The 72,089-nt window shown below is 34.9% G+C and overlaps 2 protein-coding genes and 3 long non-coding RNA genes across 11 annotated transcripts in view; 4 read left to right on the forward strand and 1 right to left on the reverse strand.

The window, feature by feature from the left end:
- Nucleotides 1–7,008: 7,008 nt before the first annotated feature.
- On the reverse strand, nucleotides 7,009–16,761 carry LOC143246762 (uncharacterized). 5 transcript variants are annotated; one of them, XR_013026142.1, is made up of 7 exons: nucleotides 16,595–16,609; nucleotides 16,215–16,333; nucleotides 13,806–15,293; nucleotides 13,184–13,769; nucleotides 11,797–12,787; nucleotides 11,136–11,366; nucleotides 7,009–7,086 (listed from the first exon to the last, which is right to left on the reverse strand). It is a non-coding gene; the product is annotated as an uncharacterized LOC143246762 (long non-coding RNA). The 5 variants fall into 5 exon arrangements; XR_013026144.1 differs by lacking the exons at nucleotides 16,215–16,333; nucleotides 16,595–16,609 and adding an exon at nucleotides 16,747–16,761; XR_013026143.1 differs by lacking the exon at nucleotides 16,215–16,333.
- Nucleotides 16,762–44,829: 28,068 nt separating this feature from the next.
- On the forward strand, nucleotides 44,830–47,640 carry LOC143246763 (uncharacterized). Its single transcript, XR_013026147.1, has 2 exons — nucleotides 44,830–45,156; nucleotides 46,511–47,640. It is a non-coding gene; the product is annotated as an uncharacterized LOC143246763 (long non-coding RNA).
- Nucleotides 47,641–56,962: 9,322 nt separating this feature from the next.
- Nucleotides 56,963–63,486, forward strand: LOC143246764 (uncharacterized). Of its 3 annotated transcripts, none has more exons than XR_013026149.1 (2): nucleotides 56,963–59,234; nucleotides 62,914–63,486. It is a non-coding gene; the product is annotated as an uncharacterized LOC143246764 (long non-coding RNA). The 3 variants fall into 3 exon arrangements; XR_013026150.1 differs by lacking the exon at nucleotides 56,963–59,234 and adding an exon at nucleotides 60,014–60,695; XR_013026148.1 differs by lacking the exon at nucleotides 56,963–59,234 and adding an exon at nucleotides 61,476–61,559.
- Nucleotides 63,487–63,762: 276 nt separating this feature from the next.
- LOC143246765 (uncharacterized) lies at nucleotides 63,763–68,123 on the forward strand. The gene is made up of 3 exons (XM_076493894.1): nucleotides 63,763–63,915; nucleotides 65,271–65,375; nucleotides 67,591–68,123. Exons 1-3 carry the CDS (start codon nucleotides 63,843–63,845, stop codon nucleotides 67,758–67,760), a joined length of 348 nt encoding a protein of 115 aa, XP_076350009.1. The 5' UTR covers nucleotides 63,763–63,842; the 3' UTR covers nucleotides 67,761–68,123.
- Nucleotides 68,124–70,786: 2,663 nt separating this feature from the next.
- Nucleotides 70,787–72,089, forward strand: part of LOC143246766 (uncharacterized) — a 45,616-nt gene continuing 44,313 nt past the window's right edge. Inside the window, exon 1 of the mRNA XM_076493895.1 lies at nucleotides 70,787–70,874. Within this exon, the coding sequence (XP_076350010.1) occupies nucleotides 70,802–70,874 (73 nt within the window). The 5' untranslated portion in view covers nucleotides 70,787–70,801. The remainder of the gene's footprint in view (nucleotides 70,875–72,089) is intronic.

Raw genomic sequence — 72,089 nt, forward strand, 5'->3', positions numbered from 1 at the left:
AACGCAGTGTGATGTGGGAATATAACCGGCTATAGAATATTGAAAGAAACAAATCCCTTACTAACGCAGTGTGATGTGGGAATATAACCGGCTATAGAATATTGAAAGAAACAAATCCCTTACTAACGCAGTGTGATGTGGGAATATAACCGGCTATAGAATATTGAAAGAAACAAATCCCTTACTAACGCAGTGTGATGTGGGAATATAACCGGCTATAGAATATTGAAAGAAACAAATCCCTTACTAACGCAGTGTGATGTGGGAATATAACCGGCTATAGAATATTGAAAGAAACAAATCCCTTACTAACGCAGTGTGATGTGGGAATATAACCGGCTATAGAATATTGAAAGAAACAAATCCCTTACTAACGCAGTGTGATGTGGGAATATAACCGGCTATAGAATATTGAAAGAAACAAATCCCTTACTAACGCAGTGTGATGTGGGAATATAACCGGCTATAGAATATTGAAAGAAACAAATCCCTTACTAACGCAGTGTGATGTGGGAATATAACCGGCTATAGAATATTGAAAGAAACAAATCCTTACTAACGCAGTGTGATGTGGGAATATAACCGGCTATAGAATATTGAAAGAAACAAATCCCTTACTAACGCAGTGTGATGTGGGAATATAACCGGCTATAGAATATTGAAAGAAACAAATCCCTTACTAACGCAGTGTGATGTGGGAATATAACCGGCTATAGAATATTGAAAGAAACAAATCCCTTACTAACGCAGTGTGATGTGGGAATATAACCGGCTATAGAATATTGAAAGAAACAAATCCCTTACTAACGCAGTGTGATGTGGGAATATAACCGGCTATAGAATATTGAAAGAAACAAATCCCTTACTAACGCAGTGTGATGTGGGAATATAACCGGCTATAGAATATTGAAAGAAACAAATCCCTTACTAACGCAGTGTGATGTGGGAATATAACCGGCTATAGAATATTGAAAGAAACAAATCCCTTACTAACGCAGTGTGATGTGGGAATATAACCGGCTATAGAATATTGAAAGAAACAAATCCCTTACTAACGCAGTGTGATGTGGGAATATAACCGGCTATAGAATATTGAAAGAAACAAATCCCTTACTAACGCAGTGTGATGTGGGAATATAACCGGCTATAGAATATTGAAAGAAACAAATCCCTTACTAACGCAGTGTGATGTGGGAATATAACCGGCTATAGAATATTGAAAGAAACAAATCCCTTACTAACGCAGTGTGATGTGGGAATATAACCGGCTATAGAATATTGAAAGAAACAAATCCCTTACTAACGCAGTGTGATGTGGGAATATAACCGGCTATAGAATATTGAAAGAAACAAATCCCTTACTAACGCAGTGTGATGTGGGAATATAACCGGCTATAGAATATTGAAAGAAACAAATCCCTTACTAACGCAGTGTGATGTGGGAATATAACCGGCTATAGAATATTGAAAGAAACAAATCCCTTACTAACGCAGTGTGATGTGGGAATATAACCGGCTATAGAATATTGAAAGAAACAAATCCCTTACTAACGCAGTGTGATGTGGGAATATAACCGGCTATAGAATATTGAAAGAAACAAATCCCTTACTAACGTAGTGTGATGTGGGAATATAACCGGCTATAGAATATTGAAAGAAACAAATCCCTTACTAACGCAGTGTGATGTGGGAATATAACCGGCTATAGAATATTGAAAGAAACAAATCCCTTACTAACGCAGTGTGATGTGGGAATATAACCAGCTATAGAATATTGAAAGAAACAAATCCCTTACTAACGCAGTGTGATGTGGGAATATAACCGGCTATAGAATATTGAAAGAAACAAATCCCTTACTAACGCAGTGTGATGTGGGAATATAACCGGCTATAGAATATTGAAAGAAACAAATCCCTTACTAACGCAGTGTGATGTGGGAATATAACCGGCTATAGAATATTGAAAGAAACAAATCCCTTACTAACGCAGTGTGATGTGAGAATATAACCGGCTATAGAATATTGAAAGAAACAAATCCCTTACTAACGCAGTGTGATGTGGAAATATAACCGGTTATAGAATATTGAAAGAAACAAATCCCTTACTAACGCAGTGTGATGTGAGAATATAACCGGCTATAGAATATTGAAAGAAACAAATCCCTGACTAACGTAGTGTGATGTGGAATATCTATCCGGCTACAGAATATTGAAAGAAACAAATCTATTACTAACGCAGTGTGATGTGGGAATATAACCGGTTATAGAATATTGAAAGAAACAAATCCCTTACTAACGCAGTGTGATGTGGGAATATAACCGGCTATAGAATATTGAAAGAAACAAATCCCTTACTAACGCAGTGTGATGTGGGAATATAACCGGCTATAGAATATTGAAAGAAACAAATCCCTTACTAACGCAGTGTGATGTGGGAATATAACCGGCTATAGAATATTGAAAGAAACAAATCCCTTACTAACGCAGTGTGATGTGGAAATATAACCGGCTATAGAATATTGAAAGAAACAAATCCCTTACTAACGTAGTGTGATGTGGGAATATAACCGGCTATAGAATATTGAAAGAAACAAATCCCTTACCAACGCAGTTTGATGTGGGAATATAATCAGCTATAGAATATTGAAAGAAACAAATCCCTTACTAACGTAGTGTGATGTGGAAATATAACCGGTTATAGAATATTGAAAGAAACAAATCCCTTACTAACGCAGTGTGATGTGGGAATATAACCGGCTATAGAATATTGAAAGAAACAAATCCTTTACTAACGCAGTGTGATGTGGGAATATAACCGGCTATAGAATATTGAAAGAAACAAATCCCTTACTAACGCAGTGTGATGTGGGAATATAACCGGTTATAGAATATTGAAAGAAACAAATCCGTTACTAACGCAGTGTGATGTGGGAATATAACCGGCTATAGAATATTGAAAGAAACAAATCCCTTACTAACGCAGTGTGATGTGGGAATATAACCGGCTATAGAATATTGAAAGAAACAAATCCCTTACTAACGCAGTGTGATGTGGGAATATAACCGGCTATAGAATATTGAAAGAAACAAATCCCTTACTAACGCAGTGTGATGTGGGAATATAACCGGCTATAGAATATTGAAAGAAACAAATCCCTTACTAACGCAGTGTGATGTGGGAATATAACCGGCTATAGAATATTGAAAGAAACAAATCCCTTACTAACGCAGTGTGATGTGGGAATATAACCGGCTATAGAATATTGAAAGAAACAAATCCCTTACTAACGCAGTGTGATGTGGGAATATAACCGGCTATAGAATATTGAAAGAAACAAATTCCTTACTAACGCAGTGTGATGTGGGAATATAACCGGCTATAGAATATTGAAAGAAACAAATCCCTTACTAACGCAGTGTGATGTGGGAATATAACCGGCTATAGAATATTGAAAGAAACAAATCCCTTACTAACGCAGTGTGATGTGGGAATATAACCGGCTATAGAATATTGAAAGAAACAAATCCCTTACTAACGCAGTGTGATGTGGGAATATAACCGGCTATAGAATATTGAAAGAAACAAATCCCTTACTAACGCAGTGTGATGTGGGAATATAACCGGCTATAGAATATTGAAAGAAACAAATCCCTTACTAACGCAGTGTGATGTAGGAATATAACCGGCTATAGAATATTGAAAGAAACAAATCACTTACTAACGCAGTGTGATGTGGGAATATAACCGGCTATAGAATATTGAAAGAAACAAATCCCTTACTAACGCAGTGTGATGTGGGAATATAACCGGCTATAGAATATTGAAAGAAACAAATCCCTTACTAACGCAGTGTGATGTGGGAATATAACCGGCTATAGAATATTGAAAGAAACAAATCCATTACTAACGCAGTGTGATGTGGGAATATAACCGGCTATAGAATATTGAAAGAAACAAATCCCTTATTAACGCAGTGTGATGTGGGAATATAACCGGCTATAGAATATTGAAAGAAACAAATCCCTTACTAACGCAGTGTGATGTGGGAATATAACCGGCTATAGAATATTGAAAGAAACAAATCCCTTACTAACGCAGTGTGATGTGGGAATATAACCGGCTATAGAATATTGAAAGAAACAAATCCCTTACCAACGCAGTTTGATGTGGGAATATAACCGGCTATAGAATATTGAAAGAAACAAATCCCTTACTAACGCAGTGTGATGTGGGAATATAACCGGCTATAGAATATTGAAAGAAACAAATCCCTTACTAACGCAGTGTGATGTGGAAATATAACCGGCTATAGAATATTGAAAGAAACAAATCCCTTACCAACGCAGTGTGATGTGGGAATATAACCGGCTATAGAATATTGAAAGAAACAAATCCCTTACTAACGCAGTGTGATGTGGGAATATAACCGGTTATAGAATATTGAAAGAAACAAATCCCTTACTAACGCAGTGTGATGTAGGAATATAACCGGCTATAGAATATTGAAAGAAACAAATCCCTTACTAACGCAGTGTGATGTGGGAATATAACCGGCTATAGAATATTGAAAGAAACAAATCCCTTACTAACGTTAGTGTGATGTGGGAATATAACCGGCTATAGAATATTGAAAGAAACAAATCCCTTACTAACGCAGTGTGATGTGGGAATATAACCGGCTATAGAATATTGAAAGAAACAAATCCCTTACTAACGCAGTGTGATGTGGGAATATAACCGGCTATAGAATATTGAAAGAAACAAATCCCTTACTAACGCAGTGTGATGTGGGAATATAACCGGCTATAGAATATTGAAAGAAACAAATCCCTTACTAACGCAGTGTGATGTGGGAATATAACCGGCTATAGAATATTGAAAGAAACAAATCCCTTACTAACGCAGTGTGATGTGGGAATATAACCGGCTATAGAATATTGAAAGAAACAAATCCCTTACTAACGCAGTGTGATGTGGGAATATAACCGGCTATAGAATATTGAAAGAAACAAATCCCTTACTAACGCAGTGTGATGTGGGAATATAACCGGCTATAGAATATTGAAAGAAACAAATCCCTTACTAACGCAGTGTGATGTGAGAATATAACCGGCTATAGAATATTGAAAGAAACAAATCCCTTACTAACGCAGTGTGATGTGGGAATATAACCGGCTATAGAATATTGAAAGAAACAAATCCCTTACTAACGCAGTGTGATGTGGGAATATAACCGGCTATAGAATATTGAAAGAAACAAATCCCTTACTAACGCAGTGTGATGTGGGAATATAACCGGCTATAGAATATTGAAAGAAACAAATCCCTTACTAACGCAGTGTGATGTGGGAATATAACCGGCTATAGAATATTGAAAGAAACAAATCCTTACTAACGCAGTGTGATGTGGGAATATAACCGGCTATAGAATATTGAAAGAAACAAATCCCTTACTAACGCAGTGTGATGTAGGAATATAACCGAAATATAATCGGCTATAGAATATTGAAAGAAAGAAATTGCTTACCCACGTAATGGACTCTTAGAATATAATTCACCATCTTTGTTCTCTGTCTGTTATCGATGAAGTCGTATGAAACTTAAGTTTAGCGTTCATTTTTCAATTATTTTGAAATGTTCTGTTAAGTGAACATGTCCTATAACAAATGTTCTATATGTAAGAAGTTAACGTAACTTATGACAAACATTATTGAAATGTGATGTGATAACAAACGTTATATATTATTTTTTTTATTCACGAGGATTGATATTTGCAGCATTTTTACCAGTTTGAATTTATTTGATTTATTTATGTTATTATACAATTTATATGGTTTTATCAGGAATTATATTACATGGTATTCATTTATCAACCAGTGATTGTAGAATCAATGATTAATAAAGTGTGGGTTGACTCAAACCAACCGGTGCTCTTGCACAGGGTTCACAACTCGTAGGATACTCTTACCTCTGGATTAATAAAAATGTGTTAAAGAGATTCCATAGATACATGTAATTACAATGTCAACTGGTTTGATATAAACTAACTGAAGTAGTTAATCACATTTTTGTTTCACTATGAGGGGAAATTTATAGAAACGTTTTTAATTAACTACCTTTGTCTCTAAGTTACAAGACTAAAAACATAAAACCTTTATACCTTAATGATGTTTAAATGTTGTATTCTGAGAGAATCTTAACATGTTAGTAATACAGAGAACTGTCCTAATATTCACCTATCAAATACTGTGCCCTCCTAACGGTTGTGTGTTTGCGGACTTACAATACTAGAAAGCGAATTTCGATACTCGTGGTGAGCAGAGCATAGATAGCCCGTTACGTAACTTTGTTCAAACAAAAAAAACTAAATACTGTATCCACCTTTCGGAAGGAGACAAAACTTTTCCAATTAGCCCTAAACGTCTTTAATCTGGCACTGTTTAAAGTAACTTTTGCTGAAATCTTAAGGTTTGAATATATTACTTTGATGGTATTTGGTTATATATTTAAATGCTGCCTGGTGTCTCGTCAGTATTTCCTAGCAAGTGAGATAGGTCGGCTGGAGAATATGAAACAATGCTTTGGGTGTGTTTGTTCTCAGGTTTACGGAATGAAGGTAGGTTTGATATTCTTATCTAGATATAAAACACAGTATAGTCTGGTGTTTAAGGTGTTAAATCATCAGCTCAACTTGAGGAATCAATTCGTCCACCAAGTAAACTCGCCCCTTCAGCTGAAAGTGCGTTATTATGTGATGGTCAGCCCCACTACTGATTGACGAAGAGTAACCCAAGGATTTGCGATAGGCGGCGTTAACGAGCTGTCTTCCCTCTAGTTTATCGCTTGAAAATTAGGATAATCTTTGAGTCGCTTTACACGAAACTCAATAAACAAAAACAGCGGAAAGTCTACGGATTTACAACGCTAAAATAAGGGATTCGATTTCCCTCTGTGGACATAGCAGATAGCCCGGTATGGCTTTTTTTATAAGAAAAACAAATACACACTTTATTTATTTAAACTACAAGTTTATTCAAGAAATACGTAATAGAAAATCATGTCTTGCACATTCCTGGTCAGGTTATCTGCATGTAAAAAAAAACACACACACATAAACACAGTTATTTATACAAATACAAGATATTTACAATATACACAACGAATCACATACGTTATTCCAACCTACAGATATTTCTAGCATGCTACAGCTGTTCTCATTTTCAAGATACCCTAACCGAAGTAACAATAATATCCTTGGACAGTCGAAGAGAACATAATTTTTAAGATACACCACGATATTCAACTTTGGTTAACAGAGTACTGGTCGACACCTCTGTGTTCAATCTTACAAATATTTATCATTAAAAAAGACGACATGTAATTTTTAATGACTGGATAATAAAAGTAGCTATATTGTTATTGTTTTAGTTGTGACATGTTAAACAGCATAACCAAACTTTAAGTTACGTTGCTTACAACTAAATAATTAATCCTACGATAATGTAACATTACGTTGATAGCATTGTATTAAACCAGGGGTGTGCAACAGGGGCCCGCGGGCCACAACCCGGTCCGCCAAGCCATTTAGTGTGGCCCTAGTTGTTGTAATCTAACCATGTGGCCTGATCTGTAATCCAACGCAAATGGAATATTTTTAAAAGCATCGATCCTACGGGATTCCCAGGCTTCGACTCGACAAACTTCTAAAATTATCTTTGCTAGAGAGGAGCAGGCCGAATTCGATTGGTCGGCCTCCTTAGGGCATGAATAGGTGACGTGCACTAGCACTATTGTCTACGACTCAACGTCATGTCCTGAACCTCGCCTTCGCACGCTCGCGACAATTTTCCCTAACCTCTGCTGTCCGTCATTCATTATTGGTGAAAATTTTATTACCTTTTACAGTTACTACAAGAGATTGAAGGTAAAATGATTATTATTTAGCATATTGTTGTGACTTTACTGAATTTATTAAAATTTTTGCTTTCAGATGCATCTGATTCTATGTACAGTGTGACCTCGTTATTCGCGGGGTTACGTTCTTTACCCTCCCGCGAATAGCGAAAACCGCGAATATTGGACGCAGTTTTAAAACGTATATGTATGCGATTATATACTATATGAAATGCTTCCCAAACACTAATGATACTTATACTCATTGATGCAGTAATAATGTAGCAATATTGCATACTGTTATGTATTTCACTAAATTGTACCGTGCGTTACCGGGCTGTGCTTTGCCGTTTGCGTTGTTGGGGAAGCTGAGGCAGTCAGCCAATAGCAGTCCAATCTTGTTTGGTGAAGACGACAATTGATAAAACGGCTTGATTGAGTAAATACAACAGAAATCTCCTCGAAAAGCCCTTTCAGTCTCTGTGACCTACAAAACGCAGTTCGCGCATAACCCGCGAATAGGCGAGGTCACACTGTATTTTGCTATTCTCAATTAATTTAAGTACCGGAAGGCTATGATCGGGATGCCAATTTAGAAACATGTGTTTCTGTCCATAAGAGGTTCCATGTGTAAATAAATTCTATGTTTTTTCTACTTTGCTATTTTCGTGAGAATAATTTTGTTTTGATTTCAGGGCTAGTAAAATGTCAGCAGTTAAGAAACGAAAAATTGATGATGAGGGAAGGTTATTCAACAGTGAATGGTGCACAAAATATCTTGTTGTCCCACATAATCAAGGTGTTGTCTGCCTCGTCTGTCAAACTACAATTGCAGTCATGAAAGAGTACAATATTAAGCGACATTACGCAACTAAGCACTCCCCAGTTTGATGAAATTGTTGGTCAGGCACGAAAGGACAAAATTGAACATTTAAAACATCCATTGAAAAGCAACAAGGTGTTTTTACCACTTTCAAGAAAAATTCAGAACTGGTGACAAAACTGAGTTTTAAGCTTTGTGAATGTATGGCAGAAAAGGGAAAGCCTTTCAGTGATGGAGAATTTATTAAAATTGTTTAACAATATTCACAGAATATGCATGTCCAGAGAAAAAATATTTGGTGGAGCAAACTAGCCTTTCCCGCTTTACTGTCTCACGCAGGACAAAAGATCTTTCAGAGGACATCAAAGAAACTTTGAAAGAGAGATTGAATTCGTGTGAAGCTTTCAGTCTGGCTTTGGATGAAAGCACTGATATCAATGACACATCCCAACTTGTCATTTTCATCAGAGCTGTTACTGCAGGCTTTGATGTTTTCGAAGAGTTTTTAGATATGGCAAGCCTTTCCTCCACAACCACAGGACAGGATATTTGTGAACAAGTGCTTAAGGTTGTAGAAAAGTTTGAACTGAATCCTTATAAATTATGTGGTGTTACAACAGATGGTGCTCCTTCCATGACAGGTAGGACAAATGGATTCACCAAGAAATTTCTAACTGCAATTGGAGCACAAGACGTAGTTGTAAGCCATTGCATTATTCACCAAGAGAGCTTGTGCACCAAAGTTCTGGATTTTGCAGAAGTCATGAAAAATGTCGTCCAATGCGTAAATTATATTCGAACACGAGGATTAAATCATCGACAATTTAAAACTTTTTTAGATGAGCTGGACAGTGAGTATTCAGATGTTTTGTACTTCTCTGCTGTACGTTGGCTTAGTAGAGATTCTGGAATCTGCGAGAGGAGATTAAGTTCTTCATGGAGAGCAAACGTCAGAATGTGGACTTCTTGAGCAATGAGAACTGGCTGAATGACTTAGCATTCCTCACAGACATTACACAGCATCTGTCTGATTTAAACTTAAAACTACAAGGGAAAAGTCAACTTGTAAATAAGTTGTTTGAGCATATTTATGCTTTTGAGAAGAAATTGGAACTTTTCCAGGTTCAGTTGAGAAGAGCCATATTGACCCATTTTACATGTCTTGCAACCAGGAAACTGGAATTTCCTAATCTGGATTGCACCAAATATGGAACCAGTGTACAAAAGCTGCGTGATGAGTTTGCAAACAGATTTCCAGATTTCAGACAAACTGAAATTAAATTGAAATTGTTCGCTCAACCTTTTGATTTGGCAGTGGAAGACAGTCCTGATGATTGCCAAATGGAACTCATTGAACTGCAGGCTGACATGGACACTAAAAGGAAATTCTCTGAAAACAGTTTGCTAGACTTTACAAACTCTGTGTACGTGAAAAGTTTCCCAATTTGTCCCGTCATGCACAAAGAATTGCCTCCCTTTTGGTAGCACCTACTGCTGTGAGCAATTTTTCTCCAAAATGAAGCTCATCAAAACCAAATGTAGAAGTCAGCTGACTGATGAACATTTGACCAGTCAGTTAAGAGTGGCAACCACTTCTGTCAAAGCTGATATTGACAAGCTCTGCAAGGACTCTAAATTTCAAGTGTCGCACTAAAATGATCACTCATGCAAAAATATAAAATGTTATTGCTTGCATTTTGAGAATTTTTTTTAATTTATTGTGCATGTACACGAATAAGCTTGTTTTTTAAGTGGCCCCGCTTGATTGATGAAGTTGGTTATATGGCCCACCGACGAAAAATGTTGCACACCCCTGTATTAAACTATGTAAAGCTTTTTAGATCATAATGACATATTTTAATGATCTAAACATAGCATAATCACATATAATATAGTCGATGTTTCTTTTGACACACTAATAACAGTCACACTATACAAGTAATGATCTAAATATAGTAATATCACATATAATATAGTCGACGTTTTTCCTGACACACTAATAACAGTAACACTATACAAGTAATGATCTAAATATAGTATAATCACATATAATATAATATCTCCTGACACACTAATAACAGTAACACTAAATAAGTAATGTTCTAAATATAGTATAATCACATATAATATAATATCTCCTGACACACTAATAACAGTAACACTATATAAGTAATGTTCTAAATATAGTATAATCACATATAATATAATGTCTCCTGACACACTAATAAAAGTAGAATAAGTTATGTTTCACATCTTCATACCACCCCACCCAGAATTACTCTCAATTGCTGGGTGTTTTTGGGTTACTTTCAAACAAGCTAAAAAATGTAATATAGAGCGAATGGTTGTATTTGATGTTTTTTTAAACTTTAATTCTAATCAATATTCTTTATATGAATGATAACTGTACATTCTTACCTTAAACTGCAGACATCGTGTATTTAACCCGGGTATCTTCATCTGCCACCCCAACCGCGTCCTCCACGGTATCTACCGTGTCCTCCACCGTATCTACCATGCCCTCCACCGTATCTACCACGCCCTCCATGGTATCTTCGGTCTTGGCCTTCAACTGCAGGGACAATGAAACAGCCCAACAACAAGCAGACGACAAGTACAAAAACAAGTGTTGTTTTCATGTTTCAGCAGCTGGACACAATAGAACATTATATAACAATAAAGTTAACGGTAAGGGTTACTGAAATACTACAATAATGTACACAACAAATCAGATTTATTGTTGAAAAGATGTGTTAATTTGTTACAGTTCATTTACATCAAAAGAAATTACCCGTTAGTTTAGAAAGAGAACAAGGCAACAGATGGAGTTTGAATCATGAGTTAGCTGGTTACATTAAGGATTTAAAACAAGAAAATACAATCTTTGTTAACTTACACTGTTTAGTTCGTATCTACCTTTCTTTTATCTGTTTAACCACATGTCTAAAGAAACTTCTGACAAGGAACTTAAATAACCTGAATATTAAGAACGTTTCTCTTTTTTAAAACTAAAATTATATGTGATAAACGGGCACGTTAAACATTATGTTAACCTCATAACAAATGAAGAATAACTTACCGTTTGTTTGGTGTTTCTTTATTTTCCAGGAAGAAATCTGTTGCTCCGTGATAATTGTTTTCTTTTATACTTACCAGTAACCTTGAGAACGAGTTACGAAACATCTTAAACAAGACTGATTAGACCTCAACGTCTTCTTACGTTTCGCCAATGGAAAATGTTTCCATCATAAGTTAATTTATAAAAAAAATATCCTTCGTTTCTGTGGTCTCTGATTGGACAGTTAAAGATGAAAAGAGGATTCCCCAAATTCATTGTGATACAGAGTTAAATACAAATATCTGACCAGTATTAGGATTTGGCCGAACTATATAAAACTCGATCATAATGTGTAAAATTAAGAAAGGTTTATAGATTTGGTACTATTATGACCAAAATAAGTTTAAGAAAGGTTTATAGATTTGGTACTATTATCACCAAAATAAGTTTAAGAAAGGTTTATAGATTTGGTACTATTATCACCAAAATAAGTTTAAGTTTATAGATTTGGTAATTATCACCAAAATAAGTTTAAGAAAAGGTTTATGAATTTGGTACTATTATCACCAAAATAAGTTTAAGAAAGGTTTATAGATTTGGTACTATTATCACCAAAATAAGTTTAAGAAAGGTTTATAAATTTGGTACTATTATCACCAAAATAAGTTTAAGAAAAGGTTTATAGATTTGGTACTATTATCACCAAAATAAGTTTAAGAAAGGTTTATAGATTTGGTACTATTATCACCAAAATAAGTTTAAGAAAGGTTTATAGATTTGGTACTATTATCACCAAAATAAGTTTTTACCAAACGTAAAGTCATCATTCATGATACTGACATTTGTTTACTAATATTCTACTATAAATCTTCTACATGGCTAATTCATGTATAAATACTTATCTGAAATTAACAGGGTAAAATTACAAGGTCAAGTGTTCTTGGTTTTGTGTTTGTCTCCTGGCTGTCGGTCCTACAGACGTCATTGCAACTGGAGTTTTCATACTGACAGACTGTAATGGAGTTAAATAACTATTAGACTCTAATATTAGTTGTATAATTATTTGATTTGATTATTGAATAATAACAAGTTTATATGTCAATATATCGTTGAATTTAATTTACACATATGCTAATTAGTTTCTTGACTTTACTTCTTATCATGAAGAACCAATTTCTTTTTGGGTACAACATAACTCGCCGTTCTCGCGAACTGTTTGTTTCCATCAGGATTGCAAAATAGAAGTTATTAAAGAAATGTTGTCTGTCTTTAAACAGTTTTGACTCATTACTTCTCCCTTTCAATGATATTCCACGTTTCACATACAAGTATTTTTATTAGGTTTTTATCAGATGTAAATGGTGCATAATTATACAATAAATGTTAAGTAAGTAACTTAATGACTTACGGTAACTTACAAGATGTCATTCATGGTCTGATAACACAAGATGCTGGTAATCTCTTTTAAAGCAGTAACGTTGTTCGTTGAGATGAAACAGTATTTGTTGCACCCAACAAAGCAGCAGTATTGTAAAAGGTCGAATCGTAATGGGGCACTTCCAGACGACAGAGATTTTAAGATAAGTATAGAAATAAATTAGCTTCATATGGAATGAATCCGTTAATTATCCAACCTTGAGATAAGTATAGAAATAAATTAGCTTCATATGGAATAAATCCGTTAATTATCCAACCTTGAGATAAGTATAGAAATAAATTAGCTTCATATGGAATGAATCCGTTAATTACCCAACCTTGAGATAAGTATAGAAATAAATTAGCTTCATATGGAATAAATCCGTTAATTATCCAACCTTGAGATAAGTATAGAAATAAATTAGCTTCATATGGAATGAATCCGTTAATTACCCAACCTTGAGATAAGTATAGAAATAAATTAGCTTCATATGGAATGAATCCGTTAATTACCCAACCTTGAGATAAGTATAGAAATAAATTAGCTTCATATGGAATGAATCCGTTAATGATCCAACCTTGAGATAAGTATAGAAATCCGTTAATGATCCAACCTTGAGATAAGTATAGAAATAAATTAGCTTCATATGGAATGAATCCGTTAATTATCCAACCTTGGGATAAGTATAGAAATAAATTAGCTTCATATGGAATGAATCCGTTAATGATCCCACCTTGTTTGTAGACTCAACATAATGATATCAAAGATCCGTTAATGATTCAACCTTGTTTGTAGACTCAACATAATGATATCAAAGATGACCACTAGTCAAGAAACGGCTGTAGATATGTTTACAAGCAGTCGCATACTTGTGACAAAAATGGACAATAAAGAACAAAATCCTTCTGACAAGAATCATCTTTCTTTCCTTCCTAAGTTTATATACCAGTATCACCCTGAAACATTTCAACCGTTTCTCATTATATAATTCTGTGGAACTATAGTATTTATTTATACTAATTTTAATTCTAATAAAAATCATGTATTTTAGTTTTAGTTGTATTAATAGATTAGTAGTTTTCAAAAACAATTTCCTAATTTCGTGGGTCAATTTTAACAATTTATTTCTTCTAGATTAGTATAGAAGATCAGTAAATGTTAAATAAATTATTTATATATTACAAAAATAGGTCCACGTAGATGTCCCTATAAATCATCATTTTCACATCACAAAACTTGTTTTTATTTTTACATTTTGTGTTCATTTAAATAAACCATTTTAATACCATGTCTCTTAACCTTAGAATTTCCATAATATTTAATATCATGCTGTATTAAATACCTTCTTCAGATCTAATAATACATTAAGAGTTTCTTATCGTTGTTTAATATCATACTGTATTTAATACCTTCTTCAGATCTAATAATACATTAAGAGTTTCTTATCGTTGTTTAATATCATATTGTATTAAATACCTTCTTTAGATCTGATAATACATTTAGAGTTTCTTATCGTTGTTTAATATCATATTGTATTAAATACCTTCTTTAGATCTGATAATACATTAAGAGTTTCTTATCGTTGTTTAATATCATACTGTATTTAATACCTTCTTTAGATCTGATAATACATTAAGAGTTTCTTATCGTTGTTTAATATCATACTGTATTTAATACCTTCTTTAGATCTGATAATACATTAAGAGTTTCTTATCGTTGTCTAATGACTCATAAATATTTTTGGTAAGTACAATGTGTGCAATTGACAATTATGTCACTTTTATTACAATATTTAATGAAGATATTATTATTTGCAAATTAACCATTCATAATTTTCTTTGTCTTTAATCTTATCTAACTCGTTATGTTTTCACTTTTAAGAACGAGCTACCCTCCTTCCATATCCAGCTTTTGATCAGATACTTTTAAGAACTAGCTACCCTCCTTCCATATCCAGCTTCTGATCAGATACTTTTAAGAACGAGCTACTTTCCTTCCATATCCAGCTTCTGATCAGATACTTTTAAGAACGAGCTACCCTCCTTCCATATCCAGCTTTTGATCAGATTCACGTGGCCATAGAAAAAAGGTTGAACTATTCCTGGAACACGGGATTTCATATATACAGCACGTGCTATTGTTTTGTAGATATATAGCCAAAAATTGGCATGTATTTGTGTAAGTTACAGTATTAAACGTAATTAATTCAGTATGTATTTTTTGTTATTTATAGTAATAGATAAATTTAATATATACCATTAAACATCTTCATGTGTTATATATACACTGGACAAACGTGAGACCTAGCTTTATATCTACACTGGACAAATGTGACACCTAGCTTTATATCTACACTGGACAAACGTGATGGCTAACTAATGACTTAATGTACTGTGACAACAGAGATTTTTTGTAGTTTGACTTTCACTCATAATTTAGGCCTAGAATCACTGACTATATTTTTATTGCACAATTTCTGGGAGAAATTATTACAAAATTGTTTAGTTTTTAGATCATTAATTAAATAGATCGTATAAACATTGTTTGTTTTATCTTATGAACTCGTGAAACGGTTCTTTACCTAGCTAGTACGGCCCGGCATGGCCAGGTGAGCTAAGGCGTTCGACTCGTAATCTGAGGGTCGCGGGTTCGAATCCCGATCGCACCAAACATGCTTGCCCTTTCAGCCATGGGGGCGTTTTAAAGTCACGATCAATCCCACTATTCGTTGGTAAAAGAGTAGCCCAAGAGTTGGCGGTGGGTGGTGATGACTAGCTTCCTTCCCTCTAGTCTTACACTGCTAAATTAGGGACGGCTAGCACAGATAGCCCTCGAGTAGCTTTGTGCGAAATTCAAAAACAAACTAACAAACCTAGCTAGCACACCGCTGGAGGATGAGTAAAGGAAGGACATACCTCTGAAAGGCTCTTGATTTCTACGTGTTATATTTCGCTTCATATTTTGTTAGTGTTTCTACTTCGAGTTTTACGCAAGTAGACACTAAGACAGAAGACCTTTTTACCATTTGAATTCGCCCAAGACAGGAAGTCAACTTCGCAAAACAACGAGGCGACATGCCGGCCGGGGAGTCGGAGACCAGGGAAAGCGATGTAGCGTCTGAGACTGAGGGAGCAAGCCCGTCTGTTTCAGGGACAAAAAGTAAGTCTAGTGACTGTGGCCAAACAGATAATAATAATTTAAAATTAAAATCTTTAATGTTCATAGCCGAAAAAGAACTAAAAGCAAAGTTAACGCCTGTTAAAGAATATACTGTAAGGACTAGAAAAAAAAGAAAACTAGTAAAAGATATTATGATTTCAGCATCTGAAGACAATGTACCTAAGACTACGGTTATAGACTATAATATGCCAAAAACTAGCAGTTCTAGCAAACCAAACCCACCCTGGATATTCCACAACAAACAAGTTCAGACAAAGACGAAGTTCTTTCTGACGACGAAGGCTTCACGCTTGTGCAGACTCGAAGTCAGAAAAAACAAATTAAACAAAAAACAACCACCACAGACACACATACACAACTCGCACCAAAATCACCTAAGCACGCAGTTATAATCCAAGGAGTTCCTGGTAGTTACAACCAACCACAATTGGCCAAAGAAATATACAGGTGCAAACCTAACACAATGATTACTAATATTAAGCGTCTGCCCAGAGGCGGTGTTCTGGTTCAAGGAAAGGAACCCGCTGACTTAAACAGTCTACTAAAAGCTTGGCCTTCAGACGCGTTCAAAACAGGAAACATTACAATACACCTACCAGGAACTAAACCAACACCGAAATCTTTTGTGATACGAGGTGTACATAATTCAATGGACATAGAAGACATTTAGGAAGAGTTAAGTACACAAAACATAAAACATATTTCAGTAGACCGCATAATTTCAAATATTACTAAAAGACCCACAAACCTAATCAAAGTAGTCACAGACAACAGCCAGGATATTACACAATTCATTAATAATGGTATCACTATGTGGTATCAAAAGTACACAGTAGAACAAACAAAAACACCAGCAGTGGTTGTCACACAGTGCTACCAATGCCAAAGGTTTGGACATGTAGCAGCAGCATGCCAAGCAAATGCGCGTTGTGTGGGCTGTGGGGAGAATCACCACATTACACAGTGTACAAAACAGAACCCCAAACCCAAATGCTGCAATTGTGGGGAAGAACACACTGCAAATTATAAAGGTTGTCAGAAATATAAATCAATTAAAACACACTTATACGAAATTAAAAATCCCAACATGAACAAGCCGCCACCACCACGAACAATTAAGGAACCTACACCTACCACTCCAGCACCACAAAGTACAACTACACAGACAAACACATACGCTGCAGTGGTTAAAAATTCATCATCCCGACAGGAAAAACCATTACCAAGTGAAGAGGAAATATCAAAACCACCTCAAAATACACAACCAACAACAATTGAAACAACACTGACATCTGCCATAACTTCCACTTTCTCGGAAATAATGGCAGAATATACAAATCCCACAAACACCAACAGTCTCACAGACATAACAGTTAAAATCATATTGAAAAACATACACAAGTTCATGCCGCAAATTTTAACCTCCATCATAAACTCTACTAAACATGGATAACTTCACAGTTCTACACATCAATATCCAGGGTGCTCTTGCTTCCAAGAAACATGAGATTGAAGATACAACAAGCTCCATAAAACCTGATGTAATCATAGTTAGTGAAACTCTCTATATAACTACCATAGATTTAAATTAAACGGCTACTCTACTATTAGACATGACAGGAAGGATAATAGAGATCCAAACAGAGGTCTTTTATTATTGTATAAGACTGAACTTATAGTTCAGGAACTTACTATCCCTTCCAGTAATGAATCTATAGTTATTAATGTAAAAACGCAAAATCAGACAGACGTTACTGTGGCGGGCATCTACTGCTCGCCCAGAACAGTGTTAGATGTAAATCTATTGAATATATTGTATAATAGCAACTGTAATCTTATTATTATCGGCGACCTAAACAGTAAACATATAGCATTCAACTGTCGTTGTTCAAACGCAAATGGCAACTTACTTTATCAATTTCTGGACGAATCAAACATGACTTTATTAAACGATCCAACACCGACACATATCTCGTACGCACACGGCACCAGTGAAATACTGGACCTATGCCTGTGTTCGTCAAATATGAGTCGCAAATTCGTAAATTTTCATGTTGGTCACGATATAGATAGTGACCACCTCCCAGTTTGGTGTATCTTCAATCTCACCCCCCCCCCCACTTAAATAAAATCATAGTGAGAGACCAACTGAACTACAAAAGCTAATTGGCCAGTTTTCCAAACTATATTAAATGAAACCTTACCTCCAGAAGTACTACATATTGCCGCGGACGCATCAGATACAGATGCATACTGTCATATCATCTCTGAGTGTCTAAAACATGCAGCCAACAGTTCGATACCGAAACAAAACACTTCACAACAACTCATTCATGGCAACCACATAAAGATATAATACACTTAATTAAAACAGACGTATACTCCGCAGACAGTACATTCAAAATCGCAACCCCACACTTAAAACTCAGATAAACACAATAAGGAATAAAATACGAAACTTAATCAGACAACAGAAACAAGAAAACTGGGACACCTTCTGTTCCGATCTAACTCACAAAACTGATCCTAAACAATTCTGGACACATTTGAAAAGATTTACAAACACAGGAACAACAAACACAGTATATCCACCACTAGAACTGGATGGAGAAACAGCATACACTAACACAGAAAAAAGCCGAGATATTTAAAAACACCTAGAAAACACGTTCAAAACACATCATGAACCAGACATGAACAGATACTTTTATAATACAGTCACAAACTATATTGATCAAAACAGAAGCATTTTACACCTAAATTTCCAGTCAACACTATTACACACCAAGAAAAAACAAAAGACTGGAGCACTCATCAACTGGTAAAACATATCACTGTAACAGAAGTCGTAACTGCTATTAACAACACAAAAAACAAAGCCCCTGGAGAAGATGGTATTCAAGCTATCCTCCTAAAACAAGGCACTCAGAGATTATATGAACACCTAACAGCGTTATTTAATCTCTCACTATCAGCTGGATATATCCCCGTTTCTTGGAAGGAAGCAATAATATTAATGTTCCAGAAAGAAGGAAAGCCAGCGAATAAACCAAACAACTACCGCCCGATTAGCTTAACCAGTTGTATTGGCAAAGTATTAGAGAGAATAATTAGTAATCGTCTGTCAGTTTACTTAGAAGAAAATTCAAAATTACCAGAAATTCAAAACGGATTTCGAAAAACCGCCAAACTACAGACCACCTGATTCGACTTACAGAATCAATTACCGACAGCTTCAACAAAAAAAGAATGCACTGTAGCTTGCTTTCTCGACATTGAGAAAGCATTTGACACAGTGTGGCATAACGGCTTACGACATAGATTGCTTGAAATGGCATTACTCCAGGAAACTATTCGCTGGCTGTCCAACTTCCTGGATAACAGAATGTGTAAAGTAAATGTAAATGGGGCTCACTCAGGGTCCTTTTCACCCGAAGCAGGAGTCCCGCAGGGAGGGGTTGTTAGCCCTATATTATTTATCATGTACGTGAGTATTATGCCTCTGTCGGACCTAAATTTAGGTTATGCATCACAGTTCGCTGACGATGTAGCAGTCTGGAAAAGTGCCCCACTCCGTCAATAGCAGCAACGAACCTACAACCAGTCCTAAATAACATCGAAGAATACTGCCAGAAATACAGAATCAAAATTAATATTCCAAAAACCCAAGTCATAGTATTCAGCAGACTGAATAAGCTGAAAAAGGATCCACCAAAACTCTATATGAATGGATCACTTTTACTGACTGCTACTTCTGCTAAATTTCTAGGTCTAACCTATGACTCAAAATTAACGTGGCTACCACATATTAAAAATGTACTGATACGAATCTGGAAAAGAGCAAACTATGCAAGAAGTCTTTCAGGTAAAATCCAAGGAACATCACCAGACAACATACTTAAAATCTACAAAACGTACATTAGACCAACAATAGAATATGCATCACCTGCCTGGATTAACATAGCACCCACACATGTACAGAAACTTCAACGTATACAAAATTCTGTACTAACTTCAGCATATAAAGTACCACGTAGCACCTCAACCACATTCATGCACAAGTATGCAAACATAGATACAATAGCTGAAAGACTCTTGCATAATTCTCTAAAATATTTCAATAAGAATTGGCATAAAAATGACTTAATGTGTGATGTCGACAGATATCACGTACATGATGTAAATGGTCCTAAATACCTCTCCCCTTTTAACATATATTTAAGAAATGTAACACAAGCTGGCCACTATGCACTAGACACTTAGTCCTTGTTTCTTATTATTTTTGTATAATTATTATTTTCTTTTTTAATCATTATTATTATTATTTTTTCTCTTTTTAAAATTATTATTCAAGTATTGAATAATAATAATTACTATTACCTTCTTTTTTGTGTGTGTGTGTTACTACAAGTAGTAGTAGCATTCTCTCATTTGAGAAAAAGGAGAAAAATACAAAAAAAATATATATATATATGAAAATACAAAAATATATATATATATGGAAAAAAATTAAATGAAGAAAAAAAAACAAAAAACTTCTTGTTCGTCCATGCATGGACTGAGCCCTGAAATGGACCTGAGTATGATGTTATACTTTTACTCTGGCCCAAAGCTTTAAAAAAAAAAAAAAACCTAAAGACAGACGCTATAATCGTTCGGGAGGGAGGAAGAGGTCAAATGTACCTGACCCTCCTGGGTATTTAACAACATCAATACCCAAATACCCACACAGTCAAACTAGCACACCGCTAACAAAAATCAGATATACACGTTCACATAACTTCCGAAATATAACAATTAAAAACAGGACAACCAATGGTATGTAACGAAGGTTCCAAAGTATAGCAACTGGGAATTTAATAAAGGATATTCAAACACACGTGTACAAGATGTAAAGACGTCAAGGACGCAACTCTGCTTGAATCAAATGAAGAGCCGGTCGCCAGTTAAATAAATCTCTGCTGTTTAGGTGTTGTTAAGACCACTAGATGACGCGCTTTTATTTAGTGGTAATCCATGACACTAGTAAAACGTTTGCAATTTGAAACGTGTCCGGTGGGAATACCAGGATTTCGTGTAGTCTACGTTGTGTGCAGGGAATGATGCTCCAGGTGGAATTTTGTCTTTACTTCATCATGTTCTCAAACACAATGTTTTTATTTTGCATAGAAAACAAGGTTTTCTCTCTCAGCGCTAATTTCTTTCAATATCACTTGTGGTTTTGTACGAGAATAAATATTTGGCAGAAATGTACTTGTGTAAACTTTATTTAGTTATGTATATCAGCCATTAATGTATGTATTGTACTTGCGTTAGAGGTGTATGTTAAATATTAATGTATTTATTTAAAAAATATCACGATTATGATAATGAAAGTATAGTATATTATAAATATGATACTAACACACATCTACATCGATTTTTATGTAAATTGAACGACAAATATACTATTTATAAACAAATAATCAAACATAGGAGGGGCAGAAAGTGTTCGTTCGTCTACTTTAATGGTCAGTTGTGTAGCTTTTCAGGTGAATTACTTGGCGCAATCTCTCCTCATAGCCCTCCATGATTGTTTGACAGTACTCGACTGGTATTTTATTCTATTCTTCTTTACAGAAGACCCCCAACTCTTGCAAATTTTTTTCAAATGACGCTGATGAACCCTGGTCTTCAACCCATGCCAAACATTTTCAATTGGGTTGAGATCGGATGACTGCGATGGCCACTTCAGAACGCTTATATGGTTCCTCTGCAACCAGGATTGCACATATTTCGATGAGTGCTTAGAGTCATTGTCGTACTGGAAGATCCAACGACGCCCAAGCCGCAAGTTCCGAGCATCATTGTTGATATAAGTTCCTAATATATCAACGTGCTCTTCTTTTTTCATGATTACGTTAACACGGTGAAGGCTGCCTACACCAGAAGAGCTGAAGGAACCCCATAGCATGATCGAACCACCTCCATGTTTAACTGTAGGGACGGTGTTCTTTGGAAGATTTCGTTCCCCCTTCTTACGGAAAATATAGCGAACATCATTATGGCCGAAAAGCTCGATTTTAGTCTCGTCTAACCAAAGAATACTCTTCCAATAGGTAAAGGGTTTATCTACATGCTTTTTTGCATACCTCAATCGTGCTTCTAAATGAACGGGCTTTAAATATGGAGTTCTAAGAGGACGGCATGCTTTGAACTTAGAAGAGCGTAACATGTTTGTAACTGTAGAGGTGCTTACTTCAACCCCAGTTACCCTTACCAGTTTCTATATATTATTACGTGTTAAACGAGGGTTCATACTAACTTCACTGAGAACCTTCCTCTTGGTTCTCTCTGGAATTTTGGTAGGGAGTCCGGAACGAGGGAGGTTAGCAGTTGATCCTGTGAGCTCAAACTTGGCAATTATGTTTTGAACAGTAGATTTCGGCACATTAAGTTGTGTAGCAATACCGGGAAGAGACACACGAGACTTGTATTTTACAATAATTCGGTTTTTTAAATCACTGGACAATTGTTTCCTGTTCACCATGATGACAAAGCAGATAATGACGGAGACGTCGCTAAATTACCGGAAGTACATATTTTGCTGGTTAAATTCCAATAATTATGAACCAAATGTCTAGTTCTGCAATGGTATAATGTAGTTTATTTGCCAAATTAAACAAATTTTTTTACGGGAATATCAGTGTTTCCATACGTTCTGAACTGTACGAACACTTTCTGCTCCTCCTATTTTTGGTTATTTGTTTATAAACAGTTTATTTGTCGTTTAATTTACATAAACATTTATGCAGACATGTGTTAGTATAATATTTATAATATACTGTACGTCTATTAGCCTACACGTTATACTTTTTAAGTTATGAACAAGAAACCACTCGGGACGCAGGGGTACAAACACTTTCTGTCGTAACTGTATGAACTGTACTCGCCTTAGAGATGTATATTACATATTAATGTATGTATTGTACTTGCGTTAGAGATGTATATTAAATATTAATGTATTGACTGTACTCTTTTTAGTTATGTATAACAGCCATTATTGTATGTATTGCACTCTAGTTAGAGATGTATATTACATATTAATGTATGTATTGTATACGCGTTAGAGATGTATATTAAATATTAATGTATTGACTGTACTCTTTTTAGTTATGTATAACAGCCATTATTGTATGTATTGCACTCTAGTTAGATGTGTATATTACATATTAATGTGTGTGTTGTACTATATTTAGTAGCGTACATTATATATTAATTTGGTTATTGTAATCTCTTTAGAGGTGTGTAACATATATTAATTTGCGTATTTTGATTTCGGTAATTTTGTACGTCAGATATTAATTTCCCTTTTATAGCGTTAGTTTTGAGATTTTAGTTAATTAAAAATGAAAATATCGTTTTCATTATAAACCCAAAAGCCACGAAGATTATTTTTTTTTAATTTCTCCAAAGATGTTATAAAATCACTAGAAATGTTGCTGATTGATTGGATTCATAACTCATCCAGTGTGTGTATAATATTTTGTGTTTAATTTAATTAGACATCAGAATTTCTATCTGATTTAATGGTCTGTGATAATTTCTATTTCGTCTTTGTGTTTTATGTAAATATCAGTTCATCCCATAAGTAATGATCGAAAATTTAATACAGAAAGTGCATTATTATTTCTGTCTTTGTAAAAGTCCTTAATGACCAGAATATGTAGTTGAACGTGTATAAAAATGTTCAGACAAATAAAAGAAACTAACCCAACTCCCCTTTTTCAAATCACTGTTCAAATAATCACTTATGAAGGTGGATGTGTCTGAAGAGCACATTAGGTATATAAAGCTTTATGGGTTTAAAAAGGCAATACTGTAGCAGAAACTACTTGGAACATTTAAAAATGTTTATGGTGCGGAGTCTCGCAATAAAATAAAATGTCAAAAGTGGTTTCAGAAGTTCAGATCAGATGACTACAGTTTAAATGATGTTCCAAGTTCAGGTCGTCCTGTTGAGTTTAATGATGACTTGCTGCTGGCTACACTTGATGAAGATTGTGCTGTAACAGTTGAAGAACTAGCACAGAAGATTAATTCAACCTATTCAACAGTTTATCATCATCTGTAACAGGTAAGGGTTTCAAATCTTGGTAAATAGGTTCCCCCATCATTTGACAGAAGCCAACCTTAGAACAAGAGTGGACATTAACTCTTCTCTGCACTCTCGTAAACGTAACTCACCTTTTTCGGACAGGTTAATAACTGGAAATGAAAAATTTATATTTTGTATAAATGTTAAGTGCCTCAGACAATGACTCAGTGCAGGTAAAGTGACTAAACACAGCCCAAACGGACCTCAACTCTAAGAAAGTCTTGTTAAGCATTTGGTGGGATATTATTGGTGTGATCCACTTTGGGTTGCTGCCACTCATACAACAGACTTCTATTGTCAACAGTTAGAGCGCACAAATGTTGCACTGAAAGAAAAGAGGCCTGCTTTGATCAATCATAAAGGTGTTGTGTTACACCAGGATAATGTTCGGCCCAATACAGCAAGGATCACATCTGCAAAGACTGAAGAGCTAAACTGGGAAAAACTTCCACATCCTCTTTATTCTCCAGATCTTGCTCCATCTGATTAGCAACTATTCTGAAATTTGCAGAACTATCTTGATGGAAAAGAGTTTGGAACACATGAAGATGTCAAAACTACCATCTCTACATTCTTTTCCTCCAAACCCCAAGAATTTTATAGAAGTGGCATTCAGAAGCTTGTGAATCGCTGGCAGGAAGTAATTAATAATAATGGAACACACATTATTGATTAAATAACATTAAATTCATTTGAAATCCTTTCTCTTTTTCTGAACATAAAATCAGACATTACTTAAGGGATGACCTGATAAGTACGCTAAGGCCTGAGTGTTAATGATGATGTATTGTATGTATTGTTCTTTTCATGCTTTATTCGGTCGTTTGTTTGTTTGTTTTGAGCTTCACACAAAGTTACACGAGAGCTATCTGCGCTATCCGTCACTAATTTAGCAGTGAAAGAATAGAGGGAAGGCAACTATTCATCACCACCCACCGCCAACTCTTCGGCTAATCTTTCACCAACAAATAGTGGGATTGACTATCACTTTATAACGCCCCTACAGCTGAAAGGACGAATAGGTTTTGTGTGACAGAGATTGAAACCCGCGACCCTCGGATTACGAGTCGAGTGCCTTAACCACCTTGCCATGCCGGGCCTTTATTCGGTCGTAATCCTAGGCCAAGCATGGCCAGGTGGTTAAGGTGCGCGACTGGTAATCTGAGGGGCGCGAGTTCGAATCTCCGTCACACAAACATGATCGTCCTTTCATCCATGGGGTATTATGATGTTACGATAAATCCCGCTATTCGTTGATAAATTAGCGGCTCACGAGATGGCGGTGGGTTGTGATGACTAGCTGCCTTCCCTCTAATCTTACCCTGCTATATTAGGGACGGTTAGCGCAGATAGCCCTCGTGTAACTTTGTGCGAAAATTCAAAAGAAACCAAGCCGGTTTTAATACAGTTATATTTATGCACATAAAACCACTCTATAAATTTGGATACGACTGTGATGTGTAACCAAGTTTCTAAGATGAATAAGCACAAGTTAACACTCATCAATATTTTAATATATGCACGTGCTTTACTTCTTTGAACAAATATGGCACCAGTGACAGATCATATAATTTCTATACTTAAAATAATTTATTAACCAGGCTATATTGTATGGTAATGGGTTAGCTTTTAGAAACTCATTAACATAATGCTGGGAACGATTACCATGACACTTTCTGTTAACCATACAAGTTGAAGGGTGGTGGTTCTGTCCCAGTTGCTAATGTTGTATATATCCGTGTTCTATGCTCTTTTGCGAATTACAAAAATGTCCACAATTTTCACACACACAGATAGATGTGGCTCTAACGCCGAACGTCAATCATAAAATTACGAATTTAACTGTAATATCTTCTGAGGATAAACTCCATGTAGAATTGGTCTGTGATCTGATTACAGGTCAGATTACGTGATAAGAATCTAAACAAACTTGTTTCTCGATACGAACGACAAATAGAAACACGTGCCAAAAGAAAAGTAAGATATTTGTTTTGTGTATATAATGCTCAGTATAGTAAGAGATCTAACAGTTTTTACAGAGAGATCTACATTGAAGTGTCCTGCACATGTCTTGTTTGTTACTTATTTTCTGTATTAAATCAATATTGTTTCATGTTTTTACTCATTATAAATAGTATCTATCAGTTGACAAACTCACTTTAAGCATGTTATTATGTGAAACTATTCGATTATTGTCAGGTCAAATCAGTCCATTAAAGAATGCCACAACAGTGACTTTAAAAGATAATTTTATATCTCACCACTAAAGGCAGGCTTATTTGACACTAAAATTAATTTTAAAGAGATGTCACATTAGATATACAACTTGTATGTGTAAAGTGATATCACAATAAATATGTAAGTTGTATGTGTAAAGTGATATCACAATAAACAACTAAGTTGTATGTGTAAAGTGATATCACAATAAATATGTAAGTTGTATGTGTAAAGTGATATCACAATAAATATGTAAGTTGTATGTGCAAAGTAATATCACAATAAATATGTAAGTTGTATGTGTAAAGTGACGTTAGAACAGATATCAAAATTATTGGAATCATTTGGATTTATAACACATTGTATTCAAATCAAATATAATACCAGTCATGTATAAAGAATGGTACGTCCTCTCACACTCATTAAATTGTTTTTTTAGAGTAAAATGGGCTATCCTATAATCAACTGCAAGAATTAAACCCCGAATTTCAGACTGTAACTCCAAAAACTTACCATTGACCCACTGGTGGATCGTCCATAAGCCATATTATAAATGTATCACGTAATTCTACGGGTATAACATAAAAATTGTAGCTTGAAAGCTGATATTTTTTTAACAAATTAAATTATTTTCCTACATTAAAAATTTTAACTAATTTCATAACAAAAAAAACAACATTAGTTAATATCTCATTTCTACATTTTCCCTAACATCTAAGTAATTACTATTTCAAGGTGATACTCAAATATTCACCATATTTAATAGTTTGTCTTTATTTTGCCAGTATTTGTTTTTGTCCTTTTGGATATAGAGGAGAAAGAGAAAACAGATGATGCAGTAGGAACTGAATCTGATAATAACTAGAAACAGTTGGGTGACTTTCAATAAATTTGAAATCATCAAAAGTGGACATTCTTCACATGATGTCAAACACGAACTGGCTATCTGCTCTTTGTGCACTGCTGTTACTGGAAAAAACTTATTTTTTTAGCAGTACAAGCCTGCAGACTTATGGTTGAGGTACTTAGACATGGGAAATACATACACCTGGTGTTAATACTTAACAATATATTAATATACATTTTCAAAATAAAATTGAAAATCTCTAAACTTCGATTCACATAGGAATGTTGTGGGCAACTACTGCCTCTCTAAACTTCCCACAGTTCTTTAGAGAAACGTGCTTAAGGTATTTTTTAAATTTTTTTATCTGTAAGGCTCAAGGATATCAGGTACCAAAAGAAGTCTTTCAATAGAAGACGCGAGAAACCTGTTGCAAAAATAAACAACTGGTAATTACTTCTACCAGTTTACCAAACACAACTGTCTATTGAAACAGTGGAAAATTATACATACTGATAATACAACTTACTAAAGAAATAATGAATGCAATATTTGTGATAAAAATATAACTGACTATTGAAACAACGGAAGTACTGTATACATTTGACAAAACGACTTACTAATAAAACAATGTTGTTGTTGGTAATAATAAAAACTTTTTTTGTTGCAAAGCTGGTTTTAGTTCAACAACCGGTACACTTATTATTGAAACTTATCATAAGATTTACTTAATGTACGTGTAACTTTGTAACAAGCTTCAGTTAGAACATAGAGCGTATGTCATGTACCTATAAAAAAAATGATAATATTAACACGGGGTATTTATGACGGTGAATCATTAGCTGGTGAGTGAGGATAACTTTAACTTTAGTCTATAAACTACTTATAAATAGAACACTGTTGGTCCAGCCATGACATTAAAACTTATATAAAACAGACAAAGTTCCACTCTTGTGATTTATCTTGATAAATACACCATGTTAATATTATTATTTTATTGACTAAAGTTATCCTCACCCACCAATTACTTATCAACCTTTATAAATACACCATGTTAATATTACTATTTTATTGACTAAAGTTATCCTCACTACCAATTACTTATCTACCTTTATAAATACACCATGTTAATATTACTATTTTATTGACTAAAGTTATCCTCACCCACCAACTACTTATCTACCTTTATAAATACACCATGTTAATATTACTATTTTATTGACTAAGGTTATCCTCACCCACCAACTACTTATCTACCTTTATAAATACACCATGTTAATATTACTATTTTATTGACTAAAGCTATCCTCACCCACCAACTACTTATCTACCTTTATAAATACACCATGTTAATATTACTATTTTATTGATTAAAGTTAAAGTTATCCTCATGTCAGAGTTAAATACTATACAAAAACCATTTCTGTTTATTGTACATTGATAAAGTCAGAGATTATTATTGTTAGGTTTCGTTAACTTCTAATTTCTTGACTGTACACTGAAGTCTGTTTTTATTTTGAATGTTGATAAGAATACAGGAAACTTCCATGCAAACGATAAGAAAGTAGCACACCCAGTTAGTAAACGGGTTGCGCATATAATGAGACCTTGAGCACGTTTTTGCACAATTCAGTTCTACACCTGCAGGGTGAACTATTTTAAGAGCAAGTAATGGAACACCAGTGATTGTACAAGATTATGGCACACATTCAAGGACACGCACAGCTCTGAAATCTTGGATTTCACAACAACAGTCCTGTTGGTTTCACAACAAGATAAAATATATTTTATCTTTATATTGTTTTCTCTTAGCTTGTCATACGATCAGTAGAATAAACGTCGACGATGTATATAATTGTATCTCTCTTCTGTGTACGTTATATAACAACGACAATGTATATAATTTTATTTATCACTTATTATTTCTATGTCTGTTTCATTACACAAATGATTTATCAAATCTTATTTCTAAATTTTTGTTGAGATGTTTTGATTTATCTGAAGATTGTTGGTATGGTATTAACACTTTTATTCCCTGATAGTGCAGTTGTAAAGATACATATCTACAACGCTAAAATCAGGGGTTCGATTTTCCTAGGTGGACTCAGCAGATAACCAAATGTGACTTTGCTATAAGAAAAACACACACACACACACCCGTATAACCTTTTATTAAAATAGAGAACAACGTTTCGATTTTCTGCGGTTATCTTCAGGTTAACAGGTTCCTTATTAACCCAGTCGTCTTGAGATCGATTTTTACTTCAAGTGCGTCTTTTATCATGACAAAGATTTTCGTTTTGTTTGTGGTAACAGTGCTCATTCAGTTAGAGTATATTCAGAAAAACGAATTTCCTATTCATGGTTACACTTCACTCTAAATACTCTCAAATTAAAGTTTGTGTTACTTTGTTTATTTCAAACAAGCAGGCTCCAATTTTAAAATAAAGATCACTAAATGTTAAGTGTTATTTTAAAATTTGTGACTCATGGATTCTTGACTCTTGTCTACAGCTTAGGGCTAATACGTCCATACTGAGGCAGATTGTTACCCATAATGTTAATGTGTGATAACTCACTTTATTTTATACACAGTGTTTTAAAATCTTATCTTTGAAGTGAATTACAACTTTTTCGTAAATCAATACACTCATAGAAGACCTACACGTAGAACATTGGTTTATAGAGTGAAGTAGGCTAAACAAAGCAGGGTCTTGTGGATGGCTACAGATACCTACTATATTTCTTTCGTTATCACAGCACGTAACAAATTTATTTTGTTGTTGCTTAGACATGTGTACTAGAAAACACAAGATGACTGTTATCAGTCGTCAATTCTCGTTTATCCTAACGTTGTGCCCTAAATAATATCGTCGGATTAGCGTGACTTATATGAGTACTACCATTATTCGACTGGTGTAATATGACCTGTGTGAAGACAGTGTGTGAACACAATGGTAAAAAATAGCATTATCTAATTTGGATTAAATGTCCTTTTAAATGGCTGATTTTTAACCATTAAATTTCTACCTCTAGGAAACAAGTGCCGAGCTTATAAGTTTATAAACGAAGATTTATCGGTAAATAATGCAAACCAAGAGATTTCAACACTTTGGGCACGATTTTAAACATGACATAACAATATACCTTTAAATACATAAACGATGACTATATATATATATACATGAATTGTGACAATATATATATATATACCTTTACATATATGAATGATGACTATTTATACATACAATTAGATACATCAACGGTGACTATATATATATATATCTTTATGGATATAAACATTGACATTTCAATACGTACACGGTCACTATATACGTATACCTTCAGATACATGAACTGTGACAATATATATATATATATACACCTTTCAATTCATGAACGATGACTATATGTATACCATTAAATGTATGATTGACAACTGTATATACATTTACTTAGATACATGAACGGTAACTACATATATATACTTTAGATACACAAAAGGGTGACTATATATATATATATATATATATTTCAATACATGAACGGTGAACTACATATATACCTTTAAATACTCGAACGGTGACTATATACGTATACCTTTCAATACATAAACGATGACTATATATATATATATATATATACGTTTAGATATATTAACGGTGACTATATACATATACCTTTCAATACATAAACGGTGACTATACAAATGGCTGACTAGTATGCCACGTAGATTTTGTGCTCAATGTAAAGTTTATATTAAAGTTGGTGATAAAGCCCTTCATTGCTCTGGTGAGTGTCAAAAATGGTATCATTTAAGATGTAAGAACTTAACTGAACAGGATTTGGAATATTTAAATGAAATTGGGAAAAGTTATGAATGTGATTTTGTATGAGAAAAGAAAGTTAAGCCTAAATAGTGAAACTCCATTAAGAAGGACTGTGTCCATTTCGTTAGAGGGGAGACAGTTAATCTTGTTGAGAATAGTGAGCTTGATTTAAATATGGGGAGGCAGATATGAAGTGGCTTAAGACAAAAGTTACTGAAATTTTGTCAAGACTTGATGACTTTCACTTAATTAAAGTAAAGGTCGAAGAATTAGTGACTTCCTTTCAATATTATTCAGAGAAGGTAGAAACTATGAGTGAGGATATCACAACTTTGAAAGCTGAAGTTAAGGAGTGTAAACAGGAAAATAAAACATTAAAGCATGAAAATGAAGAATTGTGGAAGGAGATGGCAAGTTTTCGGAGGAAGATGTGTGAAGCGGAACAATATTCTTATAACTATAATGTTTTGATTGGAGGTATTCCAGAGAAGCCTAATGAGAATTTGCAAGAAGTTGTTGAGAAGATTACAACTACTTTTGGGGTTGACTGTGCTCCTACAGATATTGACACTGTTCATCGTATAGGAAAGAAAACAACTGAAAATAAGAGTCCGAGACAGATTGTTGTTAAGTTTTGTCGTAAGCAAATTAAATTTGATCTGCTTAAACTTAAGAAAACTAAATTTCGCTCTCTTAATACTAATGATATTAAGGTCTGTAATGAATCTTATCCAGTTTATGTTAACGAACATCTCTCCCCATATTATCGTGATATTTTCATGCAAGCAAAACGAAAACAGAAAGATCTTGGCTATAAATTTCTTTGGGTATCGAATGGTAATATTCTTATTAGGAAATCAGAAACTACTCAGCCCATTGTTTTACGTTGCTTGATTGATCTTAATAATTTATAAATACTGCAATGGCTGATGATTTTGATGATATTGTTGGTGTTACACCAACTTTGTCTTCTTTCTGATTTACCAAATGTTTTTCTGTTGGTCATTTAAATTTAATACATGTTAATATTCAAGTCTTACTCAAAATTTTGACCAATTTCTTGTTTTTTTACAATCAAGCGTTGTTAAATTTCATATAATAGCTTTTCTGAAACTTGGTTTGTTGAGGATGGATTTGTTTCCTTTTCGATTCCAGGTTACTCCTTTTATTCTTCATCTTCTGGTCTAAATAAGGCTAGTGGAGTGGCAGTTTTGTTAAATTTGAGATACTGACTATGATAAAAGAAGTGCAGTACATTAAGTCTGATGCTTTAATTTTATTTTGTATGATTCAAAATAAGAAATTTAATCTCTTTGTTGTTTATCGATCTCCTAGATTGCCTGTATTGAAATTTATTGATGAGCTTTCATTAGAATTGAATTTATACAAATATGATATTAATATACTTGTTGGTGATTTTAATATAGATGTTTTGACATTTGATGATGTGTGTTATAAAAATGCATATTTTAAGTTTTTGTCTGAGAACAATCTTCGTATTATTATTTCTTCTCCTACACGGATAACCAATGTTACTAATTCTTGTATTGATCATTTTTTAATTAGTGGAAATACTATTAAAATTGTTATTCTTATATTGTTGAGAGTTTTTTGACCGATCATTTTCCAATTGTTTTATGTATAGACATTTTATCGGATCTAGAACATGTCTCAAATGTTCAAAAGATTAAGTTTAATGAATTGAGTTCTTGTTTGAATTTTTCAGATTGGTCCTGTGTTATGAATTGTTCTGATGTTAATGTTGCTTATGATAATTTTGCTGAAGTGTTAACTGATTGTATTCAAAGTTGTACTACTACTGTTTCTGTGTCACGAAAGTTTAGAAAAATTAAGCCATGGATTACCAGTGAATTGGTTTTGTTAATGATTAAAAGAGATAAGTTAAAAAAGAAAGTACATCAATTTCCTGATGATATTTATCTAAAGATTAGATTTAAGTGTTTAAGGAATTATGTTGTTAGCTTGACCCGTAAGACTAAATGGACTTATTATCATAACCTGTTTAAGAATGCTAAAACTATTAAACAGAATTGGAATATTGTTAACTCTATTATTGATGTTAAAAAAAAAAAAATAAGAAATTTTGTAATTTTGGTACTACTGATTTATCTGATTTGAATTATTTTTTTGTTAATGTTGCTAAATCTACTTGCTCCAATCCTAAATTTTGTTCTCAGGGCATGCCTCCTGCTCCTTCTTCTTCTTGTTACCTATATCCTGTTACTGTATCTGAAACTATGAATAATATTTTCTCCTTATCAAATTCAGCTTCTAATGGTGTAGATGGTGTTTCGGTTAAGATTTTGAAAGCTAATGCTAATCTTTTGCACCAATTTTGACTTTTTTAATTAATTTATCTTTTACTCAAGGGAAGTTTCCTAATGCTTTAAAGTTATCATTGGTCATTCCTATTTATAAATCTGGTAATATTTCTGATTTTACGAATTATAGACCTATTTCCTTATTAATACATTTCTCTAAACTATTTGAAAAATCTATGAAGATTAGAATTTTATCATTTCTTGATAGACATTCAGTTTTGTCTCCTTCTCAATTTGGCTTTCGGCCTGGGCTTGGAACGGAGGTTGCTGTTGCTAAACTTGTGGGAAGTATTACAGAAGCTTTGGATTCTGATCTTCATCCAATTGCTGTTTTTCTTGACTTAGCCAAAGCTTTTGATTCTGTTAATCATAAAATATTGTTAAATAAATTATCTTATTATGGTTTTAGAGGCATTGTTTTTGATTGGTTTTTTCTTACTTTCACAATAGAAAGCAATCAGTTTGTATCCATAATAATTATAGTGATTGGCTTACAATTAATGTTGGAGTACCACAAGGTTCTGTTCTGGGCCCTTTATTATTTCTCATTTATATAAATGATATTCTTTACCAACAGTTTTTTGAGATATCCAAGCCTATGCCGATGATATTGCTATTGTTTATAGTAAGCCAAATCTAATTAATGAAGCCATTATTTCTAGTGATCTTAATAAAATTAAAATTGGCTTTTCTGTAATGACTTATCCTTAAATATATCTAAATCTTTTCTTCTTCAGTTTAACCTTTATGGTGTCATTCCAGCTTTTCCTTCTATTTTTTATCATTCTAGTGATTGTTATACTTACCCTAATTGTAAGTGTCCCAAATTGACTCAAGTTTCCTCTGTTAAATATTTAGGAATTATTTTAGATCGAAAATTAAATTGGCAATTTCATATTAATTCTTTAGTTAATAAATTAAAATATAGTTCTATGCTAATTTTGAACTTAGTCATTGTGCTCCTTATCATATTTTGTTAAGTGTATATTATGCTCTCTTTCAATCTTTCTTACAATATTGTATTTCAATTTGGGGTGGCACATATAAGACTTTTTTAATTCCTATTCACAAGTTGCAAAAAAAGTGTTTTCTCTCTTATTTTACTCATAGGCTTGATACCGATTTCAGTAAATTTAACTCCCTCTTTCATATGATAAACTTTATTTATATTTTTTAGCTTTATCTACATTGCATGTTTCTTTTTAATAGGCCTTTTAAAGTCACTTCATATTTTACACGACTTCAATCTTTTTTTCCAATTAATGTACCCACACCACGTAAAACAGTTACACTTCATCAATATCTTTATTTGGCACCTCGTATTCATAATTTTATTCCTTATAGTATAAGATCTTCTATTAATCGTGTTAATCAAAAGAAATACTTAAAACAATGGATCTTAAATACTGATGATAATATTCTGGGAACTTTACATTGATTTTGTAAGTTTTGATTTTACATTTTATGTGTTTAACCATCACAGGACGAGTTAACTCTTTGTTGATGGTTTTAAAATGATATTTGATTTTTTGTGTCTAATTTATTGCTTAATAAATTTATTATTATTATTATTATTATATATATATATATACGTTTAGATATATTAACGGTGACTATATACATATACCTTTCAATACATAAACGATGACTATATATATATATATACGTTTAGATATATTAACGGTGACTATATACATATACCTTTCAATACATAAACGGTGACTATATATATATATATACGTTTAGATATATTAACGGTGACTATATACATATACCTTTCAATACATAAACGATGACTATATATACATATATATACGTTTAGATATATTAACGGTGACTATATACATATACCTTTAGATACATGAACGGTGACTATATATATATATATACCTTTATAAATAGTGACTATATATATATATATACATTTAGGTACATGGGCTGTGATATTAAATTTTTTTACAAAATTACACAATAAGCAGATTTTCTGGTGAAGCTATAATTGTAGTTCTAACTAGTTCCTTGAAGGTATTGTGCAATTAAAGTTAATTTTATATACCAGTTAGATGTGCAGCCTTCGTAGACACTGAGAGGATTTCTTGTCCTTCAGATTAAGTCATCTTACGTTATTGTAGTTTCTTGAATAGCCACTTTTCCTGGTCTTTATCACAGTATTTTGGTTAAACAATATTTCAGTAAATAATTTGCTATTATCCGTGTAATAAACGTATGTTGATAAATATTAATTGTAGTGTATAATTTGCTATTTTACATATAATAAACATATGGTGAAAAACAGTATTTTCTGTGTATAATACGCTGCTATCTCTATTGTTTCCCGCTGGTAGAGCTGTAAATCTACAAATTTACAAGGCTAAAACCAGGGGTTCCATTCTCCTCGGTGGACTCAGCAGATAGCTCGATGTAGCTTTGCTATAAGAGAATAAACTATCCATATAACATAAAATACAGATTAATAGTGGCAGTTTGTTGATGACGGTTCATAATTTAGATAAAAGTTAGACTTGAAATGTAATTTTCTACATATCTCTATTTCTTACCGTAATTAACAAGTTAAAAATGTTATTTGTGGAGATAGTGAGGACCGTGTGATATAGTGATATTTGAGGAGATAGTGAGGATCATGAGATATAATGATATTTGAGGAGATAGTGAGGACCGTGTGATATAGTGATATTTAGGAAGATAGTGAGGACCGTGAGATATAATGATATTTGAGGAGATAGTGAGGATCGTGAGGTATAATAATATTTGGGGAGATAGTGAGGACCGTGCGATATAGTGATATTTGGGGAGATAGTGAGGACCGTGCGATATAGTGATATTTGGGGAGATAGTGAGGACCGTGAGATATAATGATATTTGAGGAGATAGTGAGGACCGTGCGATATAGTGATATTTGTGGAGATAATGAGGATCGTGAGATATAATGATATTTGAGGAGATAGTGAGGATCGTGCGATATAGTGATATTTGGGGAGATAGTGAGGACCGTGAGATATAATGCTATTTGAGAAGATAGTGAGGACCGTGCGATATAGTGATATTTGGGGAGATAGTGAGGACCGTGAGATATAATGCTATTTGAGGAGATAGTGAGGACCGTGAGATATAATGATATTTGAGGAGATAGTGAGGACCGTGTGATATAGTGATATTTGGGGAGATAGTGAGGACCGTGAGATATAATGATATTTGAGGAGATAGTGAGGACTGTGTGATATAGTGATATTTGTGGAGATAATGAGGATCGTGAGATATAGTGATATTTGGGGAGATAGTGAGGACCGTGAGATATAATGATATTTGAGGAGATAGTGAGGACCGTTGGTTGTCTTTGAAAGGGATAAAAAAGGTAGATCCTTTTTTATTTCTATTCAATTGTTTTTTTAAACTGAAAGCTAAATAATGAAGCCTTGCGTATGAACAGTTAACATTATAACATCCATATTGTTTTCTCGTATTTCATTGTAAAGATCTGCAAATTCCTTTTAAATATGCATTCTTATTTCTAATAACTTACTGCAAGGAAAGTGTAGAAGCAACCATATCTACTAGTATTTTTCAAAGTTTATAACTGAAAGAAAGGGACACATTAGGGACATAAGGTCAGGGGTTTGACACAACCCAAATCTACCGCATTCTTTGTCATTGTTCTCCATGAAAGTTTACTTTATAATTTGGGGACTGAGTCCTGTATTTGAAAACATTGTCAGTTAAGTATCTGAACATCTAACTATTTCATGTCATCGTTGTTTTATGAGTAGATAAAAATACATATGTAATCATCTTTCTTTTGTAAGTTTACAAACAAAGACAACATAACATTCTGTGTTTGATCAAAAATACCCTTTGTTCGTATTCCTTACCATGTCTGAATTTCATTAGTTTTATTAATTTAGACAGGTATGAGAACCTTCTTTCGAAGTATAGAAATCCGGTTAGTCCAGTTTCTAATGTTCTCGTCTTTCTAAGTGGGCAGGTATTATAATGAGCTTTATTTATTCTTGCAGTTGTTTTGGATTCAGGTTAATATTTAATGATGTCGAAAAAACCCATTTGACGATGACCGAAGAAGGTCGAAACGTTAATGGATTCTCTAAATAAAAATTTTCTCAACCCAAACGAGCCGTTTTTACATATATAAGGTTTTAGTTTCTGAGGAAATGTTATACCAAAACAACTACCAGAATAAAGAAAGCTTATTAAAATACGGTCACTCCACTCCTGTGATAGTCACCGAGCAAGCAACACGTGCTGTTCTTACTGCCACCATGCTGTTTAAGATGCCAGGACCTGTCACGCCAGTTCCCCCACCGGTCTCTCCTGTAATCGTCGACGGCCTACCTCCTAACTTCACTTCCCTACGTAGCCACGTTCGTCGTCCAAGCCAAGCCGGGCTCAACTATCGACCCACCACGACTGGAATCCTTCGGAAATTTGATCCAGACCTCCACAACCGGTCTTCTTCCTCAAAATTATAATAGAACGTTGTTTGTTTATCTTTACAGACTAGGGTTGAGCAAGAGGAACTTCCTTGACTATAGATTTCTCACCTGTCAGGAAAAGAAGGTTTGTAATTTTGGTCACGAGATTTGCATAGGGAAGAACATCAAGGACAAGGAGAAACGACCGATAACTAAATGTGGCTTCAAAAAAGTTGTGGTAGATTTTCATAGAATATTGCAACACCCTAAATTTATACACATTACTAATGTTACAATAAAACATTCCTTCAAGGTTCGGTCAAAACAACACAGTGTGTTATTAACAATTATTTTAACTCATGTGTCTCTTACTATTGTTATATAAAATATTTAATATTTTCAGTAGATGTGCTCAATGACAATAATATCTGTATAGATCTATTTATATTAATTTGGGGTTAGAAAACCATTACTGAACAACTAAGAATAAAACTCAGCAGGGTTTCTAGCCATCAAGAAAGCACAGCTGGTAGGCCTGGCATGGCCAAGCGCGTAAGGAGAGCGACTCGTAATCCGAGGGTCGCGGGTTCGCGCCCGCGTCGCGCTAAACATGCTCGCCCTCCCAGCCGTGGGGTGTATAATGTGACGGTAAATCCCACTATTCGTTGGTAAAAGAGTAGCCCAAGAGTTGGCGGTGGGTGGTGATGACTAGCTGCCTTTCCTCTAGTCTTACACTGTTAAATTAGGGACGGCTAGCATAGATAGCCCTCGAGTAGATTAGTGCGAAATTCCAAAACAAACAAGCACAGCTAGTATATATCATCTGATGGTAGTTTAAGTAACCCTTAGCTAATGATCATAGTTTCGACCCTGGTGATTGTTCATCTTTCACATGAAGATTATATGTAAGATTTATCAAAACTTCAAGCATATTAATACAGCTGTTTCCGAGTAAGACATGATATAAGATTACATACGAAAGCATACAATATGAAAATAACTACACACATTTAGAGTACAAAAGATTACAAGTGAATAATATATACAGATGTCTTCGTATACATTCGTGAAATGTTTACATGTTTTGTTTCTCACAAAAAAGTCATAACTTTGTCAATATTTTAAGAAGCTTTTGTAGTAAATAAACATTTTGTGTTTTAGTAATATAGAAATGCTCATGATTTATTGTCTATGTATATTTAACATATATTGTTGGTCAAGAAGGTTCTTGAATTCCTCTTGTTTTAGCCAACCGTTGCTATGTGTCATTTACCCTGATTAGCCACTTTGGACGTCCCATGGAGAGAATAGCCACACAGTATATGAAAGGAGACAGTCAGGTGACCTTTCAAGGTAATGACCCCTCTTGCATTTCATTGGGATTCCCAGTCATTTGTATTTCTGTGACCACATATGACGATAATAATTTAAATATCTAACGTGAATTTTATTCAGTCTTAAACATAATTTCGAGATATACGGTCAACTAGTTATTGTAACACATAAAGTATATAATTGATCTAGCCGTGTTTAGTTATACTTACATTACAGTAGACATATTCCGTCTTTAAGCAAACCTAACTTACCAAATGTAGGAACATAAGTTTTACTTGAAAATACCGCAGACTATATGATAGAAACTTTTGGTGCCACAATATATTTATTATATAGTTAGTTGTAAAATAAATAAACTCTCACGTATCTTAGTTTGTAAATTGTATTCACCATATTCGAAGGATTTACAAATAAATCAGTTAATCCTTGAATAGTCTAGGACAGTTTCCAGGTTTAACAAAAGTACCCTCATAGACATAGAACTTTTAACAATGTTCTAAAGGTTTATGATTTTTTTCCTTGCAAATGATGGCACGGGAAGATGAGCTTCCTCTGTTCTTGTGACTGATGGGACGGGAAGAGGAGCTTCCTCTGTTCTTTTGACTGATGGCACGGGACGAAGAGCTTCCTCTGTTCTTGTGACTGATGGCACGGGACGAAGAGCTTCCTCCGTCCTTCTGACTGATGACACTAGTAGGAGAACTTCCTCTGTCCTTCTAATTGATGGCACAAGTAGGAGAACTTTCTCTGTCCTTCTGACTGATGGCACTAGTAGGAGAACTTTCTCTGTCCTTCTGACTGATGGCACTAGTAGGAGAGCTTCCTCTCTCCTTCTGACTGATGGCACTAGTACGAGAGCTTTCTCATGTCCTTCTGACTGATGGCACTAGTACGAGAGCTTCCGATATCTAGAGCATTTAGTTCAGTTTATGATGTTCTTCTCCTACATAAAGGTAAGGGGACCTTAAACAAATGAATAGTCATCGTGGTTTGGCATCTGGAGAGTGTGAGAATAATTCGGCCAGTTTTTATAGGACACTCAGATCTTTCCCAACTAGAGTAACCCCACTCCAGTTGTGGTCAAAACCTTAAGATAAGAGTCAAGAAATACGTAAAGTACAGTTGTCAGACACAAACCATCAACAATAACTATCTAACATTTAGGTGAGATGACAAATACTCAATTGCAAAGAAGTTAATACATGGGATAATTATGAGCTTCTTTGTGTTACCAGGTATCATGGATTGTAAAAACGTTTGGAATCGAGAAGGACTAATGGATAAGATATCAAAAGAAACTGCCACTCAATATCAGGGTCATCTAAGGGTCGGGGTCCCTTAACAGCCTATCACCCTGTACCCACAACTTTTGTTACATCTAAGAAAGGTTTTAATTAAAACTTTATAGGGAAGAGACTTATAGGGAAGGTAAAGAAGAACTCGGCCATTTTATATGGAATGTTGAACAGTAATTTTCTTAAATGGCTGGTCGTTAGAAAATACCACAAATATTTGATATTGAGTTTGGATCGACCTACCTTTGATGGTGTAGAACACTTAAGTAAAGTGCAAGTTGGAGATTTTAGACAGTCACTGCTAATTTGGCCTAGCTTAAAACTCAGAAGAGTGGTGGCACCACTGAGAGTCTGACCACTTATGCAAATGATTTGTACCATTCACATGTGAAAGCATACCTGATAATGAGCTTTGCAGATACAGATGTCATTTTTGTAGGAAATTTCACTGAGTGACTTTCTGGAAAATTACATGATATTAGCTGGATTTCAGACATATTCCATTCATAATTGAGAAAAATTCTTTAACAGGAAAGTACAAAGTAGTAACATCAAAGTACGAGCAGAAATGGGCGATGTGTTATCCAGGTTTTCAGCAGGAATATTAATTGAAATAACCAAGTTTAACAGTTGTACTAATACTGCAGCTTTCACATTGCATCTGAGAATGAATACACAGCTGCCAATAGATGTAAGGTCATTAATACAGCTGTTTCGGAGTAAGACATGATAAAAGATTACATAAGAAAGCATACAATATGAAAATAACTACACACATTTAGAGTACAAAAGATTACAAGTGAATAATATATACAGATGTCTTCGTATACATTCGTGAAATGTTTACATGTTTTGTTTCTCACAAAAAAGTCATAACTTTGTCAATATTTTAACAAGCTTTTGTAGTAAATAAACATTTTGTGTTTTAGTAATATAGAAATGCTCATGATTTATTGTCTATGTATATTTAACATATAATGTTGGTCAAGAAGGTTCTTGAATTCCTCTTGTTTTAGCCAACTGTTGCTATGTGTCATTTACCCTGATTAGCCACTTTGGACGTCCCTTGGAGAGAATAGCCACACAGTATATCAAAGGAGACAGTCAGGTGACCTTTCAAGGTAATGACCCCTCTTACATTTCATTGGAATTCCCCAGTCATCTGTATTTCTGTGACCACATATGACGATAATAATTTAAATATCTAACGTGAATTTTATTCAGTCTTAAACATAATTTCGAGATATACTGTCAACTAGTTATTGTAACACATAAAGTATACAATTGGTCTAGCCGTGTTTAGTTATACTTACATTACAGTAGACATATTCCGTCTTTAAGCAAACCTAACTTACCAAATGCAGGAACATAAGTTTTACTTGAAAATACCGCAGACTATATGATAGAAACTTTTGGTACCACAATATATTTATTATATAGTTAGTTGTAAAATAAATAAACTCTCACGTATCTTAGTTTGTAAATTGTATTCACCATATTCGAAGGATTTACAAATAAATCAGTTAATCCTTAAATAGTCTAGGACAGTTTCCAGGTTTAAGAAAAGTCCCCTCCTGGACATAGAACTTTTAACAATGTTCTAAAGGTTTATGAATTTTTTTCCTTGCAAATGATATCACGGGAAGAGGAGCTTCCTCTGTTCTTGTGACTGATGGGACGGGAAGAGGAGCTTTCTCTGTTCTTTTGACTGATGGCACGGGAAGAAGAGCTTCCTCTGTTCTTGTGACTGATGGCACGGGAAGAGGAGCTTCCTCTGTCCTTCTGACTGATGACACTAGTAGGAGAACTTCTTCTGTCCTTCTGACTGATGGCACAAGTAGGAGAACTTTCTCTGTCCTTCTGACTGATGGCACTAGTAGGAGAGCTTTCTCATGTCCTTCTGACTGATGGCACTAGTACGAGAGCTTCCGATATCTAGAGCATTTAGTTCAGTTTATGATGTTCTTCTCCTACATAAAGGTAAGGGGACCTTAAACAAATGAATAGTCATCGTGGTTTGGCATCTGGAGAGTGTGAGAATAATTCGGCCAGTTTTTAAAGGACACTCAGATCTTTCCCAACTAGAGTAACCCCACTCCAATTGTGGTCAAAACCTTAAGATAAGAGTCAAGAAATACGTAAAGTACAGTTGTCAGACACAAACCATCAACAATAACTATCTAACCTTTAGGTGAGATGACAAATACTCAATTGCAAAGAAGTTAATACATGGGATAATTATGAGCTTCTTTGTGTTACGAGGTATCATGGATTGTAAAAACGTTTGGAATCGAGAAGGACTAATGGATAAGATATCAAAAGAAACTGCCACTCAATATCAGGGTCATCTAAGGGTCGGGGTCCCTTAACAGCCTATCACCCTGTACCCACAACTTTTGTTACATCTAAGAAAGGTTTTAATTAAAACTTTATAGGGAAGAGACTTATAGGGAAGGTAAAGAAGAACTCGGCCATTTCATATGGAATGTTGAGCAGTAATTGTCTTAAATGGCTGGTCGTTAGAAAATACCACAAATATTTGATATTGAGTTTGGATCGACCTACCTTTGATGGTGTAGAACACTTAAGTAAAGTGCAAGTTGGAGATTTTAGACAGTCACTGCTAATTTGGCCTAGCTTAAAACTCAGAAGAGTGGTGGCACCACTGAGAGTCTGACCACTTATGCAAATGATTTGTACCATTCACATGTGAAAGCATACCTGATAATGAGCTTTGCAGATACAGATGTCATTTTTGTAGGAAATTTAACTGAGTGACTTTCTGGAAAATTACATGATATTAGCTGGATTTCAGACATATTCCATTCATAATTGAGAAAAATTCTTTAACAGGAAAGTACAAAGTAGTAACATCAAAGTACGAGCAGAAATGGGCGATGTGTTATCCAGGTTTTCAGCAGGAATATTAATTGAAATAACCAAGTTTAACAGTTGTACTAATACTGCAGCTTTCACATTGCATCTGAGAATGAATACACAGCTGCCAATAGATGTAAGGTCATTAATACAGCTGTTTCGGAGTAAGACATGATAAAAAATTACATAAGAAAGCATACAATATGAAAATAACTACACACATTTAGAGTACAAAAGATTACAAGTGAATAATATATACAGATGTCTTCGTATACATTCGTGAAATGTTTACATGTTTTGTTTCTCACAAAAAAGTCATAACTTTGTCAATATTTTAAGAAGCTTTTGTAGTAAATAAACATTTTGTGTTTTAGTAATATAGAAATGTTCATGATTTATTGTCTATGTATATTTAACATATAATGTTGGTCAAGAAGGTTCTTGAATTCCTCTTGTTTTAGCCAACTGTTGCTATGTGTCATTTACCCTGATTAGCCACTTTGGACGTCCCTTGGAGAGAATAGCCACACAGTATATGAAAGGAGACAGTCAGGTGACCTTTCAAGGTAATGACCCCTCTTGCATTTCATTGGGATTCCCCAGTCATCTGTATTTCTGTGACCACATATGACGATAATAATTTAAATATCTAACGTGAATTTTATTCAGTCTTAAACATAATTTCGAGATATACTCTCAACTAGTTATTGTAACACATAAAGTATATAATTGATCTAGCCGTGTTTAGTTATACTTACATTACAGTAGACATATTCCGTCTTTAAGCAAACCTAACTTACCAAATGTAGGAACATAAGTTTTACTTGAAAATACCGCAGACTATATGATAGAAACTTTTGGTGCCACAATATATTTATTATATAGTTAGTTGTAAAATAAATAAACTCTCACGTATCTTAGTTTGTAAATTGTATTCACCATATTCGAAGGATTTACAAATAAATCAGTTAATCCTTGAATAGTCTAGGACAGTTTCCAGGTTTAAGAAAAGTCCCTCCTGGACATAGAACTTTTAACAATGTTCTAAAGGTTTATGAATTTTTTCCTTGCAAATGATGGCACGGGAAGAGAAGCTTCCTCTGTTCTTGTGAATGATGGGACGGTAAGAGGAGCTTTCTCTGTTCTTTTGACTGATGGCACGGGAAGAAGAGCTTCCTCTGTTCTTGTGACTGATGGCACGGGAAGAGGAGCTTCCTCTGTCCTTCTGACTGATGACACTAGTAGGAGAACTTCCTCTGTCCTTCGGACTGATGGCACAAGTAGGAGAACTTTCTCTGTCCTTCTGACTGATGGCACTAGTAGGAGAACTTTCTCTGTCCTTCTGACTGATGGCACTAGTAGGAGAGCTTTCTCATGTCCTTCTGACTGATGGCACTAGTACGAGAGCTTCCGATATCTAGAGCATTTAGTTCAGTTTATGATGTTCTTCTCCTACATAAAGGTAAGGGGACTTTAAACAAATGAATAGTCATCGTGGTTTGGCATCTGGAGAGTGTGAGAATAATTCGGCCAGTTTTTATAGGACACTCAGATCTTTCCCAACTAGAGTAACCCCACCCAGTTGTGGTCAAAACCTTAAGATAAGAGTCAAGAAATACGTAAAGTACAGTTGTCAGACACAAACCATCAACAATAACTATCTAACCTTTAGGTGAGATGACAAATACTCAATTGCAAAGAAGTTAATACATGGGATAATTATGAGCTTCTTTGTGTTACGAGGTATCATGGATTGTAAAAACGTTTGGAATCGAGAAGGACTAATGGATAAGATATCAAAAGAAACTGCCACTCAATATCAGGGTCATCTAAGGGTCGGGGTCCCTTAACAGCCTATCACCCTGTACCCACAACTTTTGTTACATCTAAGAAAGGTTTTAATTAAAACTTTATAGGGAAGAGACTTATAGGGAAGGTAAAGAAGAACTCGGCCATTTTATATGGAATGTTGAGCAGTAATTGTCTTAAATGGCTGGTCGTTAGAAAATACCACAAATATTTGATATTGAGTTTGGATCGACCTACCTTTGATGGTGTAGAACACTTAAGTAAAGTGCAAGTTGGAGATTTTAGACAGTCACTGCTAATTTGGCCTAGCTTAAAACTCAGAAGAGTGGTGGCACCACTGAGAGTCTGACCACTTATGCAAATGATTTGTACCATTCACATGTGAAAGCATACCTGATAATGAGCTTTGCAGATACAGATGTCATTTTGTAGGAAATTTAACTGAGTGACTTTCTGGAAAATTACATGATATTAGCTGGATTTCAGACATATTCCATTCATAATTGAGAAAAATTCTTTAACAGGAAAGTACAAAGTAGTAACATCAAAGTACGAGCAGAAATGGGCGATGTGTTATCCAGGTTTTCAGCAGGAATATTAATTGAAATAACCAAGTTTAACAGTTGTACTAATACTGCAGCTTTCACATTGCATCTGAGAATGAATACACAGCTGCCAATAGATGTAAGGTCATTAATACAGCTGTTTCGGAGTAAGACATGATAAAAAATTACATAAGAAAGCATACAATATGAAAATAACTACACACATTTAGAGTACAAAAGATTACAAGTGAATAATATATACAGATGTCTTCGTATACATTCGTGAAATGTTTACATGTTTTGTTTCTCACAAAAAAGTCATAACTTTGCCAATATTTTAAGAATCTTTTAGTAAATAAACATTTTGTGTTTTAGTAATATAGAAATGTTCATGATTTATTGTCTATGTATATTTAACATATAATGTTGGTCAAGAAGGTTCTTGAATTCCTCTTGTTTTAGCCAACTATTGCTATGTGTCATTTACCCTGATTAGCCCCTTTGGACGTCCCTTGGAGAGAATAGCCACACAGTATATGAAAGGAGACAGTCAGGTGACCTTTCAAGGTAATGACCCCTCTTGCATTTCATTGGGATTCCCCAGTCATCTGTATTTCTGTGACCACATATGACGATAATAATTTAAATATCTAACGTGAATTTTATTCAGTCTTAAACATAATTTCGAAATATACTCTCAACTAGTTATTGTAACACATAAAGTATATAATTGATCTAGCCGTGTTTAGTTATACTTACATTACAGTAGACATATTCCGTCTTTAAGCAAACCTAACTTACCAAATGTAGGAACATAAGTTTTACTTGAAAATACCGCAGACTATATGATAGAAACTTTTGGTGCCACAATATATTTATTATATAGTTCGTTGTAAAATAAATAAACTCTCACGTATCTTAGTTTGTAAATTGTATTCACCATATTCGAAGGATTTACAAATAAATCAGTTAATCCTTGAATAGTCTAGGACAGTTTCCAGGTTTAAGAAAAGTCCCCTCCTGGACATAGAACTTTTAACAATGTTCTAAAGGTTTATGAATTTTTTTCCTTGCAAATGATGGCACGGGAAGAGGAGCTTCCTCTGTTCTTGTGACTGATGGGACGGGAAGAGGAGCTTTCTCTGTTCTTTTGACTGATGGCACGGGAAGAAGAGCTTCCTCTGTTCTTGTGACTGATGGCACGGGAAGAGGAGCTTCCTCTGTCCTTCTGACTAATGACAATAGTAGGAGAACTTCCTCTGTCCTTCTGACTGATGGCACAAGTAGGAGAACTTTCTCTGTCCTTCTGACTGATGGCACTAGTAGGAGAACTTTCTCTGTCCTTCTGACTGATGGCACTAGTAGGAGAGCTTCCTCTCTCCTTCTGACTGATGGCACTAGTACGAGAGCTTCCGATATCTAGAGCATTTAGTTCAGTTTATGATGTTCTTCTCCTACATAAAGGTAAGGGGACCTTAAACAAATGAATAGTCATCGTGGTTTGGCATCTGGAGAGTGTGAGAATAATTCGGCCAGTTTTTTATAGGGCACTCAGATCTTTCCCAACTAGAGTAACCCCACTCCAGTAGTGGTCAAAACCTTAAGATAAGAGTCAAGAAATACGTAAAGTACAGTTGTCAGACACAAGCCATCAACAATAACTATCTAACCTTTAGGTGAGATGACAAATACTCAATTGCAAAGAAGTTAATACATGGGATAATTATGAGCTTCTTTGTGTTACGAGTTATCATGGATTGTAAAAACTTTTGGAATCGAGAAGGACTAATGGATAAGATATGAAAAGAAACTGCCACTCAATATCAGGGTCATCTAAGGGTCGGGGTCTCTTAACAGCCTATCACCCTGTACCCACAACTTTTGTTACATCTAAGAAAGGTTTTAATTAAAACTTTATAGGGAAGAGACTTATAGGGAAGGTAAAGAAGAACTCGGCCATTTTATATGGAATGTTGAGCAGTAATTGTCTTAAATGGCTGGTCGTTAGAAAATACCACAAATATTTGATATTGAGTTTGGATCGACCTACCTTTGATGGTGTAGAATCATTAAGTAAAGTGCAAGTTGGAGATTTTAGACAGTCACTGCTAATTTGGCCTAGCTTAAAACTCAGAAGAGTGGTGGCACCACTGAGAGTCTGACCACTTATGCAAATGATTTGTACCATTCACATGTGAAAGCATACCTGATAATGAGCTTTGCAGATACAGATGTCATTTTTTGTAGGAAATTTAACTGAGTGACTTTCTGGAAAATTACATGATATTAGCTGGATTTCAGACATATTCCATTCATAATTGAGAAAAATTCTTTAACAGGAAAGTACAAAGTAGTAACATCAAAGTACGAGCAGAAATGGGCGATGTGTTATCCAGGTTTTCAGCAGGAATATTAATTGAAATAACCAAGTTTAACAGTTGTACTAATACTGCAGCTTTCACATTGCATCTGAGAATGAATACACAGCTGCCAATAGATGTAAGGTCATTAATACAGCTTTTCGGAGTAAGACATGATAAAAAATTACATAAGAAAGCATACAATATGAAAATAACTACACACATTTAGAGTACAAAAGATTACAAGTGAATAATATATACAGATGTCTTCGTATACATTCGTGAAATGTTTACATGTTTTGTTTCTCACAAGAAAGTCATAACTTTGCCAATATTTTAAGAATCTTTTAGTAAATAAACATTTTGTGTTTTAGTAATATAGAAATGTTCATGATTTATTGTCTATGTATATTTAACATATAATGTTGGTCAAGAAGGTTCTTGAATTCCTCTTGTTTTAGCCAACTATTGCTATGTGTCATTTACCCTGACTAGCCCCTTTGGACGTCCCTTGGAGAGAATAGCCACACAGTATATGAAAGGAGACAGTCAGGTGACCTTTCAAGGTAATGACCCCTCTTGCATTTCATTGGGATTCCCCAGTCATCTGTATTTCTGTGACCACATATGACGATAATAATTTAAATATCTAACGTGAATTTTATTCAGTCTTAAACATAATTTCGAAATATACTCTCAACTAGTTATTGTAACACATAAAGTATATAATTGATCTAGCCGTGTTTAGTTATACTTACATTACAGTAGACATATTCCGTCTTTAAGCAAACCTAACTTACCAAATGTAGGAACATAAGTTTTACTTGAAAATACCGCAGACTATATGATAGAAACTTTTGGTGCCACAATATATTTATTATATAGTTAGTTGTAAAATAAATAAACTCTCACGTATCTTAGTTTGTAAATTGTATTCACCATATTCGAAGGATTTACAAATAAATCAGTTAATCCTTGAATAGTCTAGGACAGTTTCCAGGTTTAAGAAAAGTCCCCTCCTGGACATAGAACTTTTAACAATGTTCTAAAGGTTTATGAATTTTTTCCTTGCAAATGATGGCACGGGAAGAGGAACTTCCTCTGTTCTTGTGACTGATGGGACGGGAAGAGGAGCTTTCTCTGTTCTTTTGACTGATGGCACGGGAAGAAGAGCTTCCTCTGTTCTTGTGACTGATGGCACGGGAAGAGGAGCTTCCTCTGTCCTTCTGACTGATGACACTAGTAGGAGAACTTCCTCTGTCCTGACTGATGGCACAAGTAGGAGAACTTTCTCTGTCCTTCTGACTGATGGCACTAGTAGGAGAGCTTTCTCTCTCCTTCTGACTGATGGCACTAGTAGGAGAGCTTTCTCATCCTTCTGACTGATGGCACTAGTACGAGAGCTTCCGATATCTAGAGCATTTAGTTCAGTTTATGATGTTCTTCTCCTACATAAAGGTAAGGGGACCTTAAACAAATGAATAGTCATCGTGGTTTGGCATCTGGAGAGTGTGAGAATAATTCGGCCAGTTTTATAGGACACTCAGATCTTTCCCAACTAGAGTAACCCCACTCCAGTTGTGGTCAAAACCTTAAGATAAGAGTCAAGAAATACGTAAAGTACAGTTGTCAGACACAAACCATCAACAATAACTATCAAACCTTTAGATGAGATGACAAATACTCAATTGCAAAGAAGTTAATACATGGGATAATTATGAGCTTCTTTGTGTTACGAGGTATCATGGATTGTAAAAACGTTTGGAATCGAGAAGGACTAATGGATAAGATATCAAAAGAAACTGCCACTCAATATCAGGGTCATCTAAGGGTCGGGGTCCCTTAACAGCCTATCACCCTGTACCCACAACTTTTGTTACATCTAAGAAAGGTTTTAATTAAAACTTTATAGGGAAGAGACTTATAGGGAAGGTAAAGAAGAACTCGGCCATTTTATATGGAATGTTGAGCAGTAATTGTCTTAAATGGCTGGTCGTTAGAAAATACCACAAATATTTGATATTGAGTTTGGATCGACCTACCTTTGATGGTGTAGAACACTTAAGTAAAGTGCAAGTTGGAGATTTTAGACAGTCACTGCTAATTTGGCCTAGCTTAAAACTCAGAAGAGTGGTGGCACCACTGAGAGTCTGACCACTTATGCAAATGATTTGTACCATTCACATGTGAAAGCATACCTGATAATGAGCTTTGCAGATACAGATGTCATTTTGTAGGAAATTTAACTGAGTGACTTTCTGGAAAATTACATGATATTAGCTGGATTTCAGACATATTCCATTCATAATTGAGAAAAATTCTTTAACAGGAAAGTACAAAGTAGTAACATCAAAGTACGAGCAGAAATGGGCGATGTGTTATCCAGGTTTTCAGCAGGAATATTAATTGAAATAACCAAGTTTAACAGTTGTACTAATACTGCAGCTTTCACATTGCATCTGAGAATGAATACACAGCTGCCAATAGATGTAAGGTCATTAATACAGCTTTTTCGGAGTAAGACATGATAAAAAATTACATAAGAAAGCATACAATATGAAAATAACTACACACATTTAGAGTACAAAAGATTACAAGTGAATAATATATACAGATGTCTTCGTATACATTCGTGAAATGTTTACATGTTTTGTTTCTCACAAGAAAGTCATAACTTTGCCAATATTTTAAGAATCTTTTAGTAAATAAACATTTTGTGTTTTAGTAATATAGAAATGTTCATGATTTATTGTCTATGTATATTTAACATATAATGTTGGTCAAGAAGGTTCTTGAATTCCTCTTGTTTTAGCCAACTATTGCTATGTGTCATTTACCCTGACTAGCCCCTTTGGACGTCCCTTGGAGAGAATAGCCACACAGTATATGAAAGGAGACAGTCAGGTGACCTTTCAAGGTAATGACCCCTCTTGCATTTCATTGGGATTCCCCAGTCATCTGTATTTCTGTGACCACATATGACGATAACAATTTAAATATCTAACGTGAATTTTATTCAGTCTTAAACATAATTTCGAAATATACTCTCAACTAGTTATTGTAACACATAAAGTATATAATTGATCTAGCCGTGTTTAGTTATACTTACATTACAGTAGACATATTCCGTCTTTAAGCAAACCTAACTTACCAAATGTAGGAACATAAGTTTTACTTGAAAATACCGCAGACTATATGATAGAAACTTTTGGTGCCACAATATATTTATTATATAGTTCGTTGTAAAATAAATAATTTCTCACGTATCTTAGTTTGTAAATTGTATTCACCATATTCGAAGTATTTACAAATAAATCAGTTAATCCTTGAATAGTCTAGGACAGTTTCCAGGTTTAAGAAAAGTCTCCTTTTGGACATAGAACTTTTAACAATGTTCTAAAGGTTTATGAATTTTTTCCTTGCAAATGATGGCACGGGAAGAGGAACTTCCTCTGTTCTTGTGACTGATGGGACGGGAAGAGGAGCTTTCTCTGTTCTTTTGACTGATGGCACGGGAAGAAGAGCTTCCTCTGTTCTTGTGACTGATGGCACGGGAAGAGGAGCTTCCTCTGTCCTTCTAACTGATGACACTAGTAGGAGAACTTCCTCTGTCCTGACTGATGGTACAAAAAGGAGAACTTTCTCTGTCCTTCTGACTGATGGCACTAGTAGGAGAGCTTGCTCTCTCCTTCTGACTGATGGCACTAGTACGAGAGCTTTCTCATGTCCATCTGACTGATGGCACTAGTACGAGAGCTTTCGATATCTAGAGCATTTAGTTCAGTTTATGATGTTCTTCTCCTACATAAAGGTAAGGGGACTTTAAACAAATGAATAGTCATCGTGGTTTGGCATCTGGAGAGTGTGAGAATAATTCGGCCAGTTTTTATAGGACACTCAGATCTTTCCCAACTAGAGTAACCCCACTCCAGTTGTGGTCAAAACCTTAAGATAAGAGTCAAGAAATACGTAAAGTACAGTTGTCAGACACAAACCATCAACAATAACTATCTAACCTTTAGGTGAGATGACAAATACTCAATTGCAAAGAAGTTAATACATGGGATAATTATGAGCTTCTTTGTGTTACGAGGTATCATGGATTGTAAAAACGTTTGGAATCGAGAAGGACTAATGGATAAGATATCAAAAGAAACTGCCACTCAATATCAGGGTCATCTAAGGGTCGGGGTCCCTTAACAGCCTATCACCCTGTACCCACAACTTTTGTTACATCTAAGAAAGGTTTTAATTAAAACTTTATAGGGAAGAGACTTATAGGGAAGGTAAAGAAGAACTCGGCCATTTTATATGGAATGTTGAGCAGTAATTGTCTTAAATGGCTGGTCGTTAGAAAATACCACAAATATTTGATATTGAGTTTGGATCGACCTACCTTTGATGGTGTAGAACACTTAAGTAAAGTGCAAGTTGGAGATTTTAGACAGTCACTGCTAATTTGGCCTAGCTTAAAACTCAGAAGAGTGGTGGCACCACTGAGAGTCTGACCACTTATGCAAATGATTTGTACCATTCACATGTGAAAGCATATCTGATAATGAGCTTTGCAGATACAGATGTCATTTTTGTAGGAAATTTAACTGAGTGACTTTCTGGAAAATTACATGATATTAGCTGGATTTCAGACATATTCCATTCATAATTGAGAAAAATTCTTTAACAGGAAAGTACAAAGTAGTAACATCAAAGTACGAGCAGAAATGGGCGATGTGTTATCCAGGTTTTCAGCAGGAATATTAATTGAAATAACCAAGTTTAACAGTTGTACTAATACTGCAGCTTTCACATTGCATCTGAGAATGAATACACAGCTGCCAATAGATGTAAGGTCATTAATACAGCTTTTTCGGAGTAAGACATGATAAAAAATTACATAAGAAAGCATACAATATGAAAATAACTACACACATTTAGAGTACAAAAGATTACAAGTGAATAATATATACAGATGTCTTCGTATACATTCGTGAAATGTTTACATGTTTTGTTTCTCACAAGAAAGTCATAACTTTGCCAATATTTTAAGAATCTTTTAGTAAATAAACATTTTGTGTTTTAGTAATATAGAAATGTTCATGATTTATTGTCTATGTATATTTAACATATAATGTTGGTCAAGAAGGTTCTTGAATTCCTCTTGTTTTAGCCAACTATTGCTATGTGTCATTTACCCTGACTAGCCCCTTTGGACGTCCCTTGGAGAGAATAGCCACACAGTATATGAAAGGAGACAGTCAGGTGACCTTTCAAGGTAATGACCCCTCTTGCATTTCATTGGGATTCCCCAGTCATCTGTATTTCTGTGACCACATATGACGATAATAATTTAAATATCTAACGTGAATTTTATTCAGTCTTAAACATAATTTCGAGATATACTCTCAACTAGTTATTGTAACACATAAAGTATATAATTGATCTAGCCGTGTTTAGTTATACTTACATTACAGTAGACATATTCCGTCTTTAAGCAAACCTAACTTACCAAATGTAGGAACATAAGTTTTACTTGAAAATACCGCAGACTATATGATAGAAACTTTTGGTGCCACAATATATTTATTATATAGTTAGTTGTAAAATAAATAAACTCTCACGTATCTTAGTTTGTAAATTGTATTCACCATATTCGAAGGATTTACAAATAAATCAGTTAATCCTTGAATAGTCTAGGACAGTTTCCAGGTTTAAGAAAAGTCCCCTCCTGGACATAGAACTTTTAACAATGTTCTAAAGGTTTATGAATTTTTTCCTTGCAAATGATGGCACGGGAAGAGGAACTTCCTCTGTTCTTGTGACTGATGGGACGGGAAGAGGAGCTTTCTCTGTTCTTTTGACTGATGGCACGGGAAGAAGAGCTTCCTCTGTTCTTGTGACTGATGGCACGGGAAGAGGAGCTTCCTCTGTCCTTCTGACTGATGACACTAGTAGGAGAACTTTCTCTGTCCTTCTGACTGATGGCACTAGTAGGAGAACTTTCTCTGTCCTTCTGACTGATGGCACTAGTAGGAGAGCTTTCTCATGTCCTTCTGACTGATGGCACTAGTACGAGAGCTTCCGATATCTAGAGCATTTAGTTCAGTTTATGATGTTCTTCTCCTACATAAAGGTAAGGGGACCTTAAACAAATGAATAGTCATCGTGGTTTGGCATCTGGAGAGTGTGAGAATAATTCGGCCAGTTTTTAGAGGACACTCAGATCTTTCCCAACTAGAGTAACCCCACTCCAGTTGTGGTCAAAACCTTAAGATAAGAGTCAAGAAATACGTAAAGTACAGTTGTCAGACACAAACCATCAACAATAACTATCAAACCTTTAGATGAGATGACAAATACTCAATTGCAAAGAAGTTAATACATGGGATAATTATGAGCTTCTTTGTGTTACGAGGTATCATGGATTGTAAAAACGTTTGGAATCGAGAAGGACTAATGGATAAGATATCAAAAGAAACTGCCACTCAATATCAGGGTCATCTAAGGGTCGGGGTCCCTTAACAGCCTATCACCCTGTACCCACAACTTTTGTTACATCTAAGAAAGGTTTTAATTAAAACTTTATAGGGAAGAGACTTATAGGGAAGGTAAAGAAGAACTCGGCCATTTTATATGGAATGTTGAGCAGTAATTGTCTTAAATGGCTGGTCGTTAGAAAATACCACAAATATTTGATATTGAGTTTGGATCGACCTACCTTTGATGGTGTAGAACACTTAAGTAAAGTGCAAGTTGGAGATTTTAGACAGTCACTGCTAATTTGGCCTAGCTTAAAACTCAGAAGAGTGGTGGCACCACTGAGAGTCTGACCACTTATGCAAATGATTTGTACCATTCACATGTGAAAGCATATCTGATAATGAGCTTTGCAGATACAGATGTCATTTTTGTAGGAAATTTAACTGAGTGACTTTCTGGAAAATTACATGATATTAGCTGGATTTCAGACATATTCCATTCATAATTGAGAAAAATTCTTTAACAGGAAAGTACAAATTAGTAACATCAAAGTACGAGCAGAAATGGGCGATGTGTTATCCAGGTTTTCAGCAGGAATATTAATTGAAATAACCAAGTTTAACAGTTGTACTAATACTGCAGCTTTCACATTGCATCTGAGAATGAATACACAGCTGCCAATAGATGTAAGGTCATTAATACAGCTTTTTCGGAGTAAGACATGATAAAAAATTACATAAGAAAGCATACAATATGAAAATAACTACACACATTTAGAGTACAAAAGATTACAAGTGAATAATATATACAGATGTCTTCGTATACATTCGTGAAATGTTTACATGTTTTGTTTCTCACAAGAAAGTCATAACTTTGCCAATATTTTAAGAATCTTTTTAGTAAATAAACATTTTGTGTTTTAGTAATATAGAAATGTTCATGATTTATTGTCTTTGTATATTTAACATATAATGTTGGTCAAGAAGGTTCTTGAATTCCTCTTGTTTTAGCCAACTATTGCTATGTGTCATTTACCCTGACTAGCCTCTTTGGACGTCCCTTGGAGAGAATAGCCACACAGTATATGAAAGGAGACAGTCAGGTGACCTCTCAAGGTAATGACCCCTCTTGCATTTCATTGGGATTCCCCAGTCATCTGTATTTCTGTGACCACATATGACGATAACAATTTAAATATCTAACGTGAATTTTATTCAGTCTTAAACATAATTTCGAAATATACTCTCAACTAGTTATTGTAACACATAAAGTATATAATTGATCTAGCCGTGTTTAGTTATACTTACATTACAGTAGACATATTCCGTCTTTAAGCAAACCTAACTTACCAAATGTAGGAACATAAGTTTTACTTGAAAATACCGCAGACTATATGATAGAAACTTTTGGTGCCACAATATATTTATTATATAGTTAGTTGTAAAATAAATAAACTCTCACGTATCTTAGTTTGTAAATTGTATTCACCATATTCGAAGGATTTACAAATAAATCAGTTAATCCTTGAATAGTCTAGGACAGTTTCCAGGTTTAAGAAAAGTCCCTCCTGGACATAGAACTTTTAACAATGTTCTAAAGGTTTATGAATTTTTTCCTTGCAAATGATGGCACGGGAAGAGGAGCTTCCTCTGTTCTTGTGACTGATGGGACGGGAAGAGGAGCTTTCTCTGTTCTTTTGACTGATGGCACGGGAAGAAGAGCTTCCTCTGTTCTTGTGACTGATGGCACGGGAAGAGGAGCTTCCTCTGTCCTTCTGACTGATGACACTAGTAGGAGAACTTCCTCTGTCCTTCTGACTGATGGCACAAGTAGGAGAACTTTCTCTGTCCTTCTGACTGATGGCACTAGTAGGAGAACTTTCTCTTCCTTCTGACTGATGGCACTTCTTTCTCATGACTGATGGCACTAGTACGAGAGCTTCCGATATCTAGAGCATTTAGTTCAGTTTATGATGTTCTTCTCCTACATAAAGGTAAGGGGACCTTAAACAAATGAATAGTCATCGTGGTTTGGCATCTGGAGAGTGTGAGAATAATTCGGCCAGTTTTAGAGGACACTCAGATCTTTCCCAACTAGAGTAACCCCACTCCAGTTGTGGTCAAAACCTTAAGATAAGAGTCAAGAAATACGTAAAGTACAGTTGTCAGACACAAACCATCAACAATAACTATCAAACCTTTAGATGAGATGACAAATACTCAATTGCAAAGAAGTTAATACATGGGATAATTATGAGCTTCTTTGTGTTACGAGGTATCATGGATTGTAAAAACGTTTGGAATCGAGAAGGACTAATGGATAAGATATCAAAAGAAACTGCCACTCAATATCAGGGTCATCTAAGGGTCGGGGTCCCTTAACAGCCTATCACCCTGTACCCACAACTTTTGTTACATCTAAGAAAGGTTTTAATTAAAACTTTATAGGGAAGAGACTTATAGGGAAGGTAAAGAAGAACTCGGCCATTTTATATGGAATGTTGAGCAGTAATTGTCTTAAATGGCTGGTCGTTAGAAAATACCACAAATATTTGATATTGAGTTTGGATCGACCTACCTTTGATGGTGTAGAACACTTAAGTAAAGTGCAAGTTGGAGATTTTAGACAGTCACTGCTAATTTGGCCTAGCTTAAAACTCAGAAGAGTGGTGGCACCACTGAGAGTCTGACCACTTATGCAAATGATTTGTACCATTCACATGTGAAAGCATATCTGATAATGAGCTTTGCAGATACAGATGTCATTTTTGTAGGAAATTTAACTGAGTGACTTTCTGGAAAATTACATGATATTAGCTGGATTTCAGACATATTCCATTCATAATTGAGAAAAATTCTTTAACAGGAAAGTACAAAGTAGTAACATCAAAGTACGAGCAGAAATGGGCGATGTGTTATCCAGGTTTTCAGCAGGAATATTAATTGAAATAACCAAGTTTCACAGTTGTACTAATACTGCAGCTTTCACATTGCATCTGAGAATGAATACACAGCTGCCAATAGATGTAAGGTCATTAATACAGCTTTTTCGGAGTAAGACATGATAAAAAATTACATAAGAAAGCATACAATATGAAAATAACTACACACATTTAGAGTACAAAAGATTACAAGTGAATAATATATACAGATGTCTTCGTATACATTCGTGAAATGTTTACATGTTTTGTTTCTCACAAGAAAGTCATAACTTTGCCAATATTTTAAGAATCTTTTTAGTAAATAAACATTTTGTGTTTTAGTAATATAGAAATGTTCATGATTTATTGTCTTTGTATATTTAACATATAATGTTGGTCAAGAAGGTTCTTGAATTCCTCTTGTTTTAGCCAACTATTGCTATGTGTCATTTACCCTGACTAGCCTCTTTGGACGTCCCTTGGAGAGAATAGCCACACAGTATATGAAAGGAGACAGTCAGGTGACCTCTCAAGGTAATGACCCCTCTTGCATTTCATTGGGATTCCCCAGTCATCTGTATTTCTGTGACCACATATGACGATAATAATTTAAATATCTAACGTGAATTTTATTCAGTCTTAAACATAATTTCGAGATATACTGTCAACTAGTTATTGTAACACATAAAGTATATAATTGATCTAGCCGTGTTTAGTTATACTTACATTACAGTAGACATATTCCGTCTTTAAGCAAACCTAACTTACCAAATGTAGGAACATAAGTTTTACTTGAAAATACCGCAGACTATATGATAGAAACTTTTGGTGCCACAATATATTTATTATATAGTTAGTTGTAAAATAAATAAACTCTCACGTATCTTAGTTTGTAAATTGTATTCACCATATTCGAAGGATTTACAAATAAATCAGTTAATCCTTGAATAGTCTAGGACAGTTTCCAGGTTTAAGAAAAGTCTCCTCCTGGACATAGAACTTTTAACAATGTTCTAAAGGTTTATGAATTTTTTTCCTTGCAAATGATGGCACGGGAAGAGGAACTTCCTCTGTTCTTGTGACTGATGGGACGGGAAGAGGAGCTTTCTCTGTTCTTTTGACTGATGGCACGGGAAGAAGAGCTTCCTCTGTTCTTGTGACTGATGGCACGGGAAGAGGAGCTTCCTCTGTCCTTCTAACTGATGACACTAGTAGGAGAACTTCCTCTGTCCTGACTGATGGCACAAGTAGGAGAACTTTCTCTGTCCTTCTGACTGATGGCACTAGTAGGAGAGCTTGCTCTCTCCTTCTGACTGATGGCACTAGTACGAGAGCTTTCTCATGTCCTTCTGACTGATGGCACTAGTACGAGAGCTTCCGATATCTAGAGCATTTAGTTCAGTTTATGATGTTCTTCTCCTACATAAAGGTAAGGGGACCTTAAACAAATGAATAGTCATCGTGGTTTGGCATCTGGAGAGTGTGAGAATAATTCGGCCAGTTTTTAGAGGACACTCAGATCTTTCCCAACTAGAGTAACCCCACTCCAGTTGTGGTCAAAACCTTAAGATAAGAGTCAAGAAATACGTAAAGTACAGTTGTCAGACACAAACCATCAACAATAACTATCTAACCTTTAGGTGAGATGACAAATACTCAATTGCAAAGAAGTTAATACATGGGATAATTATGAGCTTCTTTGTGTTACGAGGTATCATGGATTGTAAAAACGTTTGGAATCGAGAAGGACTAATGGATAAGATATCAAAAGAAACTGCCACTCAATATCAGGGTCATCTAAGGGTCGGGGTCCCTTAACAGCCTATCACCCTGTACCCACAACTTTTGTTACATCTAAGAAAGGTTTTAATTAAAACTTTATAGGGAAGAGACTTATAGGGAAGGTAAAGAAGAACTCGGCCATTTTATATGGAATGTTGAGCAGTAATTGTCTTAAATGGCTGGTCGTTAGAAAATACCACAAATATTTGATATTGAGTTTGGATCGACCTACCTTTGATGGTGTAGAACACTTAAGTAAAGTGCAAGTTGGAGATTTTAGACAGTCACTGCTAATTTGGCCTAGCTTAAAACTCAGAAGAGTGGTGGCACCACTGAGAGTCTGACCACTTATGCAAATGATTTGTACCATTCACATGTGAAAGCATACCTGATAATGAGCTTTGCAGATACAGATGTCATTTTGTAGGAAATTTAACTGAGTGACTTTCTGGAAAATTACATGATATTAGCTGGATTTCAGACATATTCCATTCATAATTGAGAAAAATTCTTTAACAGGAAAGTACAAAGTAGTAACATCAAAGTACGAGCAGAAATGGGCGATGTGTTATCCAGGTTTTCAGCAGGAATATTAATTGAAATAACCAAGTTTAACAGTTGTACTAATACTGCAGCTTTCACATTGCATCTGAGAATGAATACACAGCTGCCAATAGATGTAAGGTCATTAATACAGCTTTTTCGGAGTAAGACATGATAAAAAATTACATAAGAAAGCATACAATATGAAAATAACTACACACATTTAGAGTACAAAAGATTACAAGTGAATAATATATACAGATGTCTTCGTATACATTCGTGAAATGTTTACATGTTTTGTTTCTCACAAGAAAGTCATAACTTTGCCAATATTTTAAGAATCTTTTTAGTAAATAAACATTTTGTGTTTTAGTAATATAGAAATGTTCATGATTTATTGTCTTTGTATATTTAACATATAATGTTGGTCAAGAAGGTTCTTGAATTCCTCTTGTTTTAGCCAACTATTGCTATGTGTCATTTACCCTGACTAGCCCCTTTGGACGTCCCTTGGAGAGAATAGCCACACAGTATATGAAAGGAGACAGTCAGGTGACCTTTCAAGGTAATGACCCCTCTTGCATTTCATTGGGATTCCCCAGTCATCTGTATTTCTGTGACCACATATGACGATAATAATTTAAATATCTAACGTGAATTTTATTCAGTCTTAAACATAATTTCGAGATATACTCTCAACTAGTTATTGTAACACATAAAGTATATAATTGATCTAGCCGTGTTTAGTTATACTTACATTACAGTAGACATATTCCGTCTTTAAGCAAACCTAACTTACCAAATGTAGGAACATAAGTTTTACTTGAAAATACCGCAGACTATATGATAGAAACTTTTGGTGCCACAATATATTTATTATATAGTTAGTTGTAAAATAAATAAACTCTCACGTATCTTAGTTTGTAAATTGTATTCACCATATTCGAAGGATTTACAAATAAATCAGTTAATCCTTGAATAGTCTAGGACAGTTTCCAGGTTTAAGAAAAGTCCCCTCCTGGACATAGAACTTTTAACAATGTTCTAAAGGTTTATGAATTTTTTCCTTGCAAATGATGGCACGGGAAGAGGAGCTTCCTCTGTTCTTGTGACTGATGGGACGGGAAGAGGAGCTTTCTCTGTTCTTTTGACTGATGGCACGGGAAGAAGAGCTTCCTCTGTTCTTGTGACTGATGGCACGAGAAGAAGAGCTTCTTCTGTCCTTCTGACTGATGACACTAGTAGGAGAACTTCCTCTGTCCTTCTGACTGATGGCACTAGTAGGAGAACTTTCTCTGTCCTTCTGACTGATGGCACTAGTAGGAGAGCTTTCTCCTTCTCATGTCCTTCTGACTGATGGCACTAGTACGAGAGCTTCCGATATCTAGAGCATTTAGTTCAGTTTATGATGTTCTTCTCCTACATAAAGGTAAGGGGACTTTAAACAAATGAATAGTCATCGTGGTTTGGCATCTGGAGAGTGTGAGAATAATTCGGCCAGTTTTATAGGACACTCAGATCTTTCCCAACTAGAGTAACCCCACCCAGTTGTGGTCAAAACCTTAAGATAAGAGTCAAGAAATACGTAAAGTACAGTTGTCAGACACAAACCATCAACAATAACTATCTAACCTTTAGGTGAGATGACAAATACTCAATTGCAAAGAAGTTAATACATGGGATAATTATGAGCTTCTTTGTGTTACGAGGTATCATGGATTGTAAAACGTTTGGAATCGAGAAGGACTAATGGATAAGATATCAAAAGAAACTGCCACTCAATATCAGGGTCATCTAAGGGTCGGGGTCCCTTAACAGCCTATCACCCTGTACCCACAACTTTTGTTACATCTAAGAAAGGTTTTAATTAAAACTTTATAGGGAAGAGACTTATAGGGAAGGTAAAGAAGAACTCGGCCATTTTATATGGAATGTTGAGCAGTAATTGTCTTAAATGGCTGGTCGTTAGAAAATACCACAAATATTTGATATTGAGTTTGGATCGACCTACCTTTGATGGTGTAGAACACTTAAGTAAAGTGCAAGTTGGAGATTTTAGACAGTCACTGCTAATTTGGCCTAGCTTAAAACTCAGAAGAGTGGTGGCACCACTGAGAGTCTGACCACTTATGCAAATGATTTGTACCATTCACATGTGAAAGCATATCTGATAATGAGCTTTGCAGATACAGATGTCATTTTTGTAGGAAATTTAACTGAGTGACTTTCTGGAAAATTACATGATATTAGCTGGATTTCAGACATATTCCATTCATAATTGAGAAAAATTCTTTAACAGGAAAGTACAAATTAGTAACATCAAAGTACGAGCAGAAATGGGCGATGTGTTATCCAGGTTTTCAGCAGGAATATTAATTGAAATAACCAAGTTTAACAGTTGTACTAATACTGCAGCTTTCACATTGCATCTGAGAATGAATACACAGCTGCCAATAGATGTAAGGTCATTAATACAGCTTTTTCGGAGTAAGACATGATAAAAAATTACATAAGAAAGCATACAATATGAAAATAACTACACACATTTAGAGTACAAAAGATTACAAGTGAATAATATATACAGATGTCTTCGTATACATTCGTGAAATGTTTACATGTTTTGTTTCTCACAAGAAAGTCATAACTTTGCCAATATTTTAAGAATCTTTTTAGTAAATAAACATTTTGTGTTTTAGTAATATAGAAATGTTCATGATTTATTGTCTTTGTATATTTAACATATAATGTTGGTCAAGAAGGTTCTTGAATTCCTCTTGTTTTAGCCAACTATTGCTATGTGTCATTTACCCTGATTAGCCCCTTTGGACGTCCCATGGAGAGAATAGCCACACAGTATATGAAAGGAGACAGTCAGGTGACCTTTCAAGGTAATGACCCCTCTTGCATTTCATTGGGATTCCCCAGTCATCTGTATTTCTGTGACCACATATGACGATAATAATTTAAATATCTAACGTGAATTTTATTCAGTCTTAAACATAATTTCGAGATATACTGTCAACTAGTTATTGTAACACATAAAGTATATAATTGATCTAGCCGTGTTTAGTTATACTTACATTACAGTAGACATATTCCGTCTTTAAGCAAACCTAACTTACCAAATGTAGGAACATAAGTTTTACTTAAAAATACCGCAGACTATATGATAGAAACTTTTGGTGCCACAATATATTTATTATATAGTTAGTTGTAAAATAAATAAACTCTCACGTATCTTAGTTTGTAAATTGTATTCACCATATTCGAAGGATTTACAAATAAATCAGTTAATCCTTGAATAGTCTAGGACAGTTTCCAGGTTTAAGAAAAGTCCCCTCCTGGACATAGAACTTTTAACAATGTTCTAAAGGTTTATGAATTTTTTCCTTGCAAATGATGGCACGGGAAGAGGAACTTCCTCTGTTCTTGTGACTGATGGGACGGGAAGAGGAGCTTTCTCTGTTCTTTTGACTGATGGCACGGGAAGAAGAGCTTCCTCTGTTCTTGTGACTGATGGCACGGGAAGAGGAGCTTCCTCTGTCCTTCTGACTGATGACACTAGTAGGAGAACTTCCTCTGTCCTTCTGACTGATGGCACAAGTAGGAGAACTTTCTCTGTCCTTCTGACTGATGGCACTAGTAGGAGAGCTTTCTCTCTCCTTCTGACTGATGGCACTAGTAGGAGAGCTTTCTCATGTCCTTCTGACTGATGGCACTAGTACGAGAGCTTCCGATATCTAGAGCATTTAGTTCAGTTTATGATGTTCTTCTCCTACATAAAGGTAAGGGGACTTTAAACAAATGAATAGTCATCGTGGTTTGGCATCTGGAGAGTGTGAGAATAATTCGGCCAGTTTTATAGGACACTCAGATCTTTCCCAACTAGAGTAACCCCACTCCAGTTGTGGTCAAAACCTTAAGATAAGAGTCAAGAAATACGTAAAGTACAGTTGTCAGACACAAACCATCAACAATAACTATCAAACCTTTAGATGAGATGACAAATACTCAATTGCAAAGAAGTTAATACATGGGATAATTATGAGCTTCTTTGTGTTACGAGGTATCATGGATTGTAAAACGTTTGGAATCGAGAAGGACTAATGGATAAGATATCAAAAGAAACTGCCACTCAATATCAGGGTCATCTAAGGGTCGGGGTCCCTTAACAGCCTATCACCCTGTACCCACAACTTTTGTTACATCTAAGAAAGGTTTTAATTAAAACTTTATAGGGAAGAGACTTATAGGGAAGGTAAAGAAGAACTCGGCCATTTTATATGGAATGTTGAGCAGTAATTGTCTTAAATGGCTGGTCGTTAGAAAATACCACAAATATTTGATATTGAGTTTGGATCGACCTACCTTTGATGGTGTAGAACACTTAAGTAAAGTGCAAGTTGGAGATTTTAGACAGTCACTGCTAATTTGGCCTAGCTTAAAACTCAGAAGAGTGGTGGCACCACTGAGAGTCTGACCACTTATGCAAATGATTTGTACCATTCACATGTGAAAGCATACCTGATAATGAGCTTTGCAGATACAGATGTCATTTTTGTAGGAAATTTAACTGAGTGACTTTCTGGAAAATTACATGATATTAGCTGGATTTCAGACATATTCCATTCATAATTGAGAAAAATTCTTTAACAGGAAAGTACAAAGTAGTAACATCAAAGTACGAGCAGAAATGGGCGATGTGTTATCCAGGTTTTCAGCAGGAATATTAATTGAAATAACCAAGTTTAACAGTTGTACTAATACTGCAGCTTTCACATTGCATCTGAGAATGAATACACAGCTGCCAATAGATGTAAGGTCATTAATACAGCTTTTTCGGAGTAAGACATGATAAAAAATTACATAAGAAAGCATACAATATGAAAATAACTACACACATTTAGAGTACAAAAGATTACAAGTGAATAATATATACAGATGTCTTCGTATACATTCGTGAAATGTTTACATGTTTTGTTTCTCACAAGAAAGTCATAACTTTGCCAATATTTTAAGAATCTTTTTAGTAAATAAACATTTTGTGTTTTAGTAATATAGAAATGTTCATGATTTATTGTCTATGTATATTTAACATATAATGTTGGTCAATAAGGTTCTTGAATTCCTCTTGTTTTAGCCAACTATTGCTATGTGTCATTTACCCTGATTAGCCCCTTTGGACGTCCCATGGAGAGAATAGCCACACAGTATATGAAAGGAGACAGTCAGGTGACCTTTCAAGGTAATGACCCCTCTTGCATTTCATTGGGATTCCCCAGTCATCTGTATTTCTGTGACCACATATGACGATAATAATTTAAATATCTAACGTGAATTTTATTCAGTCTTAAACATAATTTCGAGATATACTGTGAACTAGATATTGTAACACATAAAGTATATAATTGATCTAGCCGTGTTTAGTTATACTTACATTACAGTAGACATATTCCGTCTTTAAGCAAACCTAACTTACCAAATGTAGGAACATAAGTTTTACTTGAAAATACCGCAGACTATATGATAGAAACTTTTGGTGCCACAATATATTTATTATATAGTTAGTTGTAAAATAAATAAACTCTCACGTATCTTAGTTTGTAAATTGTATTCACCATATTCGAAGGATTTACAAATAAATCAGTTAATCCTTGAATAGTCTAGGACAGTTTCCAGGTTTAAGAAAAGTCCCCTCCTGGACATAGAACTTTTAACAATGTTCTAAAGGTTTATGAATTTTTTCCTTGCAAATGATGGCACGGGAAGAGGAGCTTCCTCTGTTCTTGTGACTGATGGGACGGGAAGAGGAGCTTTCTCTGTTCTTTTGACTGATGGCACGGGAAGAAGAGCTTCCTCTGTTCTTGTGACTGATGGCACGGGAAGAGGAGCTTCCTCTGTCCTTCTGACTGATGACACTAGTAGGAGAACTTTCTCTGTCCTTCTGTCTGATGGCACTAGTAGGAGAGCTTCCTCTCTCCTTCTGACTGATGGCACTAGTAGGAGAGCTTTCTCATGTCCTTCTGACTGATGGCACTAGTACGAGAGCTTTCGATATCTAGAGCATTTAGTTCAGTTTATGATGTTCTTCTTTTACATAAAGGTAAGGGGACTTTAAACAAATGAATAGTCATCGTGGTTTGGCATCTGGAGAGTGTGAGAATAATTCGGCCAGTTTTTATAGGACACTCAGATCTTTCCCAACTAGAGTAACCCCACTCCAGTTGTGGTCAAAACCTTAAGATAAGAGTCAAGAAATACGTAAAGTACAGTTGTCAGACACAAACCATCAACAATAACTATCAAACCTTTAGATGAGATGACAAATACTCAATTGCAAAGAAGTTAATACATGGGATAATTATGAGCTTCTTTGTGTTACGAGGTATCATGGATTGTAAAAACGTTTGGAATCGAGAAGGACTAATGGATAAGATATCAAAAGAAACTGCCACTCAATATCAGGGTCATCTAAGGGTCGGGGTCCCTTAACAGCCTATCACCCTGTACCCACAACTTTTGTTACATCTAAGAAAGGTTTTAATTAAAACTTTATAGGGAAGAGACTTATAGGGAAGGTAAAGGAGAACTCGGCCATTTTATATGGAATGTTGAGCAGTAATTGTCTTAAGTGGCTGGTCGTTAGAAAATACCACAAATATTTGATATTGAATTTGGATCGACCTACCTTTGATGGTGTAGAACACTTAAGTAAAGTGCAAGTTGGAGATTTTAGACAGTCACTGCTAATTTGGCCTAGCTTAAAACTCAGAAGAGTGGTGGCACCACTGAGAGTCTGACCACTTATGCAAATGATTTGTACCATTCACATGTGAAAGCATACCTGATAATGAGCTTTGCAGATACAGATGTCATTTTTGTAGGAAATTTAACTGAGTGACTTTCTGGAAAATTACATGATATTAGCTGGATTTCAGACATATTCCATTCATAATTGAGAAAAATTCTTTAACAGGAAAGTACAAATTAGTAACATCAAAGTACGAGCAGAAATGGGCGATGTGTTATCCAGGTTTTCAGCAGGAATATTAATTGAAATAACCAAGTTTAACAGTTGTACTAATACTGCAGCTTTCACATTGCATCTGAGAATGAATACACAGCTGCCAATAGATGTAAGGTCATTAATACAGCTTTTTCGGAGTAAGACATGATAAAAAATTACATAAGAAAGCATACAATATGAAAATAACTACACACATTTAGAGTACAAAAGATTACAAGTGAATAATATATACAGATGTCTTCGTATACATTCGTGAAATGTTTACATGTTTTGTTTCTCACAAGAAAGTCATAACTTTGCCAATATTTTAAGAATCTTTTTAGTAAATAAACATTTTGTGTTTTAGTAATATAGAAATGTTCATGATTTATTGTCTTTGTATATTTAACATATAATGTTGGTCAAGAAGGTTCTTGAATTCCTCTTGTTTTAGCCAACTATTCCTATGTGTCATTTACTCTGATTAGCCCCTTTGGACGTCCCATGGAGAGAATAGCCACACAGTATATGAAAGGAGACAGTCAGGTGACCTTTCAAGGTAATGACCCCTCTTGCATTTCATTGGGATTCCCCAGTCATCTGTATTTCTGTGACCACATATGACGATAATAATTTAAATATCTAACGTGAATTTTATTCAGTCTTAAACATAATTTCGAGATATACTGTCAACTAGTTATTGTAACACATAAAGTATATAATTGATCTAGCCGTGTTTAGTTATACTTACATTACAGTAGACATATTCCGTCTTTAAGCAAACCTAACTTACCAAATGTAGGAACATAAGTTTTACTTGAAAATACCGCAGACTATATGATAGAAACTTTTGGTGCCACAATATATTTATTATATAGTTCGTTGTAAAATAAATAATTTCTCACGTATCTTAGTTTGTAAATTGTATTCACCATATTCGAAGTATTTACAAATAAATCAGTTAATCCTTGAATAGTCTAGGACAGTTTCCAGGTATAAGAAAAGTCCCCTCCTGGACATAGAACTTTTAACAATGTTCTAAAGGTTTATGAATTTTTTTCCTTGCAAATGATGGCACGGGAAGAGGAACTTCCTCTGTTCTTGTGACTGATGGGACGGGAAGAGGAGCTTTCTCTGTTCTTTTGACTGATGGCACGGGAAGAAGAGCTTCCTCTGTTCTTGTGACTGATGGCACGGGAAGAGGAGCTTCCTCTGTCCTTCTGACTGATGACACTAGTAGGAGAACTTTCTCTGTCCTTCTGACTGATGGCACTAGTAGGAGAGCTTCCTCTCTCCTTCTGACTGATGGCACTAGTAGGAGAGCTTTCTCATGTCCTTCTGACTGATGGCACTAGTACGAGAGCTTCCGATATCTAGAGCATTTAGTTCAGTTTATGATGTTCTTCTCCTACATAAAGGTAAGGGGACTTTAAACAAATGAATAGTCATCGTGGTTTGGCATCTGGAGAGTGTGAGAATAATTCGGCCAGTTTTTATAGGACACTCAGATCTTTCCCAACTAGAGTAACCCCACTCCAGTTGTGGTCAAAACCTTAAGATAAGAGTCAAGAAATACGTAAAGTACAGTTGTCAGACACAAACCATCAACAATAACTATCTAACCTTTAGGTGAGATGACAAATACTCAATTGCAAAGAAGTTAATACATGGGATAATTATGAGCTTCTTTGTGTTACGAGGTATCATGGATTGTAAAAACGTTTGGAATCGAGAAGGACTAATGGATAAGATATCAAAAGAAACTGCCACTCAATATCAGGGTCATCTAAGGGTCGGGGTCCCTTAACAGCCTATCACCCTGTACCCACAACTTTTGTTACATCTAAGAAAGGTTTTAATTAAAACTTTATAGGGAAGAGACTTATAGGGAAGGTAAAGAAGAACTCGGCCATTTTATATGGAATGTTGAGCAGTAATTGTCTTAAATGGCTGGTCGTTAGAAAATACCACAAATATTTGATATTGAGTTTGGATCGACCTACCTTTGATGGTGTAGAACACTTAAGTAAAGTGCAAGTTGGAGATTTTAGACAGTCACTGCTAATTTGGCCTAGCTTAAAACTCAGAAGAGTGGTGGCACCACTGAGAGTCTGACCACTTATGCAAATGATTTGTACCATTCACATGTGAAAGCATACCTGATAATGAGCTTTGCAGATACAGATGTCATTTTGTAGGAAATTTAACTGAGTGACTTTCTGGAAAATTACATGATATTAGCTGGATTTCAGACATATTCCATTCATAATTGAGAAAAATTCTTTAACAGGAAAGTACAAAGTAGTAACATCAAAGTACGAGCAGAAATGGGCGATGTGTTATCCAGGTTTTCAGCAGGAATATTAATTGAAATAACCAAGTTTAACAGTTGTACTAATACTGCAGCTTTCACATTGCATCTGAGAATGAATACACAGCTGCCAATAGATGTAAGGTCATTAATACAGCTTTTTCGGAGTAAGACATGATAAAAAATTACATAAGAAAGCATACAATATGAAAATAACTACACACATTTAGAGTACAAAAGATTACAAGTGAATAATATATACAGATGTCTTCGTATACATTCGTGAAATGTTTACATGTTTTGTTTCTCACAAGAAAGTCATAACTTTGCCAATATTTTAAGAATCTTTTTAGTAAATAAACATTTTGTGTTTTAGTAATATAGAAATGTTCATGATTTATTGTCTATGTATATTTAACATATAATGTTGGTCAAGAAGGTTCTTGAATTCCTCTTGTTTTAGCCAACTATTGCTATGTGTCATTTACCCTGACTAGCCCCTTTGGACGTCCCTTGGAGAGAATAGCCACACAGTATATGAAAGGAGACAGTCAGGTGACCTTTCAAGGTAATGACCCCTCTTGCATTTCATTGGGATTCCCCAGTCATCTGTATTTCTGTGACCACATATGACGATAATAATTTAAATATCTAACGTGAATTTTATTCAGTCTTAAACATAATTTCGAGATATACTGTCAACTAGTTATTGTAACACATAAAGTATATAATTGATCTAGCCGTGTTTAGTTATACTTACATTACAGTAGACATATTCCGTCTTTAAGCAAACCTAACTTACCAAATGTAGGAACATAAGTTTTACTTGAAAATACCGCAGACTATATGATAGAAACTTTTGGTGCCACAATATATTTATTATATAGTTAGTTGTAAAATAAATAAACTCTCACGTATCTTAGTTTGTAAATTGTATTCACCATATTCGAAGGATTTACAAATAAATCAGTTAATCCTTGAATAGTCTAGGACAGTTTCCAGGTTTAAGAAAAGTCCCCTCCTGGACATAGAACTTTTAACAATGTTCTAAAGGTTTATGAATTTTTTTCCTTGCAAATGATGGCACGGGAAGAGGAACTTCCTCTGTTCTTGTGACTGATGGGACGGGAAGAAAAGCTTTCTCTGTTCTTTTGACTGATGGCACGGGAAGAAGAGCTTCCTCTGTTCTTGTGACTGATGGCACGGGAAGAGGAGCTTCCTCTGTCCTTCTGACTGATGACACTAGTAGGAGAACTTTCTCTGTCCTTCTGACTGATGGCACTAGTAGGAGAGCTTCCTCTCTCCTTCTGACTGATGGCACTAGTAGGAGAGCTTTCTCATGTCCTTCTGACTGATGGCACTAGTACGAGAGCTTCCGATATCTAGAGCATTTAGTTCAGTTTATGATGTTCTTCTCCTACATAAAGGTAAGGGGACTTTAAACAAATGAATAGTCATCGTGGTTTGGCATCTGGAGAGTGTGAGAATAATTCGGCCAGTTTTTATAGGACACTCAGATCTTTCCCAACTAGAGTAACCCCACTCCAGTTGTGGTCAAAACCTTAAGATAAGAGTCAAGAAATACGTAAAGTACAGTTGTCAGACACAAGCCATCAACAATAACTATCTAACCTTTAGGTGAGATGACAAATACTCAATTGCAAAGAAGTTAATACATGGGATAATTATGAGCTTCTTTGTGTTACGAGGTATCATGGATTGTAAAAACGTTTGGAATCGAGAAGGACTAATGGATAAGATATCAAAAGAAACTGCCACTCAATATCAGGGTCATCTAAGGGTCGGGGTCCCTTAACAGCCTATCACCCTGTACCCACAACTTTTGTTACATCTAAGAAAGGTTTTAATTAAAACTTTATAGGGAAGAGACTTATAGGGAAGGTAAAGAAGAACTCGGCCATTTTATATGGAATGTTGAGCAGTAATTGTCTTAAATGGCTGGTCGTTAGAAAATACCATAAATATTTGATATTGAGTTTGGATCGACCTACCTTTGATGGTGTAGAACACTTAAGTAAAGTGCAAGTTGGAGATTTTAGACAGTCACTGCTAATTTGGCCTAGCTTAAAACTCAGAAGAGTGGTGGCACCACTGAGAGTCTGACCACTTATGCAAATGATTTGTACCATTCACATGTGAAAGCATACCTGATAATGAGCTTTGCAGATACAGATGTCATTTTGTAGGAAATTTAACTGAGTGACTTTCTGGAAAATTACATGATATTAGCTGGATTTCAGACATATTCCATTCATAATTGAGAAAAATTCTTTAACAGGAAAGTACAAATTAGTAACATCAAAGTACGAGCAGAAATGGGCGATGTGTTATCCAGGTTTTCAGCAGGAATATTAATTGAAATAACCAAGTTTAACAGTTGTACTAATACTGCAGCTTTCACATTGCATCTGAGAATGAATACACAGCTGCCAATAGATGTAAGGTCATTAATACAGCTTTTTCGAGTAAGACATGATAAAAAATTACATAAGAAAGCATACAATATGAAAATAACTACACACATTTAGAGTACAAAAGATTACAAGTGAATAATATATACAGATGTCTTCGTATACATTCGTGAAATGTTTACATGTTTTGTTTCTCACAAGAAAGTCATA

This window comes from Tachypleus tridentatus, chromosome 3, assembly GCF_004210375.1.
Source record: "Tachypleus tridentatus isolate NWPU-2018 chromosome 3, ASM421037v1, whole genome shotgun sequence".
Classification (NCBI taxonomy): Eukaryota; Metazoa; Arthropoda; class Merostomata; order Xiphosura; family Limulidae; genus Tachypleus; species Tachypleus tridentatus.

What these genes read in the sequence shown, in the direction of transcription:
- LOC143246765 (XM_076493894.1), top strand. Translation starts at nt 63,843, where the DNA reads ATGGCACTAGTACGAGAGCTTCCGATATCTAGAGCATTTAGTTCAGTT. An exon ending in TGTTCTTCTCCTACATAAAG is followed by an intron (nt 63,916 to 65,270) that starts GTAAGGGGACTT and finishes CTCTTGTTTTAG; the next exon opens with CCAACTATTGCTATGTGTCA. An exon ending in CAGTCAGGTGACCTTTCAAG is followed by an intron (nt 65,376 to 67,590) that starts GTAATGACCCCT and finishes CTCTTGTTTTAG; the next exon opens with CCAACTATTCCTATGTGTCA.